At 39.3% G+C, this 59605-nt stretch overlaps 1 protein-coding gene and 1 long non-coding RNA gene across 3 annotated transcripts; one reads left to right on the forward strand and one right to left on the reverse strand.

Moving 5' to 3' along the window:
* Nucleotides 1-482: 482 nt before the first annotated feature.
* LOC114134411 (uncharacterized) lies at nt 483-11869 on the reverse strand. Its single transcript, XR_003593384.1, has 2 exons — nt 11755-11869; nt 483-2285 (listed from the first exon to the last, which is right to left on the reverse strand). It is a non-coding gene; the product is annotated as an uncharacterized LOC114134411 (long non-coding RNA).
* keap1a (kelch-like ECH-associated protein 1a) lies at nt 8264-28391 on the forward strand. Of its 2 annotated transcripts, none has more exons than XM_028001038.1 (12): nt 8264-8369; nt 16930-17735; nt 19265-19464; nt 19563-19719; nt 20988-21080; nt 21234-21380; nt 21508-21614; nt 22820-22949; nt 23094-23290; nt 25687-25892; nt 26010-26186; nt 27758-28391. In XM_028001038.1, the coding sequence occupies exons 2-12, from the start codon at nt 17523-17525 to the stop codon at nt 27931-27933; spliced, it is 1803 nt and encodes a 600-aa protein (XP_027856839.1). In that variant the 5' UTR covers nt 8264-8369; nt 16930-17522; the 3' UTR covers nt 27934-28391. The 2 variants fall into 2 exon arrangements, with proteins under 2 accessions (XP_027856839.1, XP_027856838.1); XM_028001037.1 differs by lacking the exon at nt 8264-8369 and adding an exon at nt 11909-12087 and having other exon boundaries at nt 27758-28310.
* Nucleotides 28392-59605: the final 31214 nt, after the last annotated feature.

Raw genomic sequence — 59605 nt, forward strand, 5'->3', positions numbered from 1 at the left:
ATATATATATATATATATATATATGTATATATATATATATATATATGTATATATATATATATAGTATTGCAACCTTATCTCTACATTTACACTACTTTTCATTTGTTTTTCCTCACGAAATCAATTGGTGAGTGGTCATAACCTGAGAAATGTAAAAAGTCTTAAGCTTTTAAATACTTAGCTTTTAAATACTTCTGCAAAGCACTGCACACAGGGTTTCAGAGTCAGTTTTTACTATGCAATTATTGGACAATTCCCTTTGAAACCTTTAGCCAAGCTGGTCAATTCCTCGGTTTGACTTAGATGTGAAATATTGGATTGTTTTTCAGGGGGAAGAGCAATGTGGAGAGAAGCATCCTTGTTTTGCCATCAGATAATAATTGGTGTCTGAGATAAAAATCTTAAGAACACAAGAGAACTTTTTGTTTTCAGAGAGGAAACGTTTTCCACAAAAGAAGAGTTTTTTTTTAGTTTTTTTTTTATGTTAGCTCAGGGGAAACTAGTCAGGATTGCTGTGGGAGTCCTAGGCCAACCAGCCAACACAGCAGGGGAGAGGAAACACAGTCATGTCACATCACACTACGATTGAGAAATCCACTTTTCGGCCCCAGACTGTGTCCGGACAACAGAAGCTCTCTTCATGTTCTTCCTCCGGTTGGAATGCTGTGACTACTATTTGACTAATGTTCAAGTTCGGACAAACTCAAATTAGTCCTGGTCGTCGTCTGTCGGTGAAAGGCAGCGGTGACTCAGCGGGCGTCCAGGGCAAAGCGTTCGGACTCACAGCCATGGTGACCTTTAGGTCCCTGCCCACAATGTCCCCGTTTCTCCTCGCTCAATGGACGCTCTTGTCGGCGAAGCAGTTCCCACTCGCGCCAGGCTGTTGCTTTACAGTAAATGTGAAAAGATTTATGAGACACCGTTATGGCTCTTTTGTCGCTTTCCTGTTATTTTGCTCTTTCTTCCGGTTCCCAATGCCGTACAAAGAGCAGAGGATTCATGATGAGCGTTTGTTCCCATCTTAGGCCAGTGTGTCCCTGTCTCAGCTGCTGTGCTCATTTTTGCCTCAAATTTTAAAAAACATCTCTTTAAAAAAAATAAAAAAGAAATCCCACTTTTTGGTTTGGCAACAGTATCACATAAAACTATTTACACAAGCTGCATGCAGTTGTGGTATACATTTGCTTATTTTGAACCCCCAACATTGGCTTTCAGTGTCATTTGACCCCCTTTGGCATTAATTTAATATGGAGTCTACGTATATCAGAGTCAAAGTTGACAAATTGGGTAAGGAGCACAACAAGACAAAATTAAGGAAAAAGTGGCAAGAAGAATGACATAATAGTCAAAAGAAGCCATTAAAAGTCCTATTTGGACAAGTTTTCTTGTTGGATGAGATCAAGTTTTAACTTCTGATGCGGCTCACTTTGTGTGTGGCAGAAATGTAGATATTTTTTCTCACACGCTATCCCCACAGTGGCATGGTGGTGGCAGCATTATGCTGTAGGATTTGTGTGTGTGTGTGTGAAAGAATGTTTGTTGATCAAATAAGGCAAAAACTCAAAGAGTGACGTTGGTGAAGAGTGTGTGTTGTGGGACGCTAACACTGTGCACTGTAAAACATGGTAGTGGCAGCATTGTGCTGTGAGGTGTTGACTCAATTTTCCTTCCACAGCTGTAGACTACTTTGTTTTGTTCTATGACATGAAATCCCGAAAAACATAACTTTGTGGTTGCTACGTGACAAAGTAGAAATATCAAAGGGGTGTGAATACTTTTCCACATTCGCATTGCAAATGGAAAAAAACAAAAAAACAAAAAACAAACCTATCCAATGTTGCAAACATATTGAAACGTACAAAAATAACCGGCAGGGTGCTACATTAAATGACATGGCAGGAAGTCCTTAATTCAAAACATCACACGGGGAGCGGAGGACAAAGTGTTGAGAGGAATAAGTGGTGGAGTCAGACAGCGAGAGCTGAATCTCGATGATGAAGCCTTCTCTGGTGTAATGAAAGTCATGTGAGGACAGTGAATCTCTCAGTCAGTTCTCTGGATAGACAGCATGTTGAGCGCAGCCTCACTGCAAACCACGTGTCTGAGATGCAGGCGCCCTGCAGAGAGCTGGTGAGTCCTCTGCTCAATCCCTGCTCTTTGCGGTTTGTTCTTTTCGCCTGTCACCAAAGGGAAAATATGTGTACTTCTCTCTATTTGGCCGTTTACTGCAGAGTCTGGCATCATGGGACACGTTGCTTCAGGGAATAGGCTTCTTCTAAAGCCACCTGTAGAAAATACAAACATAAGGCGGTGTTTTAATGAGCCACGACATCTGAACTTCAAGTAAACACAAAATCAACACCCTTCTATGAAAATAATCTTATTTTAAATAAGAAAATCAGATTCGTCAGTTCAGTGGTGAACTGATCAACTTCTCACAAAGAGTTTATTTAAAGAGCCTTACAAAAGCACTCATATAATAATATCACATTATAAACACAAACCTCAATGCATTTCATTTTGATTAAGCAGAAACACAAAATAGTCATTACTTCATTTATTTATAATAAAAATATGAAGTTTGTTGTCTCTTTTTTTTTTTACCCTAAACAAAAATCAAGCGTTGCTATTTGTTCTTTAAAATTACATGGTAGTTTGTTAGAGATCATAAAAACCGGGGAACACAGCAGGCAGGTCAAGGAAAAAGCTAGAGACAAAACTTGAACACAATGGTGGGTTCAAGTCCTCAAGTGAAAAATAATTGCATAATCTACCAAAAAAATACAATATTTAATCAAACAAACAAAGCTATCAGACTTTATTTATATTAAATTTATCTGTAAGTGAGTGTTCATTCAAGACATTAAACGTAAGAATGTGACATAAACAGGAAATGGGCCACTCCTTAGCCAGATTAAGTAAATGTCTGTGCCAAAGACTGCTTTTGAGCTAAAGGACCATGAATGTTTTTTAAATGTACACTGGCAAAGAAAAACATTGTGGTAAGTAAAAGACAAATATGTTGCACCTAACATTTTACAGTTTAAGAAAATTTGGAGATTTTAATTTGTCAATGAAAGTCTTACCACAAAAAATACAAGCATGCTCTAGCAGACTAAATCTGCACAATTGTCAAAAACTATTCCTAGGGCTGCATTTTGTCCAGTCCTGTGCTACATCCCATCTCACTGAACTATCTGAGTACAAAGGCATAGGACATCGCATTGATTATTGCAACAGCGTCTTCACAGGTCTGTCCAACAAATCAATCAAACAGCTGCAGCTGATCCAGAATGCTGCTGCTCGTGGTCTCACTAAAACCAGGAAGATGGAGCACATAACACCAGTTTTAAAGTCCCTCCACTGGCTCCCTGTAGCTCAAAGAATAGACTTTAAAATACTGTTGTTAGTTTATAAATCACTGAACGGCTTAGCACCACAATACATTAAAGATCTGCTGTTGTTGCATCAACCTCCCAGACCTCTCAGGTCCTCCGGTTCTGGTCTGCTCTGCATCCCCAGAACCAGAACCAAATGAGGAGAAGCAGCTTTCAGCATCTTTGCACCACAAATTTGGAACAAACTTCCAGAAAACTGTAAAACAGCTGAAACACTGACTTCCTTTAAATCTCAACTAAAAACCCACCTGTTTAGGATTGTATTTGAAAACGTAATCAATTACAAATTTATTGATGGAATCTGACTTAATGTCATGTTTTGATTGATTCTATGTTGCATTGTGTTTCTGTGTTTGATATGATGTAAAGCACTTTGAAATGCCTTGCTGCTGAAATGTGCTATACAAATAAAATTTGATTGATTGATTGACATATTTCAGGTTTTGATTGATAAAAGACTTTAAAACTAATGTAACTCTTCCTTCCAGTTCACAATTCACACTTTGTGTTGGCTTGTCACATAAAATTCTAATAAAATACATAAAAAAATGTGTGGTTTAAATGCAACAAAATTTAGACAAGCACAAATGTTTTTGCAAGGCATCACACCGAAATAGGAGATGTGCTGCATCAAGCAGTCAAGAGTACGAATCTTTTGTATTTTTAAAAAAGGTTCCAGTATATATGACTTTAAAAAAATCACACAAAGGCGTAAATATTAGTAAATATGACTTTAGCATACACCCTTCCAAAACACACGTCTGCGCTCGAAGCTCCTCTCCTCATCCACATACGAGAAACATTAAAGACGAAACAAGAAAAACAAATGAGGAGCTTCTCATTAGCTGTCGTCATCACTTGATGAAGCAATGATGAAGTGTTTTGATCTATGTTTACAGACGGCCCCGAGCTAGACTAGATGTAGCGGAGAGAAGCAGCAGCTTGACAGAAATGAAAGCAGCTTCCTCTGGTTTCATGTAAGCTTTACGTTTTCATTACTCCTCCGTCTCTTTGCCACGCAGCTCTGTGGGGACAGATGGCCTGGACAATGTTGGAAGGAAGTTTGTGAAAGTTTCACAAGCCTTAGCAACCGCCGAAGGCAGATCAATTTGCCTTTTTCTTCACATAAGAAAATGCACTATGGAATATGACGCAATCCTCTTAAGCTAAGAATTACTAAAAAAAAAATTAAAAATCTAAAAGTATGTGAAATTCAACATGTTTAAGCAGTTAAATCAATGTTAATGTCCATTTTCACAAAGGTAATGTTATCAGCTATCTTAAGTGAATATTTATAAACAAACCAGTCGCACTGGTTATAAAATTTAGCTCACCCCCAAAGCATAAATTATACCCTCCTGAGAGTGCTTAAATATAACATTCAAAAAGAATAATATTTACTGAAAGATTTGTATAAAATGATGCAGAAGGGATAAATCACATCTTTTGCCAATCAATAAAGACGTAACTCTTTTTCCCTTCTGTGAATAACTACAACTCATATTTGTTTTTGGTCACCAGTCGATGTCAGAGCTACTAACAATCACACAAATCAAGCAGCCTTGGATGGACTCTTACTATTTAGAGAAACCGATTAGCCTCACAATCACGTGTTTGGGATTGTGGGAGGAAGCTGGAGTAGCTCTTCTCCTCACACATTCTCCAGGATAACCTGGGTGTCAGGTTTAGAACAAAAGTGAAAGATCTGATGAAACTGCTGGCTGAAGCTGGTCAGACTGACCGGAGTCCGGTACCAGCCTGGGCTGAAACGCCACTCAGACAGAAAGAGAAGATCCAGTGGTTTATTCTGCCCTTATGCTGCGGGTTTCCAGTGTCAGAGGAAGCCAAGCAGGTGCAGAGCATCACTGAGCCACCGCCATGCTTCACTGTACGCATGGTGTTCCTTTCAGCATATATTCTTTTTTGCAGCTTACTGTTCCTATGCTTTTTGATGAGCAGTGATGGATACCTTAGAGTTTAGGCATTGAGTCCATCCACATAGTATGTGGAAACTGAAACCAAGTGTTTCTGAACTTTTTTTGCAGTCATTTGATTTTTTTTTTACCACCTGCTTCCTGGGGAATTTGGTTGAGAGCTTCTTTCTGCCACCAGGCAGCATAACCACTGTTCTTGTTCTGTTTGTTCAAATATGTTGCACCTAACGTTTTACAGTTCCTGTTTGTTCATGTTCAGTATTTTAGAGTTTGCAGAAGTCATTAAAAATGGAATGTAGTTTTGAATTAGGATACAACTTTTGGAATGTTCCTTCAAAGTTGTCTTGTCCAATCTGCTTATGGCAGACTATTTCAAACGTGTCAAACTTAATTTGCTATTCGACTGAAGAATTTTATGGGAAATTGAATCTAAATAATAATTTTAAAAATCCCAGCTGACTTGCAAAAATGTTGTGGGTTTGTAAAGGTAAAAAGGTTCAATTTAAAGTTGGTTCACTCTACGAAATGTACCAAGGGACGCAATACAACTTTTTAAATGCTTTTCTCATCTTAAGTAACCAACTTGTTGAGTTTTGTACATTTTGTTAACAAAAGACGTTTCCCAAGACAAATGGGAAACTTTGAAGAGGCCTGGATGTGGAAAAGGGTGGAGATACAGAAACGTAGGAGAAAACAGTGAAAGGTTATTAAACAGACAAAAGCTAAAGCAGGCAGTCCCCGAGGCTGAGATGTTTGAGCCGAGAGACCAGGGGCAGAAAGCGAGGGACTAAGGAGAGACAGACAGAAAGAGCAAAAGAAAGAGGGAGGGAGTAATCAAGGAGAATCAAGACGTTTCCTCTGCAATACCCACAGGCCTCGGCTGAGCCCCAGCTCCACAATCCTCGCTGATTGAAGGGAAGGGTTTGTTTGAAGAGGAGGTCAAGACCATCAGTACCTTGTTAAGGGAAAGTCGTGTCCAGAGGAACGAAGAGGGCCGACTCCTTCCTGAGGAATTCATAGGGGGATAGACGGTGTGTATATGTGCGAGTATGTTCTATGTGCAAGAGAAAGCACTGAAGATTTTTTTAAGTGTGTGAGAGAGCGAGCGGGAGAGGGAGAGAAAAAAAAAGAGAGAGAGAGAGAGAGAAGGCGTATGGCTTGCTTGTGCGCCTCCAATCATTAAAAAGAAGCGGCAGACAGGAGGAGGAATTAGACAGAGTTTTTTTTGACGGACCCATCGACCCCCTCCTCACATACTTTCTAAAGCCAGGATAGCAGCGCTGGCATTTGCTGCAATAATGCATGACAGATGTACATCTTACTCTATCTCTTAGTTTGCGTTTCTCCCTCTCTATTCTTTGTTTTCAGCCCCGTCTCATCTGGACCCAATGTCCTGTTTTATTGATTTTGTTTTTTTTTATTTTTTCTGTGATGAGCATCAATGAATCAGTAGATTTTTTTTTTAAATCACAAAATGAAGATTATGATCTTCTTCAACACATCTTCCAGGCTGTAAATCTCTAACAAGTATGGCAGCTTTTGTATTGTCGCAGTGACAATACAATGACCTTCTACACACAGAAAATAATATAAAACAAATGATTCATGAAACAGCAGAGAAAAAAATAAATACATAAATTATAGATGAAGCAATTAATTTTATTAATCAATTGCTGAACTATTTGTCAACTAATTTAGTAACTGATAAATCGTTAACTGGAGAAAACAGACACTAAAGAAGAACAATATACAGTCAGAGCAGTAATTATGCCAAAACTGTTAAAAATATATAAACATTTTGTAACTACTACAGATAAGTTACAGATTAAATATATTTATCACGAGTGATTCAAGCTCTTGTGATTCTGTTTCATCACAGCTTTGTGAGATTTGTCTGTGTTTACGTGATCATTCCCAAGTTTCCTTGTGACTCGCTTTTGGACCAGCAGAGGGCAGCACATTCCCACAGAATGAGAGGATAGTGGAGCTCATGTGTGAGGCAGGCTGAAGTGGAAGCAGGAAGACCAGATCTGATCTCTCTCTCTTTCTTTGTGTACACGACAGAAGTGAATAGTGCTGTGTCACTGTGCAGTTGCACTTTGCCTTTCCTTTCCTGTTGCAGTAAAATAGATTTTATATCATTTCCAGGTGTAAATTAGACACAGACCTGCTCAAAAATAGTCTACAAATTGAAATTAAAGCACGTGCATAAAAAAATAAAACAGAAAACACTTGTAGTTGAGAGAGTTGCGTAAAATTGAGAGTGTGGCTGTTTTTGTTTATGCTGACTCTCTTAATCCTTTATCTGTCCTTGAAATTGTGCACGTCAACACATTTCTATTGGGTTAATTTTGCACTTGCATGCTTCCTCGATAATAATAAAGAACACAGTTGCTGTGTCAATGTTGAACAATACCTCATCAGCTTATAAATCATGCTTTTGCGTGTGCGTTTGTTGTGGGCCTTATTCACGTGCTATATTTTGCCGAGAGGTTCCGTCCTTGCTCTATAAATCTGAAACCTGCCAAGTCAGTAAGAAGTCTGAGTGTTCAAGTCTACCAGGCCCAGAAAAATATGCACCAAAGATATTTAGGAGTGTGTGGACACTGATACATTCCCTGCACCACACCTTTAGTGACTGTAGCCAGGATGATTCGTGAGAGGTGCATCATAAGTGAGGTATTTTATAGGTAAACACCAGAGTTACTCTCAGGGAGCTGTCACAAGTTAAATCAACGTGGAACATTTGCATATATGTATAACAAGAGAAGGTCTGTCTCGTTATACCCCAAAGTATAGCGATAATACTTTGCGATAATGGAGGATCAGTTCAGCAGGAACACACAGCCTTGTAAGCTGCATTAAAGAGGACACGATAAGATGAAAAGCTGTATATCTCAACGCACAGATAAGTTACAACTCATCCTGTTATCTTATCTGGAGAGGATTTTATTTCTATCTGCCTGCCTGACTCAAAGGGTGGGGTGCAGTGAGGAGGAAGATCCCCGGCTTGGATAAAGGTGAAACCAATTAGCCGGTAAGTTTGTTCTGAGTAATAATGTGTGTTTCTGTTTGTTTAGCTGTAATCCTCCGGAATATTGTCGACACATCTCTTTTTTCTCCCCACTTACTCCACAAACAGGTAAAAGGATAAGTCGACGTGAGAGAAGACCAACTTGCGAAATTTAAATTCAGCCCGATATAAGTTGTTCTTGTCAGGATAAAAACATTAGATAACGATGTCTCTATGTATTGACATTAATTGGAGATGTTTTTAATTTGCAGTCAGGGCTCAATTCAAAACAGTTTTATTTTTAGCGTAATAAATGCTGTGCATCTCAACTGATTATCATTTTATAATAGTTTTACTGAAAATCTGAATAGTTATTATCACAGGTTAATATAAAGGGCAGGTACTTCTGTTTAAGAGTGTTTTACAAGAGAACTATTTTTAGAGATAATTATCTGAGCCGACAAAAAAACAAAACAAAACAACAACATTAGATTAGGAGTTCCTCTTGGTTGACTCTGGATTACATAAATTTGACTTTAAAAACATCCTGATACTTGCGTGGGAAGTAAATATTTTCTGGTCTTCTGTTTGTTCATGGGAGCTAAATCTGATTGAACCTGTTTTGTTTATTTTTTTCATTCCGAAACATGAAGCAAGACCCGCTTCTAGAGTTGCACGACTAAGCAAATAAAATGCTTAGTCGTGCTCATGCAGTTTGCCTGTATTGAAAATAGGCATTTGTAAATTTAATGGTAAATGGACTGAACTTATCTAGTATTTTTCCAATCATTTCGACCATTCACACACATATTTAGCCACTGATACACAGTTCAGTAGGCTTGGGGTTACTTACAACCTTCTGATCACAAGCCATCTCTACCCAAAGAGCCACAGTTGCCTCAAGTCAATAAATGGTCTAATTTGTGTTAAAATCACATCGCATTGACTAAACACATGGCTGCTAAATATTACAACAAATGCTTCACATGCACAAAATAGGTGAGGCATTCTGAGGAATCTCTGTCTTTCACCCATTGTTCTGAGGGTAAGATGAGAATAGGCAGGAGGGAGAGGGACGGTGTGTTCAAGGTAAACATGAAGGAGCTGGTTAGCAATTGCAATAAAAAAGCTTCTTCTGCATTAGAAGCCTATTTTTCCATTTCTCTAAATTCTCCCTAGGTGTGAGTGTGTGTGTGCATGGTTGTTTGTCCTGTATGTCTCTGTGTTGCCCTGCGACAGACTGGCGACCTGTCCAGGGTGTACCCCGCCTCTCGCCCGGAACGTAGCTGGAGATAGGCACCAGCAACCCTCCCGACCCCATTAGGGACAAGGGTGAACAGAAAATGGATGGATGGATGGATAGTTCGTCTCAGTCTATTTATGTAGCACAGTGTTACAACAAATATCATCTCAAGGCACTCTACAAAAAGTATAGTCAAATTTATATACAGAAATATGCAATCAGCTCATCCCAATCACAAAAAGATTCAAAGTCAGTTTCGATTGCATCAAATCAATTATTTTGCATAAAACCCTCCTCTAGTAGAACCAATGAAACATTAGCTTGAACACAATGTTTCTACCATTAAGGGGATCTTTGAGACTGGAGCTAGGATTTGCCTTTTAACGGAGCAATAACTCCAAAGAGCTACAATAAGCATGTTCATGTGTTAAAACGGACAAGTCAAAGTAAATCCAACTGGGAATCTGTGGTGAAACTTGAAGTTTGTTCCTTCTATCTAACCTGACTGGTCTTGTGCAAAAGGATGAGCAAACTTTTTTCTCACCCTCAGGGAAAGTTCCTCTGGTGCTGTGCTGAAAGCATTTAGTTTGCTACTTCTGCAACTCTCTAAGTTCCTACATTTTCTATTACGTCATGCAAGGACATTCATACATTCGCTGTTTGACATTTTACTGGCAGGACACAAGAAAATTACTCTGGAGAAGGGGCAATCAATGGGCCATTACTGGTGTACAGTTCACAAAACAGTTTTTATTTCTTTCCTCCAAGATATGCTGATGGTAAGACATTTGAATGAGTTAGTGCCGGCTGCTTGAAAATCAACAATTCCACACAGATGAAGCTCAAAAAGTTGTTGAAGTAAACATCTTCACTGGCGCTTAAATACTCCATCACAGTGATGATTGATTACAACTGACTGTAAGTTCGTTGCAATAGAAAATTTATTTATGCCAAACGAAATATGTTCACAGCTGGTAGTAGTTTCTTTTTTTATTTTTCTTGAGCCTTTTTGCAAACTCCTTTATGCACTATATCAAAGTAAATGCTCAAGACTGGTCTGTAATTTGCATTTTGCAAATCGGATTTGTTTGAACCTAGGTGTCTGAATGTACAGCCAAACAATTTAGATTTGCCCTGGCAAGTTTCACTGCCTAAGTTTATTATGTCCCCTTAGATCATTGATTAAATCCATCATTAATAAAAAAAACCTATGATTACACAGGAAGCGCTATGCTTTTACTTGTTGAGCTTGATTTATTGCTATCAACTATTCCTGTTTTCCCAATTAATTTGTTTGCTCTGTTCTCTGTTTACTTCAGTACCGTGGTGATTTGTACAGGATGAAATGGTTCAGACAAAAAGATAGGAATGAGTTATAATGACGTAAAGCTTTAAAGTGTATGCTGCTTAACTCAGTACAAAAACTGGCCTGATTAAAAACAGCACCTTGCTTCATACAGAAGCTCTGGGCTCTCGACAAGGCGACTTTAAATGTTAACTCACTATTTGGAAGCGTGGCCAACACTATAGGCAGATCGCAATTCTAAAACAGCGCAGAAAATTGACGTCATCGTTCACAACTTTCTCCTTCGGTACACCGATTGGCCCGGTCAACAATCGACCGGAGACAATCAGTCAAGTGGAGGAAGCGAGAGGTTCTTTCGAGCAGAATTGCACAGGAAGGCAAAGACCAGGCTATACACAAACACTTTGCAAAATCATTCATGCCTGTTTAACTATTCCACTTTTATCATGTTACAACAAATTTTATTGTAGTTTATTGGACCATATTAGTGGGAAGCAACACAGTGTGTTTAATTTACATAGGTATTGCAATGTTTTTAGTTATTCATCTTTGTGTTTTGTTGCATTTTATGTTTTCAAAAGATTTCCCTCTCTAGAAAAGTAAGTCATGATGAATCATTGAAGGAGAATGAATGTCTCAAACAGTCGTATCCAAAGCTTGCCTTTCAGTCACGTCTGGAATTCTGTTTTTGAGTTTTCTGCTCGATAAAACGTGGAAAATGAGTGTAATATGGACGCGGGGTTTCCCCCCCCTCCTTTGCATGATCCGCTTTTGCCAGCCGTGTGGCTGTTACTAATGGCCAAGTCTTCAGTGTGCGGGGCTCAGTTTCAGTTTGAGGAATGCTGCCCCGGTCTGTTTACCTGCTGCTGGCTGTTCTCTCGCTGGGAAAAGTTGCAGAGTCATGGAGGTGTAGAAATTTCCTCCCGCCCTCTAACGCATCCCGTAGAACGGCTTGGCCTCAGAAACGACGGCTGCTGCTGCTGCACTTTGAACTGAGCACAGTTCTGCTTTTTTTTTTTTGACGTAGCATGGGACGGACAGTTTCGTCCAAGAGAGAGAAAAGGGGACAGAAAGCTGCAACCTGCCTGCCACCGGAGAGGTCATCCTTCCCTCGGACAGACACCCGAACCCTGCTTCGGTGTGAATGCGGACCGCCGCGTTTTGTTGTTGTGACCCAGGCAGTTTGACAGCTGGTGAGTTGCTACAGCTGCTTCACACGATGTGTTGACGCTCGGGGGAAAAAACAGAAATCAGTGTAATACGACTGTTCGGGTGTTGGCACTCGTGATACAACTCATAGCAACTCTTATCCCACACTGGATATTTAAAATCCTATTAGTTTATGGGGGTTTTTTTCCTTAACAGGCGTAGAGTCCTAAAAAGAAAGTGAAACTTTTTACTCACTCCGGTTTGTTGACGATTTAAAACAATCTTTGCAGTGAGACAAGTGGCTCCAAATATCCCGATAAATGAACGATTAGATAAATAATATTGTTTAATTTTAAAACAATATAACAAGTGCTCCATTATTATTTATGCCACCCCCCCACTAATTGTAAATCAATATCGTTCAGGTTTAATGTGTAGTCAGTGTAACTACTAACAAGTTCATTTTCTCTGCTTAGACTTCTTGGTTCACTTAATGGCACCCCTAGTGGAAATGTGTGAAAGCCCTTAAAATAAAATCATCATATTTTGCAAAAGCAGACATATATATGTATGTATGCAGTACAGACCAAAAGTTTGGACACATCTTTTAATTCAATGAGTTTCCTTTATTTTCATGACTATTGACATTGTAGATTCACACTGAAGGCATCAAAACTATGAATAACACATGTGGAAATATGCACTAAACAAAAAAGTGTAAAACAACTGAAAATACCCCTTATATTCTAGTTTCTTCAAAGTAGCAACCTTTTGCTGTGATTACTGCTTTGCACACACTCTGCATTTTCTTGATGAGCTTCAAGAGGTAGTCACCTGAAATGGTTTTCACTTCATAGGTGTGCCCTGTCAGGTTAATAAGTGGGATTTATTGCCTTATAAATAGTCATGAAAATAAAGAAAACCCATTGAATTAGAAGGTGTGTCCAAATGTTTGGTCTGTACTGTATATATATGTATATATATAAAGTCAAATCCAATCTTTAGTTTGAGCACCTCTATGTAGTGGAGCAAAATTCCCATGTTTATACATGTTTTTATGCATTTTTGTTAGCAAGCCTATCTAGATGGCATGTAGACAGCGTCTTATGGTTGCTATGGCGATGTGTTAACCTCAACATGCCACTCTTTGCTGCAGATCCGTAGGTAAGAGGTTTGAAGATTTTTAATTTTTTTTTTATCTTCCTCATCATCCTGTTCACTGTGGAGGATGACAGGATAAATATTGCTCCTCATCCAGCCTGATTGGTAATGACTCGCTGAAAGAAATGGGCCTAATTGATTATTGATTGGATGCCTTAAATCTCAGATTAACTTAGAAAATGAATGTATAGATTGAAAAAAGGCTTTATGTAGTTATTTCTGAAAAGATTGTGAGGAATATTTCTTTTGAAAGGAAGATATGTAAGATAAATAGCCAACTGAAAAAATGTCTAGTCACTGCAACTGCGTTTTGGGAGCGGGGGGTTTTCTCCAGGAGCTTCCTTATGCAAAGTCCTGCTGCTTGTCACGTTCCTTGTGCTGCAGCAACTTCAGCTCAAAGCTGACAGCACAAGTTCGAGTCAGCTGATTGCTGTTCTGCTTGGTGCTGTGTGCAGCCTGCCAGCTCAACCAATCTGTAAATGGTTAACGCCTCTTCTCTGAGCTGCCAACGCTACGTGTTGAATTCTGTCCTGAGCAGACTCACCGACCACACAGTGATTAAAGTCAAAGGGTGTTAGTAAGTCTTTGTTTGGAATCGGATTTTGATCTGTTTTTGTCCCACTTTTCACTGCTACTCTATCCCTCTGCTGATTTCAAGTGCATTTTTAATGCGTTGAGTCATTATAATCAGCTAACTGAGAAAGCTCTTTACACATATGGTCCTGAAATCACTGAGTTGGTCATAATGATGTTGTAATAGTCTAACCTCTTCACGTTTTGCAACCTAAGCAAAGCAGGCAACCAGGGACTGGAACATTGACGAAAATCTACATACACCCAGCTGTAGTGTATGTGTATGCGTGCTCATTTCTTCCTCTACATGTTCATATGACCCACAAAATGCTCAAGTGAAAGTTGGAGTTTACACAAAATTGATTATGCAACTGATTTCCTTGTATCCTTTGGCTTTGCTCCGTGAAACATTCACTACGTTTGGAAATCTGTTCAAATGTAAAATATTACTCAGAGGTATGCACCAATTTATTAGTAACAGAAGGTTTTTTTCCTCCTGTCAAATGTAACGGTTAATATTTTTTTCTGTTTCGAGCAGCAAAAGTGCATCTCTTTTACCTCAGAGATGCGCTGATCAGTTTTCTGGCTCGATAGAGCTGCCCGGTTTCCCCATCATTCTAAATTTGGTTTTGGACAATAAAACAAAAATGAATTTTAAAAAATGTGCTGCATGTTTTTTCTTTTGTTTTCTTTTTTAGTTTTGAAGATTATCTTCATTTATGCATCAAAGCATATGTCTCTAACCATTATCTGAGGTGTATCAGAGTGTATACTGTGGGCTGAGTCATATATAGAGTGAAAAATGTAGAAATTAGTTTCATTCCATCTAATTTTTTTTAAAAAATCAATATTTTATTTACTTATTTTTTTTATTCAGAGATATACTAATTACAATTGTGCTTGTCATATGCCAATACTTTTGAAGAAGTATAATAATATGTGCTCACTGGCCACTTTATTAGGAACAATTTTTCAGTTTCTTGGTAAGCCAAATAGCAAGTCCAGTAGCCAATCACGTGGCAGTAACTTAATTCATTTGGGCATTTAGATGTGGGGAGGATGACTTGCTGAATTAACACAAACAATGCATCAGAAAGTAGATCTAAATGTCTTTGAATGCGTCGTGTTGCTTGTTGTCAGATGGGTTTTGCAGAGTTTTTCAGAAGCTGCTGATTTGCTGGGATTTTCACTCAGAACCGTCTCTCAGGCTTTCAAAGTGCGGTGCAGAGTGGTGCAAGGTGATAACAGTGCAACGTGTGCAGAAGTGGAATTTGGTCTAATCAGAATGCAAGCACCTACTGGTTCAGTCTGGTGGTGGTATAATGCAGGGTTTACTGCAGTGTATTATAAGCCTGGCGGGCCACCAGGCTTTACTTGAGCCCCCACCAGCCTTAGCATTGCTTATTTTTTTAAAGTTTTTTTTAAATGTTTGCATTTTTTAAAGACCTTATAGTTGGTGTTCAGGTATTAATCTTCCAATCTTTTAATAACCCATAATTATCAAGTGATATTTTTTAACTCAAAAAGACAACGGGCTGCTGGATGAATGACTGCCCGAGCGCCCAACCACCGGGCTTAGCAAGTTTTCTGGGGGAAATCTTATAATGGGATAGAGGATATTTTCTTGGCACCGTTTTGTTATTTTTTTTCTTTCTGTTTTGTGGCAACGCTCAGCCTAACGAAGCTACAGGAAGCCCCCCTCATTCTGGACTGATCCCCAGCATCACAATCCGGTTATAACGCCTGATAACATCATAGGTAAGGCAGATGGTTTTTAAAACATCTGCCACATCTTCAGTAGCAGATGTTTTGAAAACAAGTTTCAACACACAGCTCTCAACTTTCAGGATGAGACAATTGACTTGTGTGTACTAATGCTTTATTGACACTGACATATTTAATGTACAAGTCAAACTGGTCCAGTCAGCTCAGACATGAGCTGGATGAGAACACCTGCCTGCGAGGACTGGTTTCGCTTCATTTTTCCTAGAGTCTCTTTTACATTCTGGGAAAAGAATTTAGTAACGACAGCGTGACCCTTTGCTGCATTCATTTACTTTTTTCCCCCTTTACCTTCAATGATTTTGCACTTTTTTGTCTTTATCAGCGAGCTACTGTGTAGCAAAGTCTCAGGAGTCATTCCTCCATGACTCGCACTCTGTTAGCGCTTCACCGACAGACAAAACGTTTTCAAGCAAACCTTACGTACTCATATAGTGTCAATCTAATAAAGCAAAGAAACAAATCATTATGGTTGCAATAATTATTTTAAAGGAAGATTAGAATAGATTAGATTACCTGGCCATGGTTATCAAAAATTATAGCGTTGTTGTGATGTCTGAGTGCTTTATAACATTATAAAATGACTTTTAAATACCTGCGAACACAGAACTCTTCTAAATTACGCAATTCAAGCCAGTCAAAACAGCAAACGTCACCTCCAGCTGTGGGCTGGTATTTGGTATGACGAACGTGGGTGAAAATACCACAAAAAATATGTATCAGTGTAGGATCTAAATAAAATAATATTAAACTGTAGGAACAGTATGACTGAGCGATATTGAAGCTGTCATTTTCTTAAAATTGTCACTGTATCAAGGTTTTTTATTGAGGCCCAGATTTAACAGGGTTGTTGAGTCAGGCCCAGTCCCACACCCCGATCCAATGTCGAGCAAGACAAAAGCAAAAGAGAGAATTTTGATCACGCCTCACTAAGTTTTTCAGGTCACAGTGTCATACTTTCTGTGACGCTTTTATAGCACTTGAAGCAGTTTTCAGGATTTTGAATGTGAGACTCTTGTTTGTGTGCTACTGTTGCCCTGTAAATAAATAAAAGTATAAGTTTAAATAAATAATCATCACTATAATAGTCATTAATATTTTTTTTTCTTGCTTTTGCTTGGCATTGATTCACATTTGATCGAAAAAGTAAAAATATAATAATAATTTACTATAAATTCTGAAAGAAAAGTAAGAATTTCAATAGAACATGACCTTTTCATGAGGTGATAGGTGGAGCAGACGGCAGCAGCAGCAGTTTTATGGTTTCAGCTAAAAGGAAGTGAAACTTCAAGTGTGTTACAAAAGTACATTTTTAAGAGATCTACTTGCTTGTTACTCATTCAGTTAACAGCATTCCTCTTCTCTTACAGGCTGAGCATCCTAAAGAGTGGTTTAAAGGAATCCCCACTAAAGCCTCCTCTGATTACGCTCTTCACAGCAGATCCGAATCTCGTCTGGAACAGTAGATGACAGCAACGCCCTAAATTGTGATAATGGATCACCAACGTGTCCCTGAAACCTGTGAAATCCAGACCAGGAAGAATCTGATCGTCATGATTTGATTCGAGAGCTATCTGAACACACGCTGTCAGCCACGATGGAAATGAGATGTCTGGATAAGGACACATTGTGGGGTTCAACATGGTTTGCCTAAAAGACATGACCTGGACTTACTGGGATTTCCTCTGAGCTGCTCGGACTGGGTTTTGGGTTTTGCTGTGGCTGCTAATGGAAACGAGCGTCATTCTGTTTACATCCCTTATCTCTCAGGAAATCCAAACTTGACTGAATAGATTTTTGTGTAAGGTTCTTTGCGAGATGGAGCACACGAGGAAGCGTGCTCCTGTTCAACGCCTGACGCCAGTGACATAAGAAGGATTTAAACCGATAGAGACTGTATGACTCTGGCATCATCACGAAACATAAACCCTTAATCTGGAGTTTTTCTGTCACCGGCTCCAGCATGCATTGCTCTGTCAGGAAGAAACGTCCCACGTGTGAGTCTGATTTCTCGGCTATCGTTGTTCCCTCCATGCACGGGTCTGGCTACCTCGATTATACTGTCGAGAACCACGCTTCCAGATCCTTTTTGGCCATTGATGAGTTTAGACGGCAAGAGATGCTGTGCGATCTGCTGTTACACGTCACGTACAAGGACCGGACGATGGACTTCAAGGTAATCCCAAATATACAGCACTTTTAACCTTTCCTCATATTATTTTTCAGATTGCAAACAGGTTAACACAAAGTGATGCATATTTTTTGAGGTGAAATCACTTATCAAACTCTTGAGTGCAGCTCTTGTAGATATTCAGTACACCTGAGTCCTTGCTGTGTTGGGGGTATGCCTGTACCGGCTTTGCATGTCTAGAAACTCAAGATTGTCAATTATATTGAGGGATGAACTTTAACTGGGCCATTTTCGCACAAAATGATTAGATCGTTGACATGTTTGCACTTTCTACTATATGGCTTGTTGCAACCTGCAGACTTTGCTTTACCCTTTGACCTGCTGAATCTGCGTAGTGCATGACTATAAATTGTCATGTGAAGGGGAAGATTAATTCTTGCAAGACAATGTAGTTAACCCAGGAGGTTTTGAATAATTCATGTACTTCTCATTGCAGTTATCAAATTTATTTTAGGTGTTGTTTATGTGACTCAAGCTCGTGCCCTCCAGTAGTATCGTTTATTAAAAATAGAAAAGTTTAAATATGATTGTGAATTCCAGTTTAGATGGAAACAAATATTAGTCAAACATACATTATTCCAAACTCCAAGCTGTCAAATCTGATGACTGACAGCTTCTTCATTAACTTACTGTTTACTCTTTTTTTTCATCTAATTATGATTAAAAAAAGTCTAAATCTGATAGTTTGCATTTAATCACACCTTCACCTTACTCTTTGTGCCAAGAACTAATTATTTTATTCTGCTATTTTAAAGCAACTTATCCATCCCAGCTAACTGTAAGTTGAGTAATTATTTTAAAAAAAAGGAAATCTCTCACAAAGTGTGGCTTTGTTGTCGCAACATTGTGCATTTCAATATTAAATGTTGACAAATGTTTACAATAAAAATGTCGTCCGAGTTAAACAAGGGTTGTTATTAACCCTGATGTATTTATGGTTTTATTGTACCCTTGTTTAATTTAAATTTCTTACTTGGTTATAAATTATTAACAGAATTAGTTCCCTTTAGGATAATCTGAGGTACAAATCTCTGCTGTACGGCTGGGTGTCAGTCTGTGTCCGATTCTTTATAAATGTCCTGCCAAAATGGCCTAAATGTATGTATTAGACAGAGACAGACCTGAAGATCTGTGTCTGTCTAAAGAAAATTCAAAAATGTTATTGTTTTAGGAATTGAATTTGAAGATGACAAGTTCGCAGAAACAACTACTTGATCACGAAATAAATATCCCAAATAAAGAAAAAAGATTGGTACATCCATAAGCTTTTGGCAATATATTATAAAGTAAAAACAAACTTTTCAAGATTAGTTAAAAAACTGAAGCATCAACAAGAAGGGATTGTGAAACACCCAACAATCCGCACTCGAAGAAACATTTTAAGGTTTCCCCTCATACATAGTGTTTTATTTACTATTTTTTGTGAGTATTATGTTTCTAAATAAGCTTGTATTCGTCAGCCTTGACCATCTTGTGCAGTACTTTATTATTAATAACTACTTGTGTGTCTTCAGGTTCACAAAGTGGTGCTGGCCTCCTGCAGTGCCTTCTTCAGAGCCATGTTCACCAGAGGCTTCAAGGAGTGCAGTGCTTCGGAGGTCACCCTGCGCGACGTGTGCCCCGAGGTGGTGGGAAGACTCATCGATTTCGCCTACACGTCCCGCATCACGGTGGGAGAGAAATGTGTGCTGCATCTGCTTTTGGCTGCCATGAGGTAAACGCTCCTGAACGGCAGCGCAGCTTCGAGGGAAACGGGTGAATTCGAAGGTCGACTCTCTCCTCACGTTTTGCTTTTATCTTGTTCCTGGGAAGATATCAGATGGAGGACGTGGCCAAGGCGTGTTGTGATTTCCTCACAAAGCACCTGGAGCCGGCCAACGTCATCGGGATCTCCCGCTTTGCCGAGGAGATCGGCTGTACGGAGCTGCACAAGACGTGCCGAAAGTACATCAACTCGCACTTCAGTGAGGTGAGGTGCTCAAACCGTTGAGTCTCTTCATATGGTTTGCTTAAAGCTTCACTCTGGTGAAACATATACCAAGAAAACCAGCTGTATGTCCTGTGAATTTGGTTTAAACGCTATACAAAGAAGGAGACCGCTGAAAATATTGACGATATTGTTTCTAAAAGTAAATCTGACTGGGTACAGATAGCCACCAGGTGTAATGAACTCAAATTCTGTTCTACCTTGCAATGATTTCATTTCAGTTGTTTGCTAACATGGTAGGTTAGTGGTACCATCTGGTTTTAATGATAGTTCCACTCATAAAATGTTTCACAAAAAAAGTGCTCATTTTCAGAAACTTAGTGTGTTTCTTTGAACATCTTCAAAGGCAATGATTGGTATTTCAGCTGCTTTCTGTGCAGCTCTGCTACATTGAGATCTGCCCAGTGATACCTGATCTCAGATATCTGATCTCGGATATCACTACACAGAACAAAGCAGAGGACATTGCTAAGATTGACTGAGAGCCAGTCAGTATGTTTGGTTTTTTTTACAGTTAACTTCATAGTAAAAATTTAAAAATGCTCACGTTCTGAAAAATGAGCTTTTTACGAACTTTGGGCACAAAAATGGGTCTGAATCTGACCTTAGCCTCGTCAACATGTATCAGGAGTTTGCAAGAGACCTTTGATTATGATCATTTAAAAAAAGCTTTGATCAGGATATATGATCTACATTTTCATTTTAGTCTTTTACATGTCCTTGGCCTGAAGTAACTCAGCCTTGAACTTTTCCTGGCTGTGCTTTCAGATCCTCAATCAATTTCCAATAAATTTTCACTTTCTTTTCCCTGATCTCCACTGACTTCACGTCGTCCCCCACGCATGTTAAAGTTTAGCTGTGTGGACATCTACGCATAACCTAGTGCCATTGAGACCAGCATTTTTAATAACCAGCAAAAATGCTGGTTATCAAAGAAGCTAACGGCAAAATCGTTGGTTGCTGCATTTCACTTATGCAATATGAAATGTGTCACACAGCATGCTGACCTTGCACAATCTGATAAGTCAGCGAAAAGTTCAGCTGCAGTGAGTGTGTCATATCTGAAACCCAACTGATTGGTATCAGGGACAAACTACCAAGACTAAAAACTTTGGCACATGCGTTATACTTTTTTTTTTTTTTCCCTGTGTGACATTTTTAGATTTGTGAATGCAGCAAAATCATTCAACATGAAAAACACTCAAAGTGAACTGTTCCTAAAGTAGCTGTTTTTGTCTTTCTGACTCTAGGTGACCAAAGTAGACGAGTTCTTCAGTTTGTCTCACTGCCAGCTGCTGGAGCTCATCAGTCAGGACAGCCTGAAGGTGCTCTGTGAGTCTGAGGTACGTAGCAGCACTAGAAATAAATGGTTGCATCTATTTAGTTTCTCCCCTCCACACTGACCTGCATGTTGCTTCCTAGATTTTTGATTAAATAACGACACTGCTTTCACCCTTTTTTACCATAATCTGCATGTTAAAATAATATCCTTACAGGTGTATAAGGCGTGCACAGACTGGGTGAGGTGGGACATGGAGGGCAGAGCCCAGTACCTACATGCGCTGTTGAATGCTGTTCATATTTATGCGCTGCCTCCTAAGTTTCTAAAGAACCAGCTGCTGTCCTGCCCCATCCTCAGCAAGGTAAAAGCACAAGCTCGGAAATCTAACCGAGGGTTTCTGCTAGAAACCGCACATTCAAGTGTTTAGTTCTTTGTTCAGTTTCAAACTATTTGTGCTTTTAAATTGTTGTTCATTTGTTTATCTCCAGGCCAATTCCTGCAAGGACTTCCTGTCTAAAATATTCCAGGAAATGACGCTGATGAAAGTTACTCCTGCACCCAATCGTGGAACCCAGCTCATCTATGTGGCCGGAGGGTATGCACTCTGTACATCCTCAACAGCAACTCGATTGTTTTTCAGAGCCTCAAATTTTTGGGGGTTTCATATTAAAAGATATTTGCCTCCAGAAAGAGGTTTAGCCTGCCACCCAGTGGATTATTTTAGGAAACACAGCCATGCTTCTCAAAGAGGAGGCATTCTTCCTTTCCAACTTTTCTATTGTCAGCAGCTTTCCATTCAGTAGCTGATAAATATATATTTATTTTTTAGGACTTCCATTATATATGAAATCACATTCATCTGCTTGAATATAACAAAGTAACAATTAGTCCTATGGTTGCTAGACATTAACTATTACATTTAGAATAAGGTTATTTTCGGAAAATTACATGTTGTTAGATTCATTTTTATGCAAAGACTTAACCAAACATAAACTAAACACCAGGAAAACTTAACATGCATTTCCAATGCAGGAAACAATTTCTCAATAAAAATATTTTCAATTGGTTTATGAAAAATTAAGGGTTTTTGAAACTAAGACTGTTTAAAACATTAAAATACCTTGATATTAGGAATCACTTAATGCCTAAAATCAACACAGATCATAGTAAGATCAAAGACCATGTAGATATCTACACATATAGATATAAACATCTTTATATGTGTATTTTAGGAAATCTACCTCATTCTTCTGAAGGAAGTGAAGATGATTACAATCCTGAATTCATTTCAGTTCAATTGAAAATACCTTATTTATGCCAAAGGAAAATTAAATGTTGCCAAAACAAGTATCTTCAAAGAGTCGTTGCTGTGGGCATGAGTTATTTCCGGTAGCAGTCTGTCTTGCAACGTATCTAAAGAGGCCTCTGACTGAAGACACTGTTGTTGGGTGATGGCTGGTTAGAAAGCCGTTCCTATCCATACCTGTTATGATTAATGAAAGAAATGGTTTGAACCAACTCCTGTGGGATTTGGTGTTGTAGTTCAGGGCTTTTGAGATGCTAATCAGCTGCTCCCAGGTGTAAAAGCCATACCTTGTTGCCACAGTTACGCAACAAAACAACTGTCCGAAAGTAAAAAAGAACAAAATAGTCAAAAATACATAATAGAGCTTCTCCAATATGCTGCCACCATTACCATGCTAATCATGTTAATACTTCTACATGAATAAAAATAGTCTTTTGTCACTCTGGATATTTCTTGGAGGACTTACTCACTCTTTATGTCGTTTTTCTCTTCAGATACCGGCAGCATTCCCTGACCACCATGCAGGCGTACGATCCCGGGAGGAACGTCTGGATGAAACTGGCCGAGATGGGAACTCCATGCAGTGGACTGGGAGCCTGTACGCTGTTTGGACTCATCTACGCTGTAGGTCAAATCGCTTACATCCGCGTGTTGATCAAAAGAATGCATGGCGAACAATGTTTTTGTTTTTGCTTTAGGTTTAGGTTGCTGTACTTGAAATGAGATGATTTTCATGTGATTTTCTTTTCTTGTTTTTGTAATATCCAGGTGGGAGGCAGGAACCTGTCACTTCAGACTAACTCAGACTCCAGCGCTCTGTGCTGCTACAACCCAATGACCAACCAGTGGAGCCAGCGAGCCTCCCTCAACATCCCCAGGAACCGGGTCGGCGTGGCTGTGGTGGACGGCTGCATCTACGCCGTGGGCGGCTCCCAGGGCTCTGTGCATCACAACACGGTGGAGAGGTGAGACTCTACATACATTAATCTATACAGACCCTCCAGAAATAATTCAATATAAGTGACATAATGAATGGTCTTGAGAGTTTCGCTCCTGTACTTTTAAATCACGCTGAGCCTCCCTTTGGGTTTTTCTCAGTGAAACCTGCAGAAGTGGTTAAGCAGATTACTGCTTGTGGCAAAATCAGACAAAGCATGTTGGGACAAACCTTTCTGGAATGTCAATCTTGATGGGAATGCTTTGCATCTTCATGCTGCCTGAAGTAGCTGCGTCGACGTCATTCTGTTACCAAGAAATGATTTTCTTTCTCTTTTAGCCTTTTTCAAAAAAGAATGGATTTCTAAAGCATGCAAGAGGAGAATCATTGGCACTCATTTGCACCAGCCTCATGATACATTTTATAAATGCTTTTAAAACGCGATGTAAAGAATAAATGTTAAGCATTAATAAGAATTATGTTATTAATGTTAGGTGGGGAAAAAAACAAGGCAAGAAATTCATGGAACAGTCTAATGCCTCGGCTTTAATACGGCTAAACTGAGATGAGGAGATAATGTCATTACATGCATACACTGCTGCTGATAAAATACCGCGAGTACAGGGGACGGGTTAACTGGTCAAAGGTTTAAAGCTAATGCCATTCTCAAGGACACCTGGTCAAGGTGAGTGTAACGCCGATTGATTTGTAGCTCCCAATCAAAGAACAAAATGCATGACACAAAAAACTGTAAACCAAGCTGTTTCCTTTTTCTGTATTATATTTTTTTCTTGACAAAAATCTGTTTGCAAGACATCATCAGACAACAGCAGTGAGAATCAAATCTGACAAGATCTGAGGTCATTTCCTGTCCTTTTGGACAGAGACACTTGCTGCACTCTGATTTGATTTGCTGTACAGTGAAGGTCTATCTAACTCTGTGGGACTTTGTCTGTTTCTTTCCTCCTGATTTAATGGTTCTGCATCAAAATCGTCTCTGGGTTTGGTTATCTGTTCGTCTGAAACACATGAGCATAATGTGGCATTTAGCGCAGCAACAGTTAGCTTCTAAGCAAGCATGTACTGAATTTGCAAAATAATACCAACCAATGGGCTACACACAGGTGCATCTCGTCAAACTGGAGAGCATGCAGACTTTTCTCCACATTTCTCTGCATTTAGCTCTGATTTCTGCTGCTTGTTTGCCTTGATTTTTTTTCCCCTTCCTTTTCCTCTCAACTTTCCACTAATGGAAATTTAAATGTGCTGTTCCTGCCTAATTGTCTTCTTCTGCTGCTGTTCCTGCTTGGTTCTCTTTAGCGTTGCTTGGTCTCTGACCTCAAGGCTCCTTCATTCCTTACATGCTCAAAGAACAGAGACGCATCAATTACTCCCTGACGTGTCGAACAATACGGACACGGAGCGATAAGATTGGAGCTCAGACGCTAAAATCAAACTCGCACTATGTTGGCTAATAGAGACGTATTTCAGCATTCACGCCTGACTTGTCTGACTGAAATGAATTCAATATTCTGAGGGCTCGTTGCTGCACACAGACACCTGTTACCTCTAAAGCAGTGTCAGCACTGAGCATTTTAAGCGATCGTTCCACATTACGGAGAAGTTTTCAGGGTCGCTGACAGATGCCTCAAATTGAAACCAAGTTCGTTGGCGCTCGCCGAGCTTCCCCTGCTTTTTAACTCTTTAAAGATTCACGTTTGTTTTACTTTGTACAAGTGCAGCTCGGTGGGTGTTATGAATAATTCATTCAAAAAACGAGTTTCTGAAGAAGGTCCCGAGGGGGCAGAGAGAGAGGGGGAAAAAAAGAATCTAACGCATGCAATTAAAATAATGAGGTTTACAGAGAAAAGATTTGATGCGTTGCAAAAATACAATGAATTCAATGTAAATTAATCTTAAGAACAAATTTTCATTTGCTTGTAATTTCATCCTATTTATCCAGTCATTGAGCTCATTAACCTGAACTATTCCGCTTATGATTTGCAAATTACACTTTTTTTAGAAATTCTTAGATATGCAGAAGTGTACATTTATAGCTAGTTCAACATCTTAATTTTTCATGCTAAATCTTGGAGTCGTCTTGAGCCGGTAACTTTTAAAGTGTCTCCAGGTCAACATGTTTGCCTCCAGCCTGCCTCCTCTGCTGTTTCAACATCTTCGGCTTCGCTATAAAGCTTGTTAATATTTGCCGAGCACGGTTGCGGGCTTAACCTAATCCACTCAGAAGTTGACTGGCTCTCGCAGACCAAGGAGGTCATTGCACTTGGCCGCGCCTCTCTCTGCATCCGTTTGAAGTCTGCAGAAGTGCTGCAGTGATTTATTGGAACCGGTTGTCAAGTAAAGTCGTTAAAGGTAGGTAACGGGTGATCGCCCGACTGACTGACTGCCGTTTGCTCCTTACAGGTGGGATCCGGAATGTAACCGCTGGTCTTTTGTGTGTCCGATGTCCGTGGCTCGACTCGGAGCGGGCGTGGCGGCCTGTGGGGGGGCTCTGTACGTGGTGGGGGGGTATAACGGACAGAACCGCTGGAACACAGCTGAGCAATACCTACCTGACTCGAACACCTGGCAACCTCTAGCTCCAATGAACACTAGACGCAGCGGACTGGGTGAGCTGGATCTGACCACGCTTATGTTCATCTCGGAAGTATTTTTCTAAAAATATAAACATTAACAACCTCCAACTTATTTTGCTCCTACTTTTTTTTTTTTTGCATGTTTTGCAGGATTGGTTAGCATGAACTCTTACCTGTACGCCATAGGAGGCTATGATGGGCGGAACCAGCTATGCACGGTGGAACGCTACAACACCACCAGGAACATCTGGGAGCCCAGGGCCTCCATGAAGCACTGCCGCAGCGCGCTGGGAGTCACAGCCCACCAGGGACGCATCTACGTCTTCGGTCAGTCTTAGCACTGATGTTGGTCGCATAACACACAAGTCAGAAAAAGTACGCTTGTGCGTGTCTCACAAGCGTATTTTAACCCGTTCCCATCGGGATTTTATTTGATAGACGAACACAAAGTACTTCCTAGACGTTTCAGCAGAGTTCAGCTCCATCCGAACTGCAGGTTCAAAACAAACACGATGGATAAAGCGTCTGTTTCACTGTCAGATGAGTCAATTTGTCAAAGTTTCTCCAAATGTCTGTGAAAAGGCTGAACTGATGTAAAAGTGTTCACGAATTCAAGTTGGACGACAGTAAAAGTGGTGCTTTGATGGTGTGTAGCGTCTGCAGTCTGCAGGTGTGACGAGCAGTTGGAGACAAAACATTTACTGATGAGCCGAAGGGACAAAAAGTATAAAAATCTTTTCAAGTTGCTAAGTGCGCTGAAGTCTGAAACGTCTGCCTGCCACATTTCTCCTCAACAGTTGTTTATGGAAGTGATGTTTTTGCTGTTTGTGCGTAAATGTGCAGACTTTGTGCAAGTCCATAATTTAAATATGTTCTAAATACATCCAACTTAAGGTAAACAGACACATAAATAGAAATAGCACATACATTGATTGAATGTTGTCTCCACTTTTATAAGTTAAGGAAGTGATGCAAAAGAAGCAAATACTTTTTCCATCAAATTGCACTAAAGACTGCATTTATATTTGTCAATCGTCATATTTGACCTTTTCTACTAGTAAATACATAAATTGGAATAAGGATTTCATTTTAATTAGATCTTGATGACACGCTGTAGAGGTAAATCAGGTAAATGGTTTGATTCAAGCGTATTGAGGTTGGAAACTCCAGTACAACCATTTCCACTGAGCTAATTAGTAAATGTTTGTGAGTTCAGCTAAGGCCTTTAAAGAAAACATGAGAATCTCTTTTTCCTGTCAGATGTGATGTAGGAAAGACAGGAAACATGTGTAGCAAGGTGCAAAAGAAACTTTTTTACCTACATGCAACATTCTTTGGATGTGCAGATAGATTAGATCAAAGCATGTTCATGTCTTAGAATGGCCTAGTCAAAGTTCACACCATTAGGAATCTGTGGTAACACTGTATCGTTGACACACTACTGGTCTACCACCAAAGATCCTGATAAAACACTTTGGAGTTTGTAATGTGATGAACAAAATGTGAAGCCGAATAAAATTGTTTTAATGGGCGCCATTCTGAGGCAGCGCAAGATAATTTTTATGCCCGGGTCATAAAATCTCTCTGTGGTTATGTGTTTCCAGTAGGTTTCTTCTTCTGGTTTGTTAATTTGAAGCTTGAGAAGAACAATAATACCATAAACTAATTAGGTCATTCTGATTGTTTTGCAGGCAGGTCGATCAGAAGGTGATGCTTTGTTTTTACAGAGAAGCATGGACTCTGTTTTAGCTTTAACTTTAAGGTTAACAGGTATTAACTATGGATATTGAGTTCCTATACATGAAATCTATGTTTGCTAATCCTGAACTGGGCTAATAAACTGGTTAAGGACCAAATGACTTGAAGCTGCTTCCTTCTTTAACGCCACTCTGTTTCAGGGGGCTTCAACCAGCACGGCTTCCTGTCCAGCGTCGAGTGCTGCTGTCCGGACCAAAACGAGTGGGCGCTCATCACCGACATGCCCGTTGGACTCAGCGGCATGGGCATCACCGTCACCATGGAGCCCTGCCCCGGCCCCCTGCCCGAACGAGAAGACGAGGATGAATACATGTAGGCCAAAGGACGAAGAGGTGTTGCAATTTAAAAGCAGAAACGAGCGAAGAAGGTTCGTGAAATCAAGAGACTGTTTACCAATCTCAACATTCATCAAGTTTATTGCATATCAATTATCGATATATTGGTCATTGCCATCCTAGCAGACATTCTTCCTAGCTGATACTGCCACATAATGACATTATTCTGATTCTACTTATTTTGTTTCCAGTTAAATTTTACTATACAAATGTAAATATTTATCATGGTCTCATTTGTTGGTGTTTTAATGGGTTTTGTAAAGTTTTTAGAGCCACTGTTTCCTGTTCAGAAGAAGCACTTTTTAAAAAATGTTAATGCTGTTAATTGAATTCCCTGGTTTTTGTGTACCAATATTCCTGTGCAATCATTATTTTTATTGTTGTTGTCCGTGACGATAAATGTAATTTTATAAGTTAATTTTAAACATATTTCTATCAGTGTTTACGTAATAATCCTGTTTTTCTTTAACATACATCTCCTGTCACACGGTGCAGCTTCAGTAGATTCTGTAACGGCCTTCGTGTCACCACTAGATGGTGGAATAAGGCTGAAAATCGAGACAGAAGGAGGTCTAAATGTGTTCACATCCTGACAAACAATAGGAGACTTAAATATGTAACAATGCAACGTGGGCATGATGAGCTTGGACGCGTTTGGCTCGTGTTTTATTCATACTCGCAGCTACCGAGACCCTCCGAGAAGCTTTCATTCTCGCAGTCCAGAAGCAAAGACACAGGCCACTGGGCTGCGAGCAGAGTTAGTCATCAAACACAGACGTCACTCAGTGTGTTTGCGTCCTCCTCTTCCGCGCTGCTGCTCCCCGTCTCCTCCATGTCTCACCTGCAGTCATCCCAGCAGGACTTCAGATAGGAAGTTGAGCACAGCCTCGGTCACCTCATCAGGTTTCCGAGATGAACAGATGAGAGGAAAATGTTTCATTCGTCATCTGGGATGATAAGTTGGGACGTGGTTACTTGTCCAGTTCCGAGTGCGTCCTGCATACAGCGTTGACAGAGCAACCTGTTGGGCGATGAGTATGGATGGGCATGGAGGAAGAGGAGGAGGAGGAGGGGGCAGATGCGCGCTCGGGGCCCCGGAGGGCGCGTGCAGAGACGATCGAGAAAGTAAAGGGCTCTTACTCACCACTTGCAGCCCTACATAAGAACGAGTGACTCACATGGCGAACGCATGACGCAGGCGTCTCGTACACATTTGCACTTGGTTACACAAATACGGGTATGCGTGCGCACAAACACATTTGTTCTTTATCTCTGTGTGTGTGTGTGCATGCGTGCGCACACTGGTGCAAAAACAAAGCTGCCTGTCTCTTATTCACAGGCTGTGGAAACAGATTTGACTCAATGTGTTCATTGTCTCATGAGGGGAGGGGAATAAAGACGGGAGATGTCGCACTGTACGGCAGGGAGATTTGCCTTTTGCCGAGAGTCACTGGAGGAAAATTAGTACGCATGCAGATGTAGGCTGTTGTTCATCTTTTGCATGTTTGCCGAACAGTTGCACAACCCCAAGAGAGAATCTGATGCTCACAGACACAAGATGCAGTTACTGATATTCATAATGAGCATTCATAAAGAATAACTGGGCTGCTTAGCCCTGTTATTATTGGGGGCAAAATCATGAGTTCCCTAAAGAAAGCCATAAGAAGGCATATTTGTAATTAAGAGAAAATCCAATGTCATAGAAGGTGCTCTTGTCAAGCAAGACAAGCATCATGCTGTGGGACGAGGTGGCCAGAGCTAATTCTGGGCACTCTGGTCCAGTCAAAGTCCAGACCTAAGTCAACACAACATGACAAACAAAGTCAAAGTCCTTGTGATCTGCTTTTAAAATGTCTTTGTTTTATGGTCCTAGTATCACTTATAAGTTAGTGTGATTGTCCTTATTATCAAAGGTTTAGAAGACTACTGGTTGATAGGAAGGTGGATGAAGCCAACATCTTCTGTGGAGATGCATAGTAGTGGCAGCATCATACTGTAGATGTCTGGCTTTCCTTTTTTCCCATTTAGCAGTGGCAGAACTTGTTCTGTGTTTGAACTGTTTTAAATAAGACTTTCTGAGTTATCAAAACTTCCATCTCCATCTATAAACCTTCAATCTGTATCTTAGACCCAAAACCATTAAAGGAAGCAATCCCTTTAATTGGCAGACCTATCCGATTAATATCAGTTTTTATATATCGCACGCTGTTTCACGACAAATGTTGTTTCAAGACACTTTATTTAAAAAGTTATTTTAATTCTAAAATACACACATTCCAATTGATCATATCTAAATATGATTGATATACCCTTAGTAACAGGCATGTCCCACATGCCTTAAAGGTTTACTTGAGATGTTCTCTAGATCATCTCAGAATTGGCCTGTATAGATGCTCATCTTCCAGCAAGGCAACAACACAAATCATACAGTCACAGTTGCAATGGCATGGTTCAGGTCGAGGGAGATTCTGATGTCTAAATGGCCCAGTCAAAGTCCTTATCCTAACTCCAACTCTTTGACAAGACTTAAACATTGACTCTCACCGATGCTCCCCGTGGAATCTAACTCAGTTTGAGCTATTTTGCAAAAAAAAAAGGAAGGCAGAAGAATTTCCGTCTCTAGATGTGAAAAGCCAGAGACCTACCCTGAAGTCATGCAGCTGGAATCGCATTGAGCTCACATTAGCCCTTGAAAGCATCGTTTTAGACTGAAATTCACTAAACACTTTCAGATTTTTTTTTGCTTGTGTTGGTCTAATCATGCATAAAATCTCAATAAAACACAATCAGCATCTGTAGCTGTGCTGAGACAAAATGTGAAAAGGCCCATTTTTTTTTAATCTGGTGTGTTGCTTGACCATTAAAACAGATTAAACTAAACTCACAATCTGGTTCAATCTGGTCATCGGGTCTTAGCTCTTAGTATGTGGAAAAACTGAGAAGGGACTTTAAAATCAATCACTGACATATAATGTAATGACATTGGTAGTATTACTAAGTGTTACTATGAGCTTTATTCTGTTGGATGTGGTATGTTTGGTCTTATTTAGATCTGGGCTGAATTGAGGCTCTCCAGGACCTGAAGAGATGCGTGTGTGTAAAGGGGGACGGGGTGGAGACTGTTAATGCCAGTGGGCCCTTAGGTACACGTGTGTAAGTGTGACCTTGGGAAGTGATGACCTCATCAACATCCCTGCCTGCAAAGCTAATCTGTTTCATTCTGAAGGATGCTCTCGCAATGGAGCCACTCATGAAGGTGACATTGGTGAGTGGGGCTGCTGGTGGCGTGGATACACACCCCTCTGTCTTTCTCTCTCTCTCTCTCTGAGCCGCATGCACAAGCACGCTGAAATACGGATTACAGGCACGGCGCATGCAAGTAGGTGAGTGTGCTGCAAATGGGATAGAAAATGTGGAGAAAAATAATAATAATAATAATAGCGCACACTCTCGTTAATAAACCACTGCAACTGCGAAATAAACCTCCGCAGTTTGCGTCTGCTCAGGGCCAAAAACCCGTGACGCTGGCGCACAGATCAAAATGCTGCAGATTTCTGCTCTCAGGGCAACCCAGTTGTTTCTGTTTTTGTGCATAAGTATGGACTCAACAATAATTTCTGCATCTATGTGCAATTCAGTAGCTAATCTTCGGCTAGCGCCCAGATAAAAAAAAAAAAAAAAAAAGAAGCCCCCAGCAGGTTATTTTAAATGAAAATAAAGCGTAAGAGTTTTTCTAACCTCAGTGCTGAGTTGCTGCACTGGAGGAACTTTGACAACTGCACCACTTTTTTTTTCTTCCCCCTGATCGTGTCATCTTACACTGCATGCATCTTCACCCTCTTCACTGTAAACACATGCCCTTAAGCAAGGCACCTCTTGCTGATGTGGTGGAGCTGATGGGTAAAGAGATACGAGACTGCGAAGCTGATTGCATGCGAGCGACACGAACGAGAAGCAGAGCGTTCTCATGGAAGGGATCAATGCATAAGGCTGACAAGGCGCCTGTTGATGTTTGTTTTATAGTCCTTACCAATATGCTGCGATGTAGCATAAAAATATTAAGGATTCGTTGGCTGAAACTTTAATTGTACCATTGCAGTTTGCAGAAAGCAAGAGGAACACGTCACTTATTGATAGGACATTTTGGATTTGTTCAAGTATTTCTAAAAGAAAACTACGGGACTCATCCCTAAATTAAATTAGTGCTGCAGTGGCATAATAGTACACTGAACATGTTAGGAAGTATTCACATTTTGCGTACCAATTATTTTTTGGGGGTGGGGGGGAAGTAACCCTTTGGCAAATAATAGTTTGTTTACAAAATCAATAGCGCCAAATGCATCCCTGGCTTTAGCATTTCCTTTCATGTGTACTTTCCTTTTTAAATTGCTTGGAGTATCCATCATTTTTTTGTTTAGTAGTCCGTGACGTTTTGTTTCAAACGTATCGTGGAATAGGCGCTGGCTTGATGAGGACCCACATTTATCACGCTCAAAATTAGAGGACGGTTGGAAAGAATGCCATCTTGTGGTCACCGACTTTCCATAACAGACATTAGGAGTTACGTACGTGCCTAATGGCTGTTTGGGAGGAGTGAGAGAAAAAGCCCTATTTTACTGTTCTGTCAAAACAGAAACATGCCAGATGGGATTGGTACTGAGCTTTCTGGGTTATGAATATGTGGAAGCACCACCTGCTCACGGTTAAGTACGGTGGAGGATCTGTATTGCTGTGGGCCTGTTTCTCCTCTACAGGCCCTGGGAGTGTTGCAGAGGGCACCCCAGTGTAAAATAATTCAAAAATAAAAACCTTGAGAGATTTGTCAGAAAAACTGAAAAATGGGTTGTCACTGGGACTTTCATCAGGATAATGATCCATAGCTAGATTGGCACAAAATGGTTCACAAAACATAAAATGAACCTACGTCTGTGGTAGTCTCATGCCACAGACCTCCTACAGGAAACTTTTGTGGTAAACCGGAGAGAAGAAATTGTAGTAACACCGACCCGTGGCTCTAATTCAGGGTTCTCAAGCTCCAGTCCAATCAAATTGCTGAATTACATTCTCATCATGGCATCACATTCTTAAAAACTGCCTAAAAAACACATCTCTTTAAATCCGTTTACATGTTTTATTTACATACACTCATGATAGTTTCCCGGTTTCTTATGTTGTTGTTAACTTGTTTCTACAGTGTCCTAGAGTGTTTTGAAAGACACTTTAAATATGTATAATTATACATGCATAATGTTATAAAAAATGTAGATCCCAAATGTAAAAATCATACTGAAAACTTGAGGAATGAGTTAAAGAGAAGAGGCTGTAACAGGACGCAAGGATATAAATGATATTGGGAGACTGCATGGCAAAGCACCTCATGTCCATTATTAAGTACGGTGAACAATCTGTGATGCCATGTGTTTCTCCTTCAAAGAGCATGGGAACCATGTTAGAGTGCATGACAATCTTAATTAGGCTGTCACTCAGTCTTCTGCCAGGGTAAAGATCTAACACATATACTGCTTTAGCAACACAAAAATGGTTCACCCAATCCAAAATTGGCTTTCTTACAAGGCTGTATGAGTCCCAGACCTAAGTCCAGTTGAAAACCCTTGGGAAGAGACAAAGAGAAGAGCAGAAGAGAAGGTCTTTATATATCATAAGAAAGACGCTAGATGATATAAGGATATGCGTGACAATGCAACTCATGGCTATTGTTAAGTATGTTGGAGGATCCATGATGCTGGGGGCTTGTTCCTCTTTCAAACAGCCCAGAAATCTTGCAAGAGTGCATGAAATGGTGAGCTTTTTGAAAGAAGGGCATTTCACATAAATATGAATCATAAACGTAAACTGTGGTGACATGTTGTTTTGAAAGGATAATGAGTGAGAAAAAAATGCATGAGAAAAGCAACCATTTTCTTTGGTTATCTCAATCCCCAGGTCTCAAATGCTACTTTAAAAAACCAGTGAAGTGAGCTGAGGAGCCTCAGGTCGACTTGGGAGAAATATCCTTTAACTCAGAATATGAGAAGTTTGCTCTACAGTGACTTAGCCCTCTCAAGTCTCATCTTATGTCACAAAACAAAAACCCTACTGAGCAATGCTAGCAACTAAGTATCTTCACAGTGTGCTTTTGTCAGTATTATTAACATTTCTGAGCAGATTCAGCTGCTGTTTTCCGCTGTTGAAGGGAGCCGGCCTGTTGTGAGCTTGTAGAGCGGCGGACTGCTCTGTGCCTTCCCTTCAACTGTGTTTCTCTCAGACTCGGAGGAAAGCATGAGTGGACGGTTTCAAGCTCCCCTCTCGCTGAATTGATTCTACTATGGGTCTTCAAGAAACACGGCGCTGGAGCACAGGGGCGGCTAGCTCCAAGCCAGTGTTTCATTCTTCTCATTCCCCCACCTTAAACGGGCCACCGTACCCTGACTCTTCTTTATAGTGTCCTTAAAATTTAGCTTATCACCAAAACGGGAGCGCTGCCGGTCAAACCGCGTTTCCCCGACCGCGCACGTCCTCGGCTCCCCCCCTGTACCCAAACATGGTATATTCCACAATTTATTCCAGGGAAAGACTGACAGTTTTTTGGGTCATGAAGCAGCTGTTCAAGTCAGTGGTTCGCCCTCCCTCCGCAAGAATAAGGAATTAGTACATTTCAAATTAGATAACGACAAACGGCGGAGCAAGAACAGGCAAAAGTATGACAATATGTCCGCAGAGCAGAATAACACATTTAAACTTGAGGGGAAAATATTTTTAGTTTATTTATAAATTAAAAACTAGTTTGTTTGTTGCTTTTTTTTCTATGGCTGATTTATATTTCTTCACAATATTGCGTTTTTTGTTTTGTTGGTATCTCCTTGAAATGAAACATTGTGGCAAACAATTAAGGTAATTTCCCTTCACAATTGTGGTGATATTTAAAATCTGCTCATCTATAACAGATGGAAAATGCCTATTGACCTCTCTTCAATAAATCCAGTTAAGGTTAGTTCACTCAATTTACCAGTTTGGCCTATTTGGACACGTGGACCACCATCTGAATGAACTTAGTCACTTTAGACAACTATAGTTCTTCCTCCCGAGCGTCCCCACTGATTTGCACCTAATTTATTAATTACAACACATTCTAACACTCGTGCATCCAGCTTCACACCGAGTGCATTAGAAAGCGTTGCGTGTATGAGGCCAGGCCGGATTTGTGCACATACATTGTTTTTGTGCATGCGTGCACGTTCAGCATGGGTCAAGCCCCTTGGAAACAGCAGCAGAGGTCCTCTGCTTTTAAGTGGATTAAAACTCCAGCACAATCCCCAGAGCCGGCAGGCATTGGACAGACTGGGGTGTAGTTTAGATGAGGAGCTAAGACTGATTATCTCTCATGCTGTCTTTGTTTTTTTTTTTTTTTGTTTTTTTTTTTTTTTTTTTGCTGCTCTGTTGCAGAAATGGATAATGCTGTTCTGTGTTATATCCCTGAAGCCATATACACAGAAGCCATTCCAGAAGCTTAATGCTAACCTGCTTTTTCTGGTCCAAAAGAACTGGCTAATGTGGATATGTGATAATTGTCTTGTTTCCTGGTTTTAAGCAGGTAACTGTTGGTTGGTGGCATAAGTTAATAATTTGTAGGAGTGGATTTGGTGGTTTTACTTATAGCCCTTTTCCAAGAGAATCCATTTAGCGCAGTTCGATTCGGTTTTACGCGGTTCTAAACGTTTTCCACTAGTAACGGTTAGTGGCACCAACTCCTTTCTTAGATCCTGATTGACTGGGGTTTTGAGCATGTGGAGTCAGGCTGAAAACGTGACTTCTAAAAATTACCATTTCAGAACTTCAGAACTAGTCTTGTATAGCGAAACGACCCCGCAGCATAATGCCTCCAACGTCTGGCTTGACAGCTAGCGCAGGTCATTGTCTGGACTTGTCATTGTGGAGAAATCCCAGTTTTTGTCTCCTAACCATAAAGTGTCTCTTTAGAAGGCCTTTGATTCGTCCATATGGTTTGCCTCAGATTTCAGTCAACTCATTTTAGAGCAAGCATTTGCTTTTTGGTCACGGTTAATGTTACGGCGGGTTGACTGGGGAATGTGACGGCGGTGCTGATGTAGATTTTAGGTTAGGATGCGTTCCAGCCTTTGTGGTTCTCGGGCTTATCTTAAACATCCATCCATCATCTTACATGCTTATCACCAGTGGGGTCGCGAGCGGCGCTGGTGTTTATCTGTAGTGGTCAACGGGTGAGAGGCGGGCTGCAGTCTGGGCAGGTCGCCACTCCATCGCAGTGATCTTAAACATCCCACCCAATTTCCATTTCACCCAACAGTAATGGCGGAAACTACTTCATTGCGTGCATAATGATCTAAAACCTACATCAAAACTGAATTAAATTTTATTAAAACAGTTTAACATTCAGTTTATTACTTGGCCTCGACTTCAACCCTATTTATGTTTCCAGACTATATTTAATAGTGACAGGAAACCAACCGGTTTTAAATAAACTCTGGTATCGTTCTGCCTCTCCCAGCCATAATTACACCAGACCATTGTTGATGGCTACAAAAATTATGTAGCTTACAGTCCAAAAGTTTAAACTTGTTCTATCATCTTTCAGTTTAAATTTATGATCAATTAATTTGGTATTTCTCCCAATGATGAGTTTCTTATGTACTTCTGAGTAAAAAAAATGTTATGTTGTATTGGACAGGTTTTTTTTGTTTGTTTTTTTTAGGTCTAAATATTTTATGTTTAGTCTACTGTTTCATGCCGGGACCTTTTGCTTTTTCTTTTTGTCATAAAAAAAGCAGATTTTATTATCATGTTGCAATAGTAACCCTTTTACATTTGTATTTTAATTAGTATTTCACTGACATTGAAGGATCTCATCTATTAGAAATATGAACATCGAGAAACAATCTTAAGATTTTTCTGTTGGATCAATAGATCTTTACCTTAATGTTCTGTACCAAAAAAAAAGCTAAAATTTTCTCAATGCTTTCTACTGTCTATGTTAATTTTTGTGTGTCTGAGGCCACCAAAAAAAAAAAAAAAAAACAACATTAGTTGCAGTTGCAGTTTATGAGGCTGGTAAAGGAATGTAAAGAGTTTTCAAACAACCAGCATGCCCTGGCCTGGCCATGTTAGCAAATTCACGCTGAAAGCAAACCGTAACATGCTAAAAGATGTATCCAAAACAAAACAAAAAAAACTCAAATGTCTGCTGGGTCTTGCTACTTTAATACGAAAAGGCCTTCCGGTACAGCTAGAAAGAAAACACAGAGGTGTGCAAGAAGGAAACTGTTGCTCGCTTTAGAGAAACATAAATGTCAAACTGAAGTCTGTCAAAGAAAATCTAGATAAAGACCACAACGTCTGGAATAATTTTGTTTTGACAGATGGATTTAAAAATGAATTGTTTGAATATAAAACCATAATAAAAGTTTTGCATTGAATGTAACACAGCTTTCTAAGAAAATAACCAGCTACCAACTATAGAGCACAGAGGCGGAAGTGTTATGGTTTCAGAATGGTTTACTTCAGCAGGAGGATTCAGTCTGCAACGTATCAGATGGAGCTGAAGGGAAACTGTAAAAGTATTTAGAGTTGAAGCTGAACTAGACCCTGCAGCACAACAAAATCCCAAAACATAGAAGTAAATTCACCAAGGACTGGCAAGAAGAAATAAAAAAAAAATAAAAGTCCTGTAACAAAGTAAAAATCCAAATTCTTTTGAAACACGATTAGGGTTAGGTGACGTGAACATGCAGGAAACCTCTCAAACACCTCAAAGGTGAACATGACTGCTAGATGAAAACGAAACACATCTCACTGAAGCTATGTTGTCCAAATGGAAAGTCCAGCTACCAGATGTTAGTGTTAAAAAAATGTTTAGTTAAAATGTCCATTTTAATTTATATACTGTAATTTGGTTATTGATTAGAAGATTAATTTTGTTGCTTAAATGCAATAAATCCAGCTCTTTAAAGATGAATACAAATAAATGTAATTAGACATTAATATGTGGACATTTCCTTTCTCAAATGGGGGTACGCGTACCCCTGGGGGTACGTGGAGGTACTGCAGGGGGTACGTGAAGCTTTTCAAAATATATTTAAAAAAATCAGTAGGTTCCTCATAATAAGTCTTGGGAAAAATTATTTTGTAAAAAGTTCGATAAAATATAAATGTGTGTTCATGCACTGAATTTTATATTCAGTATTTAGTTTCAATATCCTTTAAAATAAAACGGTTTGACTGGTTTTATACCTTCCTGGTGGTCACCGTCTTCTGTTTTTCTTTTTTGTTTAACCATGCAATGTTTGCAATATGGATGTATTTGTCAGGTTCACTGATATAAGTTGTTTGGCTTTAATAAATCAGACAGTGATTTTACAGCACTGTACCTCTTTTTTATTCCAAAAATGTTTTGCCCGTGTCAGGGGGTACTTGACTAAAAATATATTTTTAAGGGGGTACATCACTGAAAAAAGTTTGAGAACCACTGGCCTACTTAACAGGGGGGCCCTGATCTTTACACATGATGGCACCCATGGTAATTTTACAAAAGCAGAATTTACATGTCTCACCAAAGGAGCAGCTTGTTGACATTTAAATGTTGTGGTGGAAGCATCATGATCTGGGTTCCCTTTTCTTCATATAGAACATATAGCGTTTCATATAGAGTTTCACCAAGAAAGGTTCATATTTTCCACCGTCACATTCAACTAAAGAATGACTTTACTGGAAAAAAACAAAAAATATATTTTAGTAGCCTACCCAGAGCTAAAGAACTTGATTGATATGCTGATTTATGACTTGTATGCGCTTGAAAAGAAGCTGTTACTTTAAATTGAAAGTCAAATTGTACACAAAAACAAAATCACAGTTGTAAATAAATAAAAGTGGATTTGGCTCTTTAAGTTGCACCGCCTGATGTTCTCAATATACAACACAGTGATGCAGAAAAGCTGTAAAATCACAGTTTAAGAGTTAATGACTGTTAAATAGCGCACACACAGCCAACAATATAATACCACTTTCAAGATTCATTGGCTTACTTGCCAATGCTGCGAAGTTGTTGCAGAATTCGTCTGCGATGCTCCCCCAGAGCTTTGCGCTGAAGCCAAAACGGCCACAATGGTAAATCTACTGAGAAAATGAAATTATCTAGTTACAATGCAATGTTCTGCTGGAACCTCTTGAGTTACTGTGACACAATCCACCCACCTCAACAGAGTTGCAGCTCCTCTTTCAAACAAAGAAAAAATAAAGGGCAGCTGAAGTCTCAACATCAGATTCATTGGCATGCTGTAATCAAGCTCATATTTTGTTCAGGATTTTTTTTTAAATGTGGTCTCTAATGTCTGCACTAGAATTAAGACATTCAGTTTGCTCATTTTTATATAAAAAAAGGCTGATATTTTATAATTCATATTTTTTTCAATAACTAACAAACAGATTTGCATCCTGTGACCCTGTACCACTTGGGGTTCTCCATATTTTCTCTTAATGACTTAAACAATATAGAAAACAGTTGTTTTTCCATTTTCATAAAATATCTGTATACAATTTCAAGAAACTGACATGTTACAAAAATTTTTTTGTTTATTTGTCATTTGGCTGCCTGTTTCCCCTTAATTTCCCTTAAATGTTGAACTTGTGATTGAAGAAAATTTATTATTTTCTGCATTTTAATCGTCTCCCTTGTTCTAAAACCTAAGAAATAAGTAGGCTCTGCTGTTTAGCCACTAAACCGAGCACAGAGTGTGTCTCTGTAAACCTGGGAAAGCTCCATTTTTCAAATGCATCATGTGAGTTTTGCGGCTCGAGACGCGTTTGTTTACGATGAGAGGGAGATAAAAATGGCTGTTTGGAGTCTAGGAGCAGCTCATCTAAATCCGGTGCCCATCTCTCGCGGTCATTCGGTGAGAGTTGAAGTACACCCCGGACGAGTCACCAGTTCGTCACAGGGCATGTTTCAAAATGAAACGTTTGGACTTGGAAAATAGTTTTCAGCTTTATTCATCATGAGGAAAAGAAAAGTCTTGGTGTCTTCGCTGACTAAACTTTATGTTTTGTTCTAATAATAAAATGATGTGAAACTTTATAAACTGCTGTGCAGCAGTATTTTTTCCCTTTGTAAACAATACTGTGTTTACAATATAAGCTAACCAGTCCTTATGAGGTTAAGTTTGATATCCTCCCCACACCAAGTTTTGTCTTTGTAATGTAAACGGAAACACAGTGTAGTTGATCCCGGTTCACAGTTTGCTTGTTCATATTCATCTTGCAAAACATTAGAGCTACGAGCATTTCTGTTCTGCATCACACAAAGAACGACTTACTGGAAGCCTTTATAGCACAGCTGGTGATAGCTGAGGATGGGTTGTAAGACTTTGCTTTATTCTTATTCAAAACCAAAGCGGCTTCAAGTAAAATGGACAACTTAAAACTTCCTCACTATCTTCAATGTAAAGTTTTGTGGAATAATTTAAGGGAGAAAGGGAAAAGCAAGGCTGAGCCCTTCGGCAAAGCTTCATAAATAACAGCCGCCTGCTACAGTGAGTGACGAAACTACATTGACCTGGACAATTACTGTCACTCATTACAGTCTGCAGCTGCTCCTAATGTAACCTGTTGCATATGAATGTAAACTCTCCAACTCAAGTGGGTGAAGGCATATTCAAAGATACGACACTGGGAGCTATAAATGATCTGACTTTCTGAAAAACAGATTAAAACCAAAGTTCCCTCTACACCTCAGGAAAATGCACTCAGGACAACGCCTGACTCCGTTCTGCATAATTACAGCTGATTGGCCTCACGAAGGCTTTGTGCTTTACTAACATTGTCATTTAAAAATGCAAAGAGCATCTTAAAACAACGGCAATAATCAGGATCCCGGTTTCCCAAATGAATAAAAAGTGTAATCAAAATGAAAAGCATTGCAAAATGGTCATTATTTAAAAGCATCAAATTGTCTTTCTCCCAGGTTCTGGAGTTGTTGATAACAAAAGAAATGATTTCGGAACAGAATTAAATTACTGTCAGTAAACAAGCTAAACATCAGTTCTGATGTTGCTGCTTTTATCTGTGAGGGTGTAAGAAGAATTTCAGGAAAAGGGGGATTGTAGCTTTTAAATCAAGTTTGTTGGCGTGGAGACCTTTTCAACTGGTGCCACTAGCTAAATATACAGCATGATATCCATAGACAGATTCAAAGACTTCTGTGTAACTCCTAACTGGAAGAGTCATTTTTATCTTTCACACTATAAATCTTACTGGTTCCAGTGAGCGCAACCCTAACTAGCAGCATTGTCTAGTTATAATTTTTTATGACGACGCAGTAAAAGTTGGAAATGATGGCAGTTTCTGTACAGGAACTCCTCACAGTTGCAATGAAGCGTAGAGTGAAGAGTAAGCAGTGAGGCTAAGAGTGCTGAGATAAAATTACAAACTGTAACACTTCATTACATGCTGAGCTGTCATAACCAGTAAAGTGTGCACACACCCCTGTTAAAATGCCAGGCAATAAAATGAGACTATAACAAATAATTTAAAAACGTTTTTCTGACATGGTTCCTTTAGAAATTTGCAAGAGGCGATTTTTATTTATTTATTTTAATTTGGGGGGAAAAAAAGAAACAAAACCCTAACCTGTTCATTTACTCCTGTCTGAAAGGCTCAATTACACATAAATCATTCTAGAGTTCAAACCTGCCATTAGTTCAAGTGGATCTAAATAACCTCAAAGAAAGTCAAATTAAAAATGTTATCATTTCCATCCTTTGGGAAAATGTACAATTTATATAGAGAAAACATCAGATCTCTTTGCAATTTCTTTCAAAGAAAACACTAAACATTTTTATTGCCTAATTAAACCAAACTGGAAACAATGCCAAAAACAACACTAAGCTTTAACAGAAGGACAAAATAACGTCAGTAAAAAAAAATGGTGACGTCGGCATCAAGGATTGAGCTGAAATTACGAGCGGCGTTGCACAAGAACCAGAGTTGACCCAAAACATTTCAGTACATTTCAGGATTTCCTTTTCAGCATCATATTGGGTTCAAATCAACAAAAAAAAAAACATCTCCAGCCAGCAGTAGGCCTTTGACAGGCAGTTTTGGAGAGGCAAAATGAAATCTGACGGATAATCTGCGTTTACCTTAACAAGCCTGTGCCCAAGAGATGTCCTCACAATCAAACAGATTAGGGGAGCTTTGCTAATCGAGAGGCTGAATGTTTCTAAACTATAACATGCTCAATATGTTATATTAAAGTAAGCTTGCCTTTTTTAGATTTTCTGTACTGACAGCTACTTTCATGACTAATCTAAATGTGTCTGTGGTCAATGATGATTTACACTAAGCTAATCTCAACTTGACAGATAAAAAAATTTTTTTAACATTGCCCTGTTGAAGCTTGCATTTGATTAGGTCAGAAGCAGCTTTGTTGTTACTCTTTCTCAGGGTGGCCCTTTATCATCCTCTCCTTTGAATGAAACATGTTAATACTTGATTTGCCGCACATCCAGTAATAAACCGAAGTTACTCAGCAGACACTCCCAGCCATTCGTTCCGGTTCCCCTGCAGCTTTCTCTCACAAATTAGGAGACTATTGCTTCAGACTTTGCATTTCACGGTGGATTTCGCCGTTTTGATTCAAGGTAGCAACAGCGTGTTTCTACATTACGTGACGACAATAAGCCTCGAACTAACATTATTGCTTCAGTTTCCTCCAGCTGTGGTATTGTTTCACGGCTGAGATTTGACCCGAAGACCTTCTCGAAGAGGAGTTACTCCTTCCCCACTGAGAAGCTGCTCAACTATTCCGCAGGAACAAATCTGACACTTGGACAATTGAGTGATTCATTCATATATTTTCTTAAATTTTGGAGGAAAAGCTAAGTCACTTTAATTTGGCAGCCAACCTGTGACTCATCACCAGTTTTTCAGTGTGAAATTGGTAAATAGATTTCTCTTGAATAAACACAAAGCCTAATCACTGTAGAAAATTTCAAATGTTTTCTGATGTTGCCATGTTTCAGTAACTTGGTAATGTATTAACACTACAGCAGTGGGCCATTGCAGATGACAAGAAAGGAGGACGGACTAAAGTGCTGCCAGAAAACTCAGAAATTTTGAGAGTAATCTCAAAAATGTTCTAGCAAAAATTTTTACATTTCTGAGCTTGAAAAGTTGAAATTCTTAGAAAAATTCTTTGAAAATTTGCGACTAATCTGAGAAATTCTTTGGGAAGAAACTTGGTAATTTCTGAATTTGAAAAGTGACGAATTTGCTTGGAAAAACTCTGAAATGTTGAGACTAAGCTCAGAAATTTTCTAGAAAACTTTTTTAACAGTTCAAACACCAATTATATTTTAAAACGTACTCAGGCAAAAATGTTGAGGGGATCCGTTTTGGTGACCTCGGGATCTGCTCTCTGTTTTCTGCGACTGATCTGGTTCTGTTGGCTTCAGCAGAGTGGGATCTCTAGCTTTCACTGGAGCAGTTCACAGCTGAGTGTGGTGAGGTTTGAGTAGGATTTAGGTCATCTACTTCTAGACTCCTGTCTCGAGCCTCAAAACTCACATGATGCTATTTCCAAAAGATTTCTTACCGAGTTTTACAGATATGTATTTGTGCTCTTAAGTAATCATTCATTTTATTTTTAGGTTTAAGAACAAGAGAATGACTAAAATGCAAAAATATAACATATTTTCCTGAACCACAAATTGAACGTTTATGAAAAATTAAGGGAATGGATGCAGTTAGCAATGAAATGTTCGCAGACACTTTTCATCCAGGACGTCTGAACTAGAGCAATTCTGCAAAGTAGAATGGGCCGAAAAAAATTGCTTCTATGGAGAATTAACTCGGCGGGACTGAACCCAAATAAACAAAACAATTTTCAGATTTATTTTTGTAGTAAACCTTTTCTCCATGCTTAGATTTGTGTTTGTATATCAGACAAAATGCCAAGGAAACACAATGACGTCTGTGGCTGTAACATGAACAAATAAGAACATTAAACGGGTACGAACACTTTTGCAAGGCGCTGTATACATTGACTGTTCTGAGAACAGATTTATTTCTGTCATAATCAGTTGATGCAACTGTGTGCAATGCAAAACATCTCCGATGCTTTAGGGAATATGGAGTTATCCCTCCATAAACCCGCATTGTATTTAAAGCTCGCCTTTTGCAAAACTTTGAGTGATTGTGATTTTCCACTCAAGCGTTGGCCTTTTCAGCTGCCTTGTGAATGATGCTTTTAGTATTCATCCCATCCGATTTAGTAAACCAAGCCTCCAAAACTCTCATTCATGCTCACGATACATCTGGTTTCCTTGGACACTTTTGGTTGCCTAGGAATAATATTTCACTTGCCGATGATGTCACCTCCAGCGCTCCTTACCTCCCAAATCCAAAGTGTTGCCGCGCCTCAAGGAAAGCAAGTCTGAGCAACAAGAACAATGTCAAATTAAAACACTTACTGTCTTTTTTTTTTTTCTTTTTTTGTATTGCATGTATATATTTAACTCCATCATTTCAAAAATGTATTCCTTGCCTCTGAAAAAAAATCCTAAGAGATGCAGTGGAATCAGGCCTCAAAGAATCTCACGGTGCCAGATGAATGTATACCTGTATACCTGGTGTGTGTGCATAGGGGGGGGTGCGCGGGCGTGTGCGTGTGCGAGTAGGAATGCGTGCGAGTGTGTGTGTGAAGATAAAAGCGTGTGTGCTGTGTGAGTTTGTGTCTACTCCCAGCCAGCCTCTAATGGGGATCATGTGTGGAGTCAGCAGTGCAGACACACAAAAAACATGCTAACCCAACCCCTCCACCCGAGGCCCCCCACCACCAGCACCACCATGCACGCTCTGCATTAACACACATGTGAACACGCACACACACACACACACACACACACACACACGCCCGGGCACACACACACACAGACAGAGGTATGTGTGTGCGAGGCACGCTCGCTGACTGAGCGTGCCTCAGTCAGCGAGTTAAGAACAACTCCTAGGGGAGGTAAAGCACCAGTTTCTCTGTGTGTGTGCGTGGGGGTGAGTGTGTGTGTGTGGCAGAACACACACTCTGTTTTAGAAAGATGGGGGATGGTGGGGTGGAGGAGTGTAGGAGGGGGCTGCATGGTGGGGAGGGGGGGACTGCGAGGGAGGGGAAGGAACGAGAAGAAGGGGCCTAAGAGAGAAAGGAAAAAGATATGGGCAGTGAGCTAAGGCAAAAAGGATGGAATAGCTGTGTGTGCGTGCGGGTGTGTGTGTGAGTGGAGAGTGAAGGAAAGGGAGAGAAAGCTGAGGATTAACAAGGAGGATAGGGAGAATGTTTGAGAAAAAGAGAAGGAGAGGAAAGACGGGGAGTTTGAGAGGCCCCGTGCAGGAGGGGGGGTGGCGGGGAACAGGAGGCCCTCTAGTTTTGGCCGAGGGGCAAGATAGTCAACAACACGTTTGTCTAAAACCTTCAGAATACTTCTCCGTCAAGGACAGTCGGCGTGAGCTTCATCCTGGGTCCTTTTAGACAATCTCTGAAAATTCAAACCATATACTGTTGCTCACTTGAAAATGGCCGAAGCAAGAATAACACAAAATCCAACTATTAATGAAGCTTAGGGTAGGGCCTTCGCAAACATCTAATGTGACATTCTTCTGTCATCCTGACAGAGTTCAAATCTGCGTTAATGTTCCTTCTGACCATTAAAACAAGCGCAGGACAAGCATCGTCCATCTTATCAATGAAGATAAGATGGACGATGTTGCTGCCGGGACATTTCTCATTTGAATGAAACTGGTATGAGTTTCTAAATAAAAAATGCTAAAGTTATAGTCAGACAGCTGGTTCATTGAGAAAGATCAACCAACATCTTAACTTCAGCCCACAGAAAGTAATTTTTAAGTAACACTACTTTATAGAGTTTTACGCAGCACCATCTTTGCGTCGGACACAGTACTTTCTAAACATTTTCAAACTTCAGTGTGTTTCATTGTGACTTGCTGTAATCGACTAATACAAAGTAGAGCAGAATTCTTTCCAAATGAAGTTATGCCTACCGTGGCAACTTTTCTTTTTTTTATTTCTTCTCCTAAAAGCAAAACGACTCGGACAACCCCAAACCAAGAACTTTGCTCCATGTCCAAGCTGACCGCTGGCATGTGTCATAACTGCTGTTCGTGACGGAGACTGATCCAAACGCAAAAGCGAGGATGGCAAACTCATGCAGAAGGTGAAAACGGCAAACTGGGGAGCAACTGGGCGGAACAAGCCAAGTAATGGGACGGAAGAAACGGACTGGACCTAAGAATCTGGCGGTGAGGTGAAGTGGCAGGCTGGCCTAAAATACTGGGAGGGTGAATGAGTGATATAAGATCCAGGTAGGACTAATTTGTGGAATGCAGTGCAGCTGGAAGAGAACCTGAGAAGCTGCTGCTCTTTTTGTGTGGTTGCGTATTTTGTCCTGCGTCTTAAATTCAACTTTTAGAAGAAAACAGGAAAGTTCTGACACAACTCTCAGCATTGTGTTCTGAAGGTAAGATACTTACTGCAGACGACATCTCCCCAAATTTCACTTAAAAAAAAATCTGGATTATCCCTTAATGTCATTAGAAGCACAAACTAGTTCTGTCACAGAAGAAATCATGGAGATCCGACAGGATTAAACTCCTGTTAAATCATTACGATTACAAGATTGATTTTGAGAAAACAATATATTTCCAGTATTTCATCCTCAATAAACATACATTTCTGTCATTCAAGACCAGGTCCGAAGGGTCCAGAAGGAGGTCCATGACATCCCGGCCTTCCCTCAGTGTCATTTTCCTGTTTTTTTCCTTGGGAGTCCTCAGGTTTTCCCAGGACAGGTGGAGAATCTAATAGTTTTGCTTATTTTTATAATGTGGCTCTAAAAATTGTACTTAGCATCCAAATTTTTTTTGTTATACTTGTTTAAGAGGATCCCTGTTGATCTGAACGAACTGACGAAGCTTTCTTAATTTAATAACAAATATACTTAGTACTCTTTGTACTAAGGGTTAAGCAGCAGTCGTTTAGCCATGCTGATGTTTTCAGTGTTTCACTGACGGCTAAACAGCTTCCCCCAGAATCCCCCAGATTCAGGAAGATTATTAATTTGCAGGTTGAAAAGGATGGGGTCTGAAATAGTGACTTTAAGGATTCCTGTTTCAATTTTGACAAAAGATTTACTGCTATTGACGAAGACACATTGTTCACAGTCTTTCATGTATGACTAGAAACCAAGACACTGATTGTGCTAATAAATCAAACGATGAAATCTTTGAAATTAGTGAATTATGTTTCAAAAGCTTTTTGAAGTTGAGGAACACTTTACCAACTATTAGCCCTTTGTCAAGAGAGTGCTTTATCTGTTCTGGCAATAAGCATGTGGAAATAATTGCTGCCGAAGCCAAATTGAAGAGGATGTAGAAGATTTTTAGTTTCTAAATATTTCAGCAGTTGTTCTGAGTCAGTCTTCTCCAGCACCTTTGACATGACGGGAAGAAGACTTACATGTCTGTGCAGTTGTGCCATAATTTTGAACAACTGCATTGTGATATAATTAAAAGTTATGGAAAGTAATGTTTTATAATCTAACCTTGCTTGACTCGTCGTCTGCGTTCCTTTGTCTCCATGGTCCTGCTTGTTCACTAGACGTTCTCAGACAATAACTCTGAGGCGTTCAGAGAACAGCTGGATTTATATGAAATGACAGTCATGTGACCTCCGTTTACTAACTAGGTGACTTTGGAAGGCAGTTGGCTGCACTGGATTTTATTTGACTTGGCTGTAGCAGTAAGTGACTGATCGCAACGCCATAGAGTCTGCGGTCGTAATGTCACAAAATGTGAAGGTCAATCAGTGTGAGCCCTTTTTCTGGACATTACAAGATTTAGTGTAATTGTCCTATAGTATGATTGTCCAGTTTAGAAAAACAAGAAAACCATTTGCAAATAATAAAACAGCATTTCCAACGGAAAAGGTATATAAAAGTTTTTAAATTCTTTTTTTTTGTGTGTGTGCAATTTTCACAAAGTTCTAGCTGCTGCATTAACCAAGAGTTGTCCCTCCTTGTTAACCAACCCTCCTTTCTCTTTATAATCTACCTCTTATGTAGATGTGTTAAAGTTTCACCTGAAAAGTTGCAAGTTATTTTTTGGTTTGTTTGATTAAATTTATTGCAGAATACTTGCAAAAGCATTAGCAACCTGTAGTTAATTTAGTTAACAAGAGCATAAAATCACAACAGTTCTTTGGTTAAGAATGGCTTACATTTTTATAAATTAAAAAGCAACAATTTATCACATAAAGGCGACATTTTTTAATATATTGTTTTCTGTCAAAATGCTTGTGAAGTAATTTGTTTAGATTTTAGCTCTGTTAGCTTTGTATTAGCTAACAGAGTTCTTGCTAATTCTCAGTCTAATTGGTCTGACTGCTGTTAACTCTAAATAAGATACTTAAATACTTTACCCAACACAAGAATAATTAGTGTCTTGCCTCTGAGCTGCTTCCTCTGGAAAGCAGAAAATAGCTAAGTGGTGTCACAAAATGGAGGGTAAACTAACCATTAGCTGTGAAGACGTGATAAAGAAAAATCAGAAACTGAGATTTCCAGCTAATGGCTTTCTTTGTTTCTGTGAACAGAGTCTTCAGCTATGACAATCCAACAAGTACATTTTTCAAATTAGCTTAAAATGATCTAATTTTTAAGATAGCTGCTAAAATATTAAAGCTTGTTAGAGAGGTGTGTGAAATTAAATGTTGCTACGCTACACTCTAAACTTGCGTTCTCAACCTATGAAGGTGACAGGAAAACAGCATCTGAAATTACTCTGCGAGTTGAAAGGAAATAACATCTGTAGACTGTCTGAGCAGCCAATTATACCACCACACACACAGTTTGTGTCTCCGATAAAAAAAGAGGGGGTCTTGTAACTGTTCAAACGCTTTTGGGAGGACATACAATCTGGTTCCAATTTGACATCCAGGGTAACACATGTTTCTGTCGCAAGGTTTCAGGTCAAATGTAAATAAAAGAGAGAGAGCCCTTCATGAAGTAGATTCTTCACACAAAAGGAAAAGAAAAAAGAAACTTGGCACACAGCTAAATCCATACCAAATGTATGACATATGTTTATGAAGGGTATGGAATGAAGTGTTAGCCTTCAAGTGTAAGAAAAGAAAGTTAGATGGTTCACCAAAACTATTGAGTTTGCTCCTGTAGTTTTGCTCTTATGAATTTCAATCATTTGTCTTCTGTAAACGTCTTTTTAAAAAAAACTTTCATTTTGGATAAAAGATCCTTTGAAATGTTCATACAATGTATCTTTACTCTATACTAGGACTGGAGAACTTTACAGAAATAAATGAGTAGCTGCCTTGCATTTCTGATGGCAGAATGAACTATTAATACAAATGTAAACAATTATTTAATACCAGCTCTCTAATTTCTCACATTATAAACTCTCTAGTCATTAGATCCCATCGAATTCAACAAATGTTGTCCAGAAGAACATTACACTAAAACAGCCAACTTTTATTCATGTCCAAATGCTTTCATCTCAGTCACAACAATGGCGATAATCACACCAACAATCCAGTTTGATCAAACTGTAATTTATTTTTCAAAATCAGACTCAGACCAATTGGTAAATAAATTATCTTGCAATTTCCTACACCAGGCAATTGCATCAAACCACATCATCCTGAGCAAGAAGAAGGTGTTCATGAAGAGATGAGATGAGAGGGCAAGGCAGATAATTTGGAGTTGGAGTTCATCCTTGAACCCCTCTCATTATGGGAAACATTGCTAGAGTTGTAGGTTGTAATAAACTTCATTTCAGCCTCTGACTGTGCAGTTTGTGTGACATTTAGCCAGATGAACACAAAGTTTGGTACCACCTTTATTTACTATTTTTGCTCAAGTTAGAGGCTTGTTCTTAGAGAACATTTGTGAACAAGCAACATCATGGAGACCGAGGAACACAGCAGACACGTCAGGGAGAAAGTTGTGGAGAAATTCAAAGCAGAACTAGGCTATAAAAGAATCTTCAAACAGTGTAAAGCTTGTTTTACAACGTACTTCTGCTTTACTTGTTCAGAGACATAAGTTTTCAACTATTTGGTGTAGAGGAACAGTCAAGCTAATGCTAATAGAGACATCAGCACTTGCAGTTAAAATAGCAAAACAAATGGTATCTTCACCCCGTCTAAATGACTAATAGTGAAATATCTGGTAGCAAACAAAAAAAAATTAAAGTTTTATAAAGTTTAGTCCCACCTCAAAGGACTCCACTGACCAGGTAACATTCAGCTTGGCATGGATGACTACACACCTTCAGTCAAGGTTATGCGTTCGCAGACAATCTGACTGGGAATGGCTCGCCATTTTGTTTGTGAAACACTCGTTCACAATTTCTCAGGTAGGCTTTGGAATTGGCAGCAACAATTTGCAAACAGAAAGAGACTAATTGATTAATTTCACCGGTCTGCGAGACAGCTGGCTGCTCATTCTCAGTCCCTCTGCACGTTTATCCGAACGATACGACAGATTCTGCAAGGTACGGTGTGACGGTGTTCAGTCCAGAACAGCTTTCAGGTTGTAATTCTAGGTGCATATGTCATTGCAGTGAAGTACAGATGATATGTATACTTTTAGTTTTAGAAGCATCAAATAACTCAGACGTTGTGTATGTGCATATGATATGTCTGCTTTGTATTTTAATCCTGATAAGTAGTTGACAATATTCTAGATACTTTATGGAAGTTATTCATGTTTTCTTTCCCTTTTCTGTGATAGGCCAGTCATGATCAATAAATTAGAATATTATTATTGGAAAGTTAATTTTTTCATTAATTCAATTCATTAAGTGAAACATGCTGCACTGATTGCATATGGATTGATGTTTTCAAGCAATTATTTCAGTTAATTATGATTCTGTTTACAAGTAATGAAAACGTGATATTTGAATTTCGAATATTACTTCGCAATAATAAAATATAATACAGAGATGCGGGTGTAATAAAAATGATGTTCAATATCTGCTTAATGTCAAGTCAAGTTTATTTGTATAGCACACTTCAGCAACAAGGCAGTTCAAAGTGTTTTGCATGAAAAAAAACGTTACACAATAAGCAAAAACTGACATGGCAAAATAAAGAAATAATAGAATTAATTAATGGTCCACTTAATGTTAACACAAGTAACATTAAACAAATGTTTTTTTAGTTTTGATTTAAAGGATTTCAGTGTTTCAGATGTTCTGCCGTTTTCTGGAAGTTTGTTCCAGATTTGTGGTGCATATAAGTTGAATGCTGCGTTCCCATGTTGGTTCTAGTCCTGGAGATGCAGAGCAGACCAGAACCAGAAGACCTGATCAGTCTTGAAGGTTGATACAGTGACAATAGATCTTTAATGCATTTTGGTGCCAAGCCATTCTGTGATTTATAAACCATCTAAAGTATTTTAAAGTCTACTCTCTGAGCTACAGGGAGCCGGTGAACGGACTTTGGACTGGAGGGATGTGCTCTAACCTCCTGGTTTTAGTGAGAATGTGAGCAGCAGCGTTCTGGATCAGCGACTGCTGTCTGATTGACTGTTTAGGCAAACCTGTGAAGAAATACTTCTAGTAATCAATACAACTAAAGGAGCTGACAATACAACTAAACAAGTGACAAAAGGCCGACTTTGTGATTATCTTTTTGTGTCTCTGAGGGTTCAGATCTGAGTACATCTCCACACCCAGATTTCAGGCCTGATCACCAGTTTCAAGCTATAATAATTGAAGCTTTGCACCGACTCTAGATCATTCCTCTTTATGTCCAAAAATAATAACTTCAGTTTTGTTCACCGGGAGAAAGTTATTGCACTTCCCATGTATTAATTTGTTCCAAGCATCAGGTTAGTGCTTGGAAGGATTTGGACTCACCTGGTTATGTCATCTGCATTGCTATGGTAGCTAATCTTATTGTTTATCTACTTGTTATAACCTGAGCTGGAGGAAACATGAAGATATTAAACAGGAGGGGCCCCAGGTTTGAACCTGGGGGTATCCCACATGCAACTTCCGTTTGCTCTGATTGAAAAGTTACATACTGACACAAAGAAGTCCCTGTTATATAGGTAAGATTCAAACCTACTACGTACCGGAGTAAGGGGTCTGACCCAGCTGTCTAAATGCTTTAACAATATGTCACTGTCAAAAGTGTCAAGTGCTGCACTGAGGTCCAACAGTATCAGTGTTGTGGTTCTTCCACAGTCTGCGTTCATGTGGACGTCATTGAAGATTTACTATCTGAATCAAATCAGATGCCATGACAGGCAAAACTTGCTCAAGGAAAGCTGTGGTGTAGGATATGATCACAGCTGAAGAAGGAGCTGAATTAATGTATAGTTTTTTTCTTTTCTATACGTTTGTTTTAATTTGACATTGGACCGCTACTGGATTTGATATACAGTATATGTGCAGATGAACTCACTAATTTTCATACGTTTATCAGTCAACTGTGGCAAATAAGGCCCAAGCATTATTGTTGATATTTTTGTTTCTTTCACAAAAGAAAGATTCTACTTTGGTTGTAAGTCGTATCTGCATAGTCTCTCTTTGTCGATGTCACCTTGAACCTGGCGCTCAGTTTTAAAGGTTACTTTAAAAAGGCTCTTTTAATCTGACTATGAAGCCTCATCTGAATTTATGTTCTAATTAATTAGTGAGTGTATACAGGTGGACTGCTAAATGTCACAGACAGATGGATGGGTTAGTATTTTTGGAAACTGTAGGGTTTTGTAATGATTTGAAGCAAATAAACTGACTTCTTTTGTTGTTCAGTCAAATCCGGGTGATTTCCCCTCTATAATGAATAACATTATGCAAAAAAAAAAGGCTCTGCCATCATCATATTTCTTTTAAGTTTTTTTTAACCAGGCCTTAAACAGCAGTGAATAAATCAGTGCTAAATATAAAAATTTTATGTTTTTTCCAGACCAACAGAAAGTAGTCCATAACAGTGAAGTGGAAGGAAAAACATGCCCTTTTTTTGCTTTTTTTTACAAATAATATACAAATATTAAACTCCTCTAAGTCAATATTTCTGTAGAACTACCTTTTGCTGCCATGACAGCTGCAAGTCTTTGGGGGCATATCTCTATTAGATTTGTACATCTTCAGAATAAAATTTGCCAGCTCTTCTCTGCAACACGCCTCAAGCTTTAACAGATTGTATGAAGTACGTGTGGGAACTGCACTTTTCAAGTCGTGGGACGGATTCTCCTTTGATTTTAGATCTGGACTTCCTTCCGCTCCATCTTTCTTCCACTCTTAGTGGCTTCCCTGTCCCTGCTGCCACCACCATGTTTTACTTTGTGCATGATGTGTTCACGGTGATTTGCAGGGTCAGATTTTGCCTACAAGGCATCAGCAAAAACTTGCTCTGCACATAACAGAGAACACACAAGCCAAGAAGTGTAGCTCTGGCCTAAGCAGAACACAACACCTTCTTCCACAGGCAACAAAATAAATAAATAAACGTCCCTCACATGGGACGTTTTTCTTTGTCTTTTTAGTAGAAAAGTAAACCAAAAATTATTTTCTTCTCCACTCCAGCATTAAGACCAGACTTTTCGGGTCCAGAACTAATAGTTGTTCTGTTGTTGGATTGTCCCACCTGAGCTGCAGCTCCTCCAGAGTTACAATAGGTCTTGTGCCTGATTCTCTGGTTAGGTGGAAGCCAATGTGATGGACCAAACAGAGCTCTGTTTGATGTTCAAGGCTTGGGATGTTGTTTTATAAACTAACTATGATTCAAATTTGTCCACTACTTTCTCCCTGACCTGTTTGTTGAATGGTCTCTATGACGTTTTGTGTTTTCTAACAAACCTTTGAGGCCTTTACAGAACCGTTGTATTTATACTGAGATCAAACTATATGTACAATTAGTCAATTTATCAATTATCAATTGATAAATTGATCAATCTGATAGTATTTGGTTGCAATGGGTTTAATGCCCTCCACAGTTTTATAAATCTTGTTTCTTAAAAAAAAAAAAAAAAAAGGAAAACCACATGTCACCTTTCTTTCACTTTGCAATTATATGCTTTTTTGTGTTGGTTTATCAGATAACATAAAACCTCCATCAAATATTATGAGGTTTCTGATTGTAATGTGACAAAATGTGGAAATAGTTTAAGAGTTCTGAATATTTATAAGGCAGCAGGACTCATTGGGGTGCAGAGTGGATTCACTGAAAAAAAATCCTTTGTTACTTGAAAAGTAAGAAAGGTAGCCTTGCAAATAAATGTGGTTTACTAAAATATTACTTTAGGGGAATGGATGCTCATACAACCAGATTATAGAAGTTACATTTGGCTTCACAAACATTTTGTTTGTTTGTTTGTTTGTTTTTTATACTGAGTTGTACAAGATAAATCTCACATAAATGGTTAAAAAAAAAAAGTTCAGTAATTTCTCAAAGTCTCACTTTTAGATCTTTTTAAGTCCACTCCGGATCATTTTAAGGAAAAGTACGGCTTTCATTATAACACCCAAATGCAAAAAGTCCCTCTCAAAAACAGGAGTAAAAAATGAATGAAATTATTTAAAACATATATAATTCAAAAAGCCTTTTGACTCCACCAGTCAGGATATCTGCTAGGTAGAATCTCAAACCAAAAGTGGAACGTTTGGGGAATTAAATTTAGCTTTTCAGCATGCTCTTCAATTTTCATTAAACTTGGACATAACATCATGAACAAATATCCTTTATTTAATATAAATGTATAAATTGGTGTATGTACATAATGTGAAATTAAATTTAAATCTCTGCTCGGCTCAATGTCAGCTCACTGACTGCTGTATTCAGATCTGTTTACGTCTTTGTGACATGACAGCGGCTCATATACATACACATATGAGTTGATATTACGGTTACACAAGCATTGTTACATAAGGGCACCAGGTGAAGCAAAACTGTTTCAGCCACATTTCCTCACTTTGAGTTTCCAAACAGTCCTTTCATGCTACATAAAATGCTAACTTCCTCTGTGTTCTGGTTACAGTGTGAATCTTTGCTTTTCGCGTGCATATTTCCGTGTCGCTCCCTGAAGGCATGTTGTCGTCAACCATGGGAACTTGTGTGTCTCACTGTGAGTCCACAGTATCTGCCCTGTCAGAAATAGGCCGGGTTAGGTTAAAAAATGTTTCATAAGCTCCGGCTGACCTCCTTCCTCTCCGCTTCTCCCGCTCTGCTGCCCCCCTCCCGTCTCTACCCGTCCTGTCTTTCTTTTTCCTCTTGTGCTTGCTTTTCTCCCTTTCACCTTAACGCACAAACAGCCGACGCAAAAAATGTTGACGTCGCTGTCAGAAATATTTACTTTTTGCCAGTATTTTATTCTGCTGTAATAAATGTTTGCATTATTTATTTTCCACTTATCCCTTTGTTCTCGTGTTTTCTCCGTTGTTTATGCCTTAAAATACTTGAGTGTAAAGGACGGGGTGAGCGCACAGATGTGTGCAGATTTGTGTCTTTACACAGATGTTTTAAGTCTCTCCTCATGCGTCGCCCATCTGCATATGCATTTGCGTGTGTGAGTCTGTGTGAGACTGTAATTGCATGCATGTGTCTCCGTGTTGGTCTCAGTCTACCATTTGACTGCCATCTGAATCTGTGGCACGTACAGCAGAGCAACGAAACAGCAGATTGGCAGTCAGGAGGGAGAGAAACAGAGGGAGAGACAGAAAGAGAGAGAAAAAGTGGACGTGCATGTTGGGGGTGGGGGCAGCAAGAGGGCTGTGGAGAAGCAGGAGAGAGAAGAAGAAGTGCAGGAGAAAGAAGAAGAGGAGGAGATGAGGACAGGAGGAAGAGAAAGAGAGGGAGAGAGATGTGAGCGTGAGAGTTAGACAAATAGAGATACAGAAGAAAACAGAGAGACAGGCTCAGAGCAGGAGGAGGGGGTGGTGGGAGCGGGGCATCAGCATACAGAGGCAGTCTGTGGTCTTCCAAGCAGCAGCAACAGCAGTAAAAATAGGGGAGAGGAAAAACAACGATGGCTTAAAAGATTAAATTCCTGTTGGAGTAGGAAGTGCAGAAAGCGGGAAGGGCAGATCCCGAACGTGGCAATGGGACAACACACATTCTAATAATCTGCCATCGCAGTTTGTTGGGTCTGTGGTATCAATTGACAGCCTGATAGATTTAGTGGATATATTAAAGACAGGAATGTTATTAGAAGACCAGGTTCTGTGACGTAAAAAGTGAGGATTTTTTTGCGTATCACTCGAAAACTTAACTTGCTTTGTCCCTTGCAACTTAAAAACAAATCACATCTATCAGAGGAAAAACATCAAAAACAATAAGCTGCATTACCACGGATGGATTAGTGTTCAGTTCTTTCAATCAAATCTATCCCTGACGTCAGATTGAGGAATACTTGCGCCACTCCTCACTTTTCAGCTGTTTGGTGTCTCGGTGGTCTCTTGCATGTGCACCACCTTTCTAGCAACCCCCCAGTATCTCAATGAAGTCAAAATCTGGGCTTTGACTAAACCCCAGAACTTTCTATTTTGTAATTCTCAGCCAGTCCTTAGGGAATTTACAGAGATGTTTGGGGTCGTTGTCATGTTTGAGTGTCCAGATTTAATTGTTTTTCAAATGGTGGCTAATATTCAACAAGCAATCCATGGTGGATGCTAATGGTGAGCCGCAGTGAAATCATAACACTCCCAGCTCTGTTTTCCACACTTTGCAGGAGAGTATGGCCTTTGTTATGTAGTCCAGTAAAAAAATTTAATTTTGAGGTGAATTTCCTCGTGTGCTTTAGATCATTACTACTGCAGAACCCGAGCGGGCTTGTGCTAAAGGTTAAAATATCTGGTTAATCAAAGTGGGTTCATGATTTAACAAGGGAGGCAGTTGAATTTTCTCACAGGTTTAGGTTGGTTTCGATAGCTTTTTCCATGAAAAAAATGAAATCATCATTTCAAAACTGCTTTTATTGTTTACTCAGGTTATTCTTGTCTGATATTAAAATTGGTTCGATCATTTGATAGCATCTTTCAGGACTTCTGATGCTTTGTGACTTTAAGGTGTGCTGAGAATAACTGTCCTGTTTTGAAGATCCAATGATGTCAAACCTTAAAGGTGACAAATTATGCTTGTTTGAACAAGTTAGCACATGTCATGCTGTAGAATATACAAAACGTAATAATTTTTTTTTTTTTAATCATTCTCACATTATGAGATTTTTACCTGGTCAGTTCTGCCTATTTTGAGCTTCTTCCACAATGAGCTGTTTTAGAACTCTTTCACTTTTATGCAAATAAGCTGCTGCTGGTCACGCCTCCAACTTTAAGTTTACACTTTATGCACATGAACATGGCTACAAACAGACACAGTTGTACAGCTGTACATCTAAATAAGCAGTTTCTGAATAATAAGTCAATATTCAGTGCAAAGGTAAAGGTGCAATACTCATCTGCACCTCATCTGTTTTTTTTTGTTTTTTTTTTTGTTCTATTTAATTATGTATCTTTCGTGGTCTTGACGTGCAGCCATCATCAAAACATTTTTTTCTAGCAGCTATTGTACAGCATACAGCAGTAAAACCAGCTGACCAAATGTGCTGGAGCTCTGCATGGGTTGCTCGGTGATTGTCGGGGCTGGCTGAGATTGCTGGGTAACGGTGTAGCACCCAGCAATTGTTACTTTATAATGAAAAGTCTCATTTCTGGACATAAACAAAACATTTAGGTGGATGTTTTTTTTATTAGTGCTTGAAATATTTCTAGAAGCAACAAAGACCCAAATGGAGGTAAAAAATGTACAAAGAGACAACATTTTGCATAGAAGATCCCATTTAAATATCATCACAAACCGCACACAGGTATTTTTTTTTCTCAAATTTTCTGGATAATTGACTAAATTCATTATGCTACATGCTTCAGATTTCCTGTGCCAGCCAAAGTAAAACAGTGGCAGGGCATTATTAAACCTCAGCCTTGATTCAGTGTCAGCAGATTTTGCTTTTCAGAGTATTCTTCAACCCTCCTCCTCAAGTTGGCCTGAAAAGTTCCAGTCTTGCTACATCAGGCCACAGACCAGGACTGGCAAAACCGCTATGGTTTTTTTTATATAATTTAAAGTAAAATAGAGTTGACTGTTCCTGTGCTCTTTGGGTCAGTCGTGGTGTAGGTCCTGGAGTTCGGTTACCATTTGGTATGGGTCTTGCTGTGGCAACTAAAATGTTGGTGGCCGCTGAGTGCCTTTGCTGTCGTTTTGAATACATTTCCCTGTTTCTGCAAAGGAAGGTTATTTTCCCTGAAGTTTGTGGACTGTTATTTTGACTCAGCAATATTTTAACACACAGTCCGGGTGTTAGAAGTGTTCAATCTCAAGCTCACCAGGCAGCCATCAGGTCCGGATTGACTACATCAAGTATTCCTGATATCGTCTTCTTCGAGAGAATTTGATTCAGAGGGATCTTGTGCCAACCTGACATGGTGGCACCAAAAATGTTTGGAATTAGAATTCACATCACCATCTTGCTTATGCAATTCTACATTATAAATAATAATCAACCATTAATTGAAATTGTTGATCAAGTTAACTTAAAGTTGGTTATGCAGACAGCTTTTTAAAGTTCGAAAGTTTTAAAAGTCCTCTTTTTATGTCCAGCAGGTTCATTGGAAACGTGTGCAGAGCTGATGTGTCTTTGTTGGAGGCTGACTCCAAAGATGAGGTTTTTTCCACCTAGGTCTTTATCCGCTCTTATCTGATCAGCTCTGAGTTTTATTGCAGGGAGGAAGTTTTGGCAGTGATGCCCCAGCACAGGGGAAGACCAGCTTGTGAATAAAAATGGAGTCCAACGGGGTTGAACAATTAAAGCTCTCCATTTTATCATGTACAGTTGTTGGAAAAACTACATTAAGTTGAAGAAAAAAACCTTCAGTTGCATTGTTACATCCATCATCACTAACCATCAAAATTTCATCCATTTTTAAAAGAAGTTATAAAATCAAGCAGCACTGCTCCTCAGTGAAAAATCATGAGCATTCGGCAGGCTTGGAGTAGCCATAACTGATATCTATTTTATAATTAATTCAACAAATAACTACTTGACCATTTAGAACCACACACTGAATGCTGATGGAGCATTGGATGTTCATGCATAAGTTTTCCTATAGTTTTCCAAGTGACAAATATTTAAAAACAATGGTTAGAGCAGGACCTGGGATTTTTGACTTTGCTGTGTTTTTGTCAATGAAAACGTAAATGTTCCTTCTCAGAGGAAGGAATCAGGAATCTGAAATCAGAATAAAAATGAAAAAGTCACCATACCAAACTTCAAAAAACATTATATTATAGATTTTAAGAACTCTGTGACACTTCTTTTCTTCTTCTTCTTTGCATTTATTCCTCTCTCTAGGTATCCAGTGTTCATCCAGTCTTAATACTACAGAGAAATTTCTTAGAAATTGTCATTCAATAATTGTTACCTTAAAAAACAACACCTTTGTTGTTTTCGTCTTGGAGCTGGTAAGACGCTTCAAGACTAAGGCCTAGTATTTGTTTTTATACAATTACTATTTAGAGCTAAATCTATGCACATGGATTGATCACTT

The sequence above is a fragment of the Xiphophorus couchianus genome, chromosome 19 (assembly GCF_001444195.1).
Source record: "Xiphophorus couchianus chromosome 19, X_couchianus-1.0, whole genome shotgun sequence".
Lineage (NCBI taxonomy): Eukaryota > Metazoa > Chordata > Actinopteri > Cyprinodontiformes > Poeciliidae > Xiphophorus > Xiphophorus couchianus.

What these genes read in the sequence shown, in the direction of transcription:
- keap1a (XM_028001038.1), top strand. Translation starts at nt 17,523, where the DNA reads ATGCATTGCTCTGTCAGGAAGAAACGTCCCACGTGTGAGTCTGATTTC. An exon ending in AGGTGCTCTGTGAGTCTGAG is followed by an intron (nt 21,081 to 21,233) that starts GTACGTAGCAGC and finishes ATATCCTTACAG; the next exon opens with GTGTATAAGGCGTGCACAGA. An exon ending in CCTGCCCCATCCTCAGCAAG is followed by an intron (nt 21,381 to 21,507) that starts GTAAAAGCACAA and finishes GTTTATCTCCAG; the next exon opens with GCCAATTCCTGCAAGGACTT.